The sequence below is a fragment of the Haemorhous mexicanus genome, chromosome 10 (genome assembly GCF_027477595.1).
Source record: "Haemorhous mexicanus isolate bHaeMex1 chromosome 10, bHaeMex1.pri, whole genome shotgun sequence".
Taxonomy (NCBI): domain Eukaryota; kingdom Metazoa; phylum Chordata; class Aves; order Passeriformes; family Fringillidae; genus Haemorhous; species Haemorhous mexicanus.
The window spans coordinates 4,245,880-4,317,968 of NC_082350.1; positions in this window are offsets into that span (position 1 = coordinate 4,245,880).

The following is a 72,089-nucleotide window of genomic DNA, read 5'->3' on the forward strand; positions in this document are numbered from 1 at the left end:
TGAGAACTTGGAGTCAATTTTCATACCTCACCTCCTCCTGGGGACCCTCAACAACTGGTGACCACACTGGGCTGAAGGAAATAAGAGTGAGCACACACAGGGAAGGGGTCTCTGCCCCAGGGAGCTTCTAAAACCTCAATCAAATCCCAAATCCTCTCTAAATCAAATGAGATGGAAGCTGGGATCAATTGCATAAGTAATCTACACATTTGTGCTTAGATTTCTAATAACAACTTTATTTTTATTAGATTAGGTGTGATTTTATTTCTTAAAATAAGGTGTTAATTAGGCAGGTTATTTAAAGTTAAACCAAACTCTTAGAAGAGCTAATAAGTGTGGCCAGTGATTTCAGCAGCCACTGATCCCTGACACCCAGGACAAAAGCATGAAGCACATCTTTGCAGCCATGAGGGACAGCAGGGCACACAAAACTGGTGAATATAAGTTTTCAACATCCTTTTGAGGACAGATCAGAAAGGCAACTTGGCAAAAATTGCACATACCACACAGCACAAGTATTTAGGATATTTAAAATACCATCTGCCTTCAAATAGAGCAGGTTCAAGTGAAGCTGAGCAGCACAGGATGTCTGCTCCAGCAAAAACATAATTTAAAGCAGCAGTTACCACACCAGATGAGGTCAAAGCTCAGCTGTGCTTCTGAATGATCTAGAACCATGCAGGATTTTTAAGATTCTTTAATAAAAAAGCCCTAACCTCTGCTATGAAATTAGAAGGAAGTTTTCTATTTTCTGATAGAAAATTCTCTACTTTCTCTAGGTTTCAAAAGGCAGGGACTGGGGATGGGTCAATCTAGAAATACAGCAGGATATCCAGACAAATTTCTGGGATATTTTCTTTCTGGGACATCATTTTCCTTCTGGGATAGCATTCTCTTCCTCCCAAGCCATGCAAGTAACAGTCCATGGATTAAATTCAATGATACCCAAGATTCTCTGAGTGTTCAGTTTATCTGAGAGTGAAGTTGTGACTGAACTTTATCAATTCACATCAGGAAAAAGATGCTTCTTTCTCTAATAAGCCCAGGAAAACATAGCTACAACCTTTTTAACTGCCAGAACAAACTCTTTGGGACTCTGCTGGTAAGGTGCTAGTAAGAAATTGTTGGGAAGGATGAAAGTTTGACAAGAGTCTCACAGATATGTGTGCTTGGCAGAAAGATTTTTGAATGTAGAGTCTGAAGAAGGAATAGAGATGGAAGCAAGTTTTGATACAGAAGAAAAGAATTGCTGAGCCAGCCTGACTGGATAACCAAGGAGGCAAAGGGTGTGTTAGTTAGAAGGGGTTTTTATGGCTTAGAGCAAAGGATAAACCCACCCCAAACAAGAAGATGTTTTTACCAAGCAGAAAGAGAGCACAGGCAAACAAGGCAGCCAATGTGGCAAGTAGAAAAAAGGGCTCAGAATTTTCCACTCTAAGAAAACTGAAAAACAACTTCTGGCTTAAACTGCAATGTACAGACTGTGAGTGATTGGAGAGCAGCAACATGAATATGGTAATGACAGGGGTTATGGTAGGCTAGAGATAATAGTTAAGGTACAGATTGGTTCTGCTGTATGAAGATGCTCAGCAAAGAAAAGTCTATAATGCCATGTAACCAAAATTAAAGGGTCTCCTGGCCTGCCTGCAGCTGGAGCTGACAGCTGTGGGCACAGCAATGTCACCCATGACCCTGGGCTGCTGTGACATCTTGGGTACAATAAACTGCATTTTGGAGAGCTGCCTGGAGTCCCACATCCCTCATTCAGGCTCTTACAAGAAATGATCACTTTTAATACATAACCAACCCCTTTTCATCCCAATCCCACCTTTTGCAGCACTGCACTCCAGCACCCTGTGCTCAGGAGGAGGCCTGGGGGGTGCCTGACCAGGCAGTGGAGACTGGAAAGGTAAGCTGCAAAGTCACAAAGACATAAACAGCTCAAGTGGGTGACTCCAAACTGTTCTGCTCTGCTTCCCCCTGTGAGAAGCCCTCTGTAAGCTCACAGTTTGCTAAACTTCTTAAATCATTCCCCTCGTGCTTTTTTAATCAGTTCTTCACATTTGTAAATGTTGCCCAGAAATCCTTACAAGTGAAGAATACACACTTGCATGTAATTAAGATTTAATCACTCAAAGAACTAAACCAGGGCTTAGTTTCACTGGCATAGGCATTTCAACAGCAGCAGGCAGCTCCAAGCAGCCTTTGGGATCCCCTGCACTGATCTGTGTGCAAACATGGTCCCAAAGGCTTGGCATCCAGAGCAGCAGAACAGATGGGAGACACACCCAGGTTAAGTGATTTCAGGGAATACTGGGTCTGAGCTAAGAACTAAGAACAGATCTTGCAAGTCCCAGGTGTACCTCTTTTCCACAAGATCATTTATTCTCTGTCAACAGAAACTTCTGTGTGAACCAAACCCAAAAACTGGAAGACAGATATCAGGCTGTAACTCAGGTCCTGGATGATAAATACAAGGTGTGATTTTATTTCTTACAGTAAGATATTAATTACACAGGTTATTAAAAGATAAACCTAACCCTGAAAAGAGCTAATAAAGCAATTACTGGGTTATAGAAATAGACCATTAAGTAACTGCAAAAACTGTGGTTGAACAACACCCACATAATTTTTCTCTGGAGCATTCTTCTACCCTGAGCTGATGTTTCACCAAAAATTCCTGAAGTTTTGGAAAGTTGAAATTCAAGCTTCCACAGTATCTTTCTCATAAAATGGACATCTCTCTGTGTTTCCATCCAGACTGCAGGTAACCTTACTCAGTAAACTCAGGCCACCAGGATCTGCCATCTGATTCTGTGGTAAAGAACACCAAGGTGCTGCAGGTCAGCCCATTGCTGGTCCTCCCTCCCACTCATCTCCTGCATAAAGGGATGAGCAGATTAACATGTTGATTAAAGGGATCTGATCTTGAGACTACTGAACAGGTATTTTTAATTTCTAACATCTCATTCATCTGCTGCTGGTTCTGCCACTCTCACTCCTACTGGGTTGTTTTATTCTGTAGAACAGTCACATCTATTCCAATGAGATTGTTTGCAGAATAAAGGATTACTCAGTGAGAGAAAGCCCAAAACCTACCTGAACACACAAAGGTTCTCATCTCTGTCAGAACATTTTTCAACAATTCCTTCCTGTGGGTTTGGGAGCAATGTTCACCCAAGGCAGGTGAAGCACCAGGTACCAAATCATTCCCTGCTGTTCATGACCAGACACATCTACTCCCAGAAACAGAAGCACAGTGCCATTACAGAATAAGGCCAGCTCTTTAAACATTTTAAATTTGACTAATTCTTCCACTGAGGTCTTTCTTAAAGCCTCCTTTTCTATTAATGCCTTTCAACCATTAAAAAAAAGAATCTAATACAAGGAAAAAATCTGTGGATTAATGTTAAGCCCTTTTTTTCTACTATTATGATTAAATCTTCCTTTTCCTCACGTATTTTGCAGGCAGTCTTACAATTTTTTTTGCCTGTGCAGTCCTGTTTGAGAGCTTTTTAAATTCTTCTTGTGGCACAGAGCCAGGGCAGTAAGAGCACACTGGAGGGAAACAACTGTCTCCTTCCTGCCCTCCCTGATGTGTGTTTGTACACATTTTATTGGTGTCATCAATGCTCTGTGCACTCCAACACTGCCTGTGCAGAGGTGGAGTGGGGAAAGCAGCAGGACACGAGCAGTTTAAGAGATAAATTACATGTATGCAGCAGTTTAAGTACTCCCCTCCCTTAAGACCCTCTCTCTCAGCTTGGAGTGATAAGAATATGTTGAACAATTGGTGTGGTTTCACAGCAGAGCTCAAATGATTTTACACAGTGCACCTACAGCCCCATAAAGTCCTCCTGAAGTTTTTACAGTGTTTATATGAATATTTAACATTCAGCAATGGAACACTGTTTTACAACTTTCCTCCCTGACTTAGTGCTTGCTGTTTTCTCTTGGCTACTATATTGCTGGTAGCTCTTATTTGCATGAAGTTGCTTCACTAAAGAAATAAAGATGTATTTCAACTGAAACAGCCTGGAGTAGGAATACTTTTTCTCTTTCTTTTGCCTTGTTTCCTTAAAAAAAAAATATATTGAATTGCTTGAAAAGAGAAGTAAATAAAAAGACAAATTCCTGGTAAGAAAAAAGCCTTGTAAGAAGCTCTTGAGGTAAATATCCTTCAGGGCTACCTTGCATAGTGAAAGTTAATTATCATGTAATGAACACATGCAATATAATAAATTAATGGTATCTAAAGTGTTTCCTAAAGTTTAGTGAAAATCTTCTACAACCAGGTTGCTAATAAAGATCTGTGCAACACCACCCTTATCTGCTGCACCCAGATATCTCCTTAGCAAGAAAAAGGCAGCTACCAGACTTGCATCTTCCTGAAGGGGCAGGAGGTGGTCACAGCTGATTTATCAAGTTCCAATGGCTTGGACTGAAGTAAGACCTCTATTAATGATAGAGAATAAATCCTTCCTAAGTTTAAGACTAATTGTTTGTAGTTTGGTTTTATCTGAAATTTCTGCACATTTATCTATTTTATTGCACTCACCTTGACCTACTATTTCCAATAGCATGGAAACCAAGCTTCAGCTCACAGTGGCATAACCCCAACACAGAAGATTTGACATCTCCAGATAAAAAGAAATCCCCAAATCTACAGGCTGTCATCCACAAACTGTCTGGTAACCACCACATGCAATGGCAAACATGCTCTGCCAAGAGAGGCCTAAACTATTATCTCTAGCATTGTTGCAAGCAGGAATAACATTAAGTGATCCTAAGCTGTTGGTTCTTGTGGTTCTTGGCTTCTTTTCTGCCTCTGCCAAGGTCGGGATTGAAGGGCTGGAGATGGCATTTTGTGTTCAGACTCATGTTTGTTATCTTTTATCTGTGTCACAGTCTTACAAGTCATGAGTTCTGCAGCATTCTACTAACAAGCTACAAAATGGTTGACTGTCACTGTCTCTCTCTCCAAGGCCTTTTAAGGCTAAACTGTCCAATTAAGAAATGGCACCTAAATTACTTTCAGTTTTAACCCAATAACCAATCTCTCATGTCCCACATTGTGGACTTTTCTGTCCAGTTACACAGAACCACCCAAACCCGTGGAGAAGAAGTGGAGAAGGACCAGCCTCCACCCTAAAACCTCCATCTTGCTTTATATACATTATTACTATATTCTAAACCCTTAAACTCTGAGTTTCCCACCCTGTGGTATCACACACTTCTATTCAAACTGCACACCCACAATCCCAGTGTTATCATTCCATTCTGGAAGCTTCTCCACAGTCTCAGGTCAATGCAGTGTTCTCTTGGGGGTCAGTGCCTGGCAGCACAGAAAGTTTAAAATTCCCAGCATCCAGGACTGCCACACTAAGTCCCCTCTACACCCATGGCTTGGGCACAGCAGCAGGAGCAGGTTAAGGAGAAGGAAGACACCTCCACCTTCCTCTCCTCCTCCTGCCCTGCTTTCAGGACATCTGTGTCTGAGGATGGGTAGTTTCACTGGAGCCAACAACTGACCTAAACATGCAAACAATTGACTTTCATGCTCTTCTTGCAGAGGGTTTTCCCAAGGCTAAAAATGTTCATTGAAACACGAGCTGGAAAGAGGCACCTCCCCCCTGATTCATTTATGAATTCATTACAACCTTTGCACCCCAATCCTGCCCCTTTCTCTCAGGTGAATGAGCTTTCCCCTCTTCCACCTGTGTCATGGTGCCCCTTCCAGAGGCTGCTCTCATCTTTGGAGAGAATTTCTCCTCCATGAGCACTGCTGAGTTTTTGGAGGGGCTGGCAGATAACAAATCCCATCCTCTCTTTGTTTACCAATAATTTGAAACATCTGATCCTTCCCAACATCAAATATGCACCACAGAAAGAAGCATAAGGCAGAAACATGGGAAATATAAAACCACTATGCAATAATGCTATGAGGAATGTATTTAACCCACACACAGCTGTGTCCTGCTGGTATGACTGAAAATCACTTTTTCTCCTGTTATTTCTTCATTTACCTCAGATTAGACAGGACCTTTCTGAGGGAAGCAATGAGGTGTTCCCAGACTGCAGCTCTCCAGTCTCCTTCCCCTGTTTCAATGCCACCAGGTACAAAACCCCCAAGAAATGTGAATATGTACAGGAGGTGGCAAGGGAGAGCTCAGCTTAGCTGCATTACTCTTTTGTACTTTGGAAATTATTTGCTGGAACTGTTTACAGAAATGCTTAACTGTAAGCAAGTATTAAAGTATCTTAAGAAAGTTCCAAATTCTAGCTGATCAGAAATCCAAATATTATCTGTAAGGACAGAAACAATGCTGTGGAATTCAGTGGGTTTAATTTGAACCCAGTGGTTTTGAAAGCATGAAAGACACTGCTAGACAAGAGGATCTGGCACATCACTGTCCTAAACCAGGGATGTTTTTAATTTGCTGCAGCCAGGGATGGGGGAGAGGAAATCCACTTGACCAATGTACCAGGTGATGGAGAACCCACCCTCCAGGAGTGTTCAGAATAACACATGAACAGTCCCAAACAGCAGCTAAAGACCATCCAGAGCTTTTTGAAGGCAAAATGCAAGCAAAATACAGGTCATTCTAGTAATTGCTGCATGCATTAGGCCATTGGGTAGGTAATACTGCTGAGAAACCTTCCTCCTCCTGCTCATAAATGACAAGATAGCCTGAAACAAAAGAGGTTTGTCACTCCTCTAATATCAATTACACATGAAAAATAGATCCTTGCAACTGCTTCTCCTTATGTAATGCATTATTAACACTGCTGGCTCGATCACTCTATCACAGTGGAGAAATAATTTAATAAGACTGATTGAGGCAAGGAAAAAAAATAAGTCTATCCTACAAGCAGAAGTTAAAGGTTGTTACTCTGATTTGCTGCTCAAAATGTTTGAGAGGGTGTCAAACGAGTTCTAGTTTTGGCACATGAATGCTGCTGCTCTGCAGAACCCAGATACTGATATAAATTCAGCTCCAGGCACAGGTACTTAAAGATACAGCAGGAGAGTGTGATCATCATATAATACAAAATAAAGCTAAATTAAAAGCTGGCCCAATGCATTTTAATGTTGATATGCAATGATAAAGCACCCATGGGATTTACCAAAGAGCTCTGTAGGGAAAGTCCTGGAATCTGTGCAGTATTTATGAACCAGGACACTCAAAGCTGATCACTACAGGTTTACTGAAGCCAACAAGAGCCTCTTGTCCTCCTGCTCTGCAGGACTCATTCATGCACTAGAGCTCACACTGGCAGTGACAAAAAGCAGTGACATCACCAGCTGACAAAAAAAAGAAAAGGTGGCAGAGTCAAATCAGAAAGGTTTCCAGCAGTGAAACACAGCACCAGCCTGCTGTGGGGGCACTCCCAGCTGCTGGGGAAACACCCAGAGACCTCCAGTGCTGGGGAGAGGAGGAGGATGGCATGCACAAGGTCAGCAGGAGGCACTGAGGCCTCAGGTTTTGGTTTTTCTATTTTTCAGATTCTGTGCTGCTTTAGTGTGTGGGTCTGGGCTTCACATCAGGGGATGGTGAGCTCTGTGCACAGAGCAGGGAGACAAAACAATTCCTGCTCCAGCTGGGCACCAAGGACAAATGAGCCAAATCTCAGCCCAGGAGCACAAACCCCGTGGGCTGGAGAGAGAAAAACAAGCAGGGTGGGAGTGCCTGGGCTAAAGCTGGGCTGGGACAATGAACTGCAAGGTGCAAATGGAGCAGAGCTGATCCCAGGGAGAGACCCCAGGAGCAGTTGGGGATTTTGGGACCATTTTGGTTCATCTTGGGTGCAGCCCTGGCTGGGCTCTTGTGCTGCCCAAGGTGCATCCATGGAGAAGATCCTTTGAATAAATCCCTGCTTTATTCTTTATCCATGTCCAGCCTCTGTTCTAGGTCAGCCTTCACAGGGCACCAGCACCAAGCCAGCCCTGCCTGGTCTGGGATGGTTCAGCATTCCCACACAGGAGCATCACTCTGCCATTTCCCCACCTTTCAGCCTCTGGAGGACTGAAACATCAATGGATACTCTTGGTTCTCCTACAGCACCCACTGTCCTCATCCCCCTCCTCTCAACAGCCCAGCATGCCATAGGTGTCTGCCCTGCTCTCCTCACTCAGCCTGTCCATGAAGCAGAGGGAGCCTGGCATTCCCCTCTCCCCCAGCCAGGCTGGTTAACAGTGCTGAGCTCCCCTGGCTGCCCTGCCCTGCTCCAACACTCCAGGGCAGGAGCTCTGGGCCCTCTCCTGTGCCCTTCAAGCTGTGCATTCCAGGCACATTGCCTTCTCTACTCTTCTCACCACTAACTCTTTACCTTCTGTGATTCTCTCACAGGCTGCCCAACCACTGAGCTGACTTTTTAAAGAATTACCCCAAATTATTCAAAAATCTCTTACACAAGCAACAATGGCTGATTTAAAACCCATCCACACATGCAGCTAGGCAGGACATAAGATGAAAAGATGAAACTCCACTTTTGAGTTTCATCTGGCATTGTATTGCTCCTTCATGGTGTTTTCTGCAACTCTTGACACTCACATCATCAGGGTCATTTCAGCCCTCTGGAATAACCCAGACTGTTCCCAACTTCAGTAAATTTTCCAGGTTGGTTAATGAGCATGGTGAATGCTGTAACTCTTAGTTCCAGCAGGAATGAAATCTGGTCAGTAATAACTGTAACTCTCTGGAGGAGTTAACCTGTTTATTTACAATAGAGATCTAGATGGCATTAGTCTATAAATTCTTATTTTCTAACAGCCTGGATGCTTTAGAAGACTTCAGTGAAAAGCCTTTTGTAAGCTTTTGGAAATACAAGCACCACATCAAGCAGATCTTTTTTCTCAATGTGCTCTTTCACAGAGCTTTAACAGAACAACAATACTTCATCTTCCTTTGCAAAGAGGTCACGATTTTTTTCTACTGATATTATGTTCATTCATAACCAGGAAATGTTATCATTTTCACTATTCATAAAAACATCTATTTGCTTAATAGAAATTGCTAAAGGTGGCACCTCTGAGAAAGGAAATCTCTTCTATCACTGGAATATTGTGATGAAAGCTCTATGGGAAGCACAGAATGACTCTCCTATTTGCATAATCTAATAAACAGAGATTGTTCCTGAAAATAAAGGGAAATTTCTTAGAAAAGAAAAAGTGTAACAAAGCAGGTTCTTGGTACAGCCCATGCAGATTTTGCAGTGCAATGAATTGAGTGCTTAGTTCTGCAGTGGAGCCTGGGGCTTGCTGAAGGGATGAAGCCCTGTCCAAGGTGCAGGTCATAGTCCCAGCTTTTACAATGTTGTGTTGGGAAGGATGAAAGTTTGGCAAGAAAGTCTCACAGCTATGTGTGCATGGCAGAAAGATTCATGAATGTGGAGTCTGATGAAGGAATAGAGATGGAAGCAAGTTTTGATACAGAAGAAAAGAATTGCTGAGCCAGCCTGACTGGATAACCAAGGAGGCAAAGGCTGTGTTGGTTAGAAGGGGTTTTTATGGCTTAGAGCAAAGGATAAACCCACCCCAAACAAGAAGATGTTTTTACCAAGCAGAAAGAGAGCACAGGCAAACAAGGCAGCCAATGTGGCAAGTAGAAAAAAGGGCTCAGAATTTTCCACTGCAAGAAAACTGAAAAACAACTTCTGGCTTAAACTGCAATGTACTGACTGTGAGTGATTGGAGAACAGCAACATGAATATGGTAATGACAGGAGTTATGGTAGGCTATAGGTAAAACTTAAGGTATAGTTGGTTCTACTGTATGAAGATGCTCAGCAAAGAAAAGTAAATAATGCCCTGTAACCAAACCCAAAGGGTCTCCAGGCCTGCCTGCAGCTGGAGCTGACAGCTGTGAGCACAGCTCTGTCACCCACGCTCCTGGGCTGCTGTAACTCTTGGATGGAATAAACTGCATTTTGTATACAATAAAGTGCATTTTGTATACAATAAACTGCATTTTGGAGAGCTCCTGGAGTCCCACATCCCTCATCCCTTACAGTCCTGTTGAGTCTGCTTGGGCTGGTCAGCAATACTCCCACTCCAAGCCTTCATCTGCTGGATTTACACAGCTCCAGCTCTGTCAGATCAAAAATACACCTAATCACAGCCTCAAATAAAATGCACCTAAATCTCAGTCTCATTATGCAGGAAAATTGCACTCAACTCCCAGTCACTCATCACATAACATGTCACACCCCAGACCCAGGCACCAGATAAACCTGGACAGCCAGTGCCCCATGAGCACCTCCCAGGTACCCCTCAGTGTTCCCAGCACTTTGCCACAGGTGAAATTCACCACTGTTGGTGTTACCATTTATCACAGAACCATGGGGGTTTGCCCTCCTACAGAGAACTACTGCACTGCTCCTCTGGTTGCCATTTATGCAGGAAATTCCCAATTTAGTGCCTGCACTAGTGTTTCAGCCTAGCCCCCTTTAATCAATGGCTCAAGGAGCAGAAGTGTTCCTACTGATTATTACAGACATGCTTTTAAAGGGCTCACAACACTTCTCTTGACAAATAAATAAAAATGTTCCAGCCATTTGTTCTGACTCATTTCCAAGAGCAGTCCCAAAATAGGATCTGAGTACACTTAATTGTGTTCAGGACACTGGCAGGAGGAATGACAATAGTGTGATAAAATTAACACATAGCTTAGATCAATCATTACTCAATTTTCTGAGCTGGTGCTCTCCATGTGCTGAGTAACAATTGACTTCATTCAGCCAAAATGGACCTTTAGTAAAGCAAATATTTTACAGAGCTATTTTTTTATTGGTCTTCCTGACATGTGCAGAGGGGGTGATTTTCAGATAACCCTTCCATTCCTCAGCTTCTGTTCCCTCCCAGATTTGAAAGGACAAAGTGCTACAGAGGATTCTGCAGGGTCTCCCTATTTCTACCATGAAAAATACACTTAAATCCTTTTTTCATGAACTCTTCATGATAGTTAGTTCCATCCTAGAGAAAGGATATGCAATACCCTCCCTCCTCCAGTAATTAGAGTCCCTATTTCCAGTATTAATATTTCTTACCCTGTTTGTAGCTGGTTTTTTGGGTTTTTTTTTAACCAGGGGCTGAAATACATAACGTCAGCACAAGGGTGATGTCACTAATGTTTTTCTTTCTGCTAAATCAAAGTTCAATCTGATGTTCCTTGAAAAGCCTTAAAACCACAGCAGCTCTGTGCTTCTGTTTGTGATCTCCCTGCAAGAGAGTGACCACTGCCAGCTTCATTAAACACAGCTTGATGACTGCCCCCTGCTCAGGCTTTTTCAGCACTCTGCATCCACAGTGAGCTCAGGTTAATCCTGCCACTGCTCCCACTGTGCAAACAGCTCTGTCTGCTGGCAATGGGCTAATCAGGCTCCACAGGGCCCATCACACACCACAAACACAACAGCAGGCTGGGCTTACCAATTTGCTTTCCATTCCTGCTGTTCTCTTCCTCTTCTGACTTCCAGCTCCTGTTCTCATTTGAAACAAAACAGTTTTTCTGGCAAGAATGGGTATATCTTAGAGAAAAAAAACCCCCAAATACTCAAAAAAAAATTCATTGCTAAGCATTCCCACATTTTAGAAACATCTGGTTCTACAACTAGTCCCAGCCCAAAAGCACCCATGTCATGTTCCTCCTGTCTATTGGAACACCAACATTTATATTCACACTGGATGCAGCAGATTCTCTTGTGGCATTCACAATCTCTGATAAAATCCCTCCACCCAGGGTTTTTCTCCTGGGAAGCTGAGAAGCCTCAGAGAAAAGGAAAACAATTCTTATCTCATTTGCTTCTCCTGTGTTGTGCTCATGTGGAATGTGTTTGGAGATTGTTTACCCACAGGTGATTGTTCCATTGCATTCTGCTGGGAGTTGTTTTCACTCTTTGGCCAACCAGGGCCAAGCTGTGCCAGGGCTCTGGAGAGAGTCAGGAGTTTTCATTATTATCTTTTAGCATTCTGTCTGTATCCTTTCTGGATTCTTTAGCATAGTATAATATTCTATAATATAATATAGTAAATAAAGTAATAAATGAGCCTTCTGAGAACATGGAGTCAGATCCATCATTCCTGCCTTGGTTGGGACACTCCCAGCAAACCCAACATTCTCTTTGATAATCACTGGGAAAAAACAAAGTTAAAGGTTTACCTCAAAGCCAAACAAAATCTTTAAAGGACAAGATCCTGTTCTCTCATAAGAGATGGAAAAAGGCTCCAAGTTTTACTTCCCCAAGCACAGGAAAGCCTGGTCCTGCAAGCTCACTACAGCCTACAGGTTGTGGAGGAAATGCAAGCCCACCTGTGTGGAATGGCACTCAGCCAGGCATGCCCAAGGTTCACCACCACAAGGAATTCTCTTTTCAAACTGAAATGAATGAATGGATGCAGGGACAGTTGGGTTTAATTTGAATAACTGCCACATATGACTCCACTGGTGATTCAAAGAGCAATATTTATTTATTGTTAACAAGCATGGCTTAATGAGAATTCCTCTACCCCAGCCCACAGATCACAGTTTTCCCTCCCAAAACAGGAGCTGTTAATGCAAAAATGACAGTATTTCCCTGTATTTTCCATCCTTTTTACAACATCAACAACCATTTGGGCACCTTCTGCTTTCTGCATTGCACTTACCTGAATGCCTTCCTCAGACACACAAGTGGATTTTTTTTTTCTCCTCACTAAATGTTGAGGTTTTAATTTCTTTTTGCTAGGGTTGGGATTAAATGTGGGAGATGGTATTTCTTGTTTGGATATAGATGCTTATGAGCATTTATTTATATTATAGTCTCACAAACTGTGAGTTCTACAGCACTTCACTAACAAACCACAAATGGAGATGCATTTCTCTTTCCATAAGGCTTTTTAAGGATAAGTTGTCTGATAAAGAAATGGCACTTAAATTGTTTTTATTTTTAACTTAATAACTAACTATTTGTGGCTTGTAATGTGGAATTTTTAATCTAATTATACAATACTACCTATGAAGAAAAAGGTGAAGAAGGACTAGCTTCTGCCTTAAAACTTATTTTGTTACTATATTCTATATATTACTATAGTCCAATATCCTATTTATTACTATATTCCAAAACTTTAAACTCTGAGTTTTCTACTATGTGATATTACACACTTCTATTTAAACTACACACTTATGATCTTACTTCTATCATTCAATTTTGGAACTTTTCTCTACCATTTCAGGCCAAAGTCAGTGTTCTCCTGGGGGTCAGTGCCTGTCAGCACAAAAAGTCTGAAATTCTCAGTAACCAGGGTTCCAACAGAAAACAGCCCCAGCAAGGGTGTTCCATAAGATCCATAACTGGGTTTGCAGAGCTTTGAATATTCCATACTCCCACCAAAGAACACAGGCCATCCATGTTTAGAGGAACTCACTAAGCACAGAGCATGAGCAAATTCCCACAGTTTACAAGCATATGCTGATAGCTCTCCTTCAGCTTGCCAAAAAAAAAAAAAAGTGTTGAGACTGGTAGGGGAGGATTGACAGCAACATCTACAACAGCTACATCCACTGCCAGCATTTCAGAGCCAGTTTAGTAAGCACTTCAAAAGACACAACTCTGTTGCACAAATAAATGAGTGGCACATCCTCCCTGTAAAAGCTGAGGAGAGAAATGTCAAGGCAGAAACACAAATATCTGACTTCTCCAAGGCTGTGAGTTTTTTTTACCAAACTAAACCAAGGGTGAATTACTCATTTTGCAGAGAAATATAATGACAGAGATGTTAGCAAGACAATTTCAATTATTACAAAGAAGTGAAAGGGTGTTTAAGTTTCTTCTAGCCAGAAGTCTGAAACCCCAATGAGCATTTTGTTAAGAGCTTGGTTGATTTTCACTGCTTAAGTGAAAAAAGAGTTTTCTAGCAACTGTGCTCATAAAACTACACACAGCCTTCCTTTATCAACTTCAAATGTACAAAGGTAGGTGTTACATGCACAAAATGGAACAGACACAGATTTGTTTCAACAAATAGCATTACTTAGGGATTCAGGGTAAGATTTCAGAGTTCTTCAAAAGCATCAAGCTGGAAACTTTCCCCCTCTTTGAAAAACCCCCTACCTTGATAAATGGTGCTGCCTTCTAGCCTTGCTGATACCTCTCTGCTTAGGCTGAGGACTGCACAGCTAGGCAGCATGGAAACTAAACCCTTTCCCATGTTTTTTTTCTTCTCCAGCTGAATATCATAGTATGAAGTCCAAATACAATCCATCTCTGCTAGAATAATGTAACTGGACTGCCAGCTGACTCCACAGATTAAAAGAGCCTTCTGAAAGGAATTTATTCAGGTCATTCCATCCCTGAGCAATTTGCCCTATTTAAGCAGAAAATTAATTTATTAAGAGTCAGAAATAAGCCTTGATGTGGCTTCATTTACTTCTCCTTATGTTACAAACCTGGAAGTGTCAAAAGCAAAGGCATTCACAGGTAATGTGATGCTCAAGATGAACAATGTCTTTCTCAGGGCCTATTGCAGCAGCCACCAGGCTCTGACCTCTCAGACAGAGCCTTGCTCCAACAGCAGAGCTCTCACTCTGTTCCCTTGAATTCAGAAAGCTGAGCAAGCATCACAATGTAGTGTATGAATAGCAAAACCCTGCCAGCACAGCTGTGCCACAGCTAAAAGTGCAGAAGCTTTAAACTCCAGCTTCCTTAAATACAACACTCAAGATGCTCTGCTATAATCAATGGCCTCATCTGCTTACAAATGTGTCACAACTATTTCTGCAACTCATCTCTCAAGAGTATGGAAAGTAGATGTTCTGCACACAGAGGTACTCTGGCTGGTTCTCTTTGGGTCCAAAGTCTCACTGAGCCTCCACCATCATCAGTGCAGCTCCAAGTGTTAGATCTGCCTGTGCAATTTCTCTGTTTTAAATTTCCTCACCAGATGCTGCACATTTACTGGGATGTAGACAAATTTAACAATAAGGCTGTTTAATAAAAACACCAACTAAGAATCCCCCTGAGGAAGCTGCTCTAGAGCTCAGGACTGGAGCAGGCAAAGATGGATCAAAAAATAAGCCAGAATCCCTTTAGAACAGACCCTGTGCCTGGGGTCTCTACACAGGAGATGAGGCCACAGCATCATGAGCAGCCTGCACAGAGAAAAAACAGGTTTGACCCAGGGACAGTTTTGTTTTACTTTATTCTGATCCCCACAGCAAAGACCCTAAGACATGATGAGAGTGACAAATAGTTAACTAGAACAGAGTCAGGATTGAGCTGTTGCTGGCTTCAGCTTCTCTCAGGGGGCCAGCAGTCAGAGACAAAGCACTCAGGGCAGGGGAAATCCCAGGGCAGCACACACCTGAGTGTGGCCTGAGCAGTCTCTTGTGCCCTGATGCTGACTCTTGCAGAGAGATTTTGTCAGCAAAGTAACCCCTGGTCTCCTTTGAGTCACACCTGATTCTGCTCTTGATAACCCCAGGGTTGTGTGGCTCTTTTCTGTCTTGCAAGGCACATTATCCTGTCTCCATGCTGCATTTCTCTCTGGGCTGTGCTCTCCTTGGAGGTGTTGTGGGTGTAAATGGACCTGAGCAAATGAAGCTTTGAAACACATGTGAAGAGAGCATTGGAGTTCAGAGCAACACTAATGCAAACCTGGAATATTCCTAATTCAATCTCTCCAATTGTTCTGTGGTCTGGCAAAATGTCCAAGCTTCAATCTACTTCAAGCTAGGCCAAGAAGCCTGAAATCCTTACAGGATGGATATTCCATCAGCAAGAGACAAAGGAGATGAATGGGAACCTTTCCTTGACAATTCCATGCATTTGTTCTACAAGATGAGCTTTGTTTCAGTGACTCCCCAGCTCAACTGCCCGGCAGGAATAATTAAATACTTATTTTTAGCCCACTGAATTAAGGCCATTTGTCTAGCATTCCATACTACTGAACAAAAGCAAGCTGGTGCTATTTGTGTGCACATAAGCAAGCATGCAGTCAGGCCTGAGTAAGCACATCATGGCTAAACATCCCAGAGAAAGCAGATGAGCTGTCCAGGGGGGAGACATACAATCCCTAGGAATGGAGAAACCATCCTCAAAAACATCTCCTGGTGATCTCACTCTTGGATTGCTCCCTGGGGAGAGCAAGTCAGGAGTTAAAGTTCCATGTGCTATTTTCAGGAGCTGTGCAGATAAATCAACAGTTCTATATCCAATTTCTTTGCATTCTTAAGTGTTTACAGAGACTTTGAGAAACTCATATCCACCTACAAAGAGAGCTCAAGGCCAGCACAGGGACTGGACTTCAGGCTGGTCATGGAATGAGATTGACCCAACCCTTCCCTCCTCACCCAGAACTCCTGTGTTACCTCCACCACTGTAAATTAATAAACACATTTTTTATTTGTGTGAAATACAATAGGTAATTGTATAGACACAAGTTTAGAACAATGGCTCCTGCATAAAACCCCCAAACCAAACCAAACCCACTCATGCCAAGCCCACAGCTACACTTCCTTCCCTTGGTGTGGACACAGCAGCCACAGAAATGTAACCAGCTGAGGCATGTTAATGATTACAAATCACATTACTTCAATATTTATGTAATTGCTCTGCCACAGCTGCAATTTTTACCTACAACCATTTCAGAATAGGTTTTGATTATCATTGCAGTGAAACAATCAAGAAGCTCGACTACAACAATGAAAAAAAAAACCCAACTTAAAGAATTGTGCCAAACCTGGCAACTGGAATCATAATCAGTGAAGTAATTAATGCTTTCATTTCATAGAACCATAAAACAGTTTTGGTTGGAAGGAACCTTAAGGCCATCCTGTTCCAACCCCCCTGCCATGGGCAGGGACACCTTCCACTGTCCCAGGGTGACCCAAGCCCTGACCATCCTGGCCTTGGACACTTCCAGGGATCCACAGCTGCTCTGGGCACCTGTGCCAGGGCCTCAGCACCCCCAGATTAATTTTTTTCCCTTTATCTGGGAGAGGCCCATACAGTCTAACAAACTAAACCAGCAATTACAGTAATACTATTTCTGCTGAAAATTAAAGTTGTTTCAAGCAGACTACAAGAACACAAGCAATAATTATAGAAACACACAGCTGAAGAAAAAAATAGATTAAACCAAAACAGCATCAGGCAAACATGAACCCTGTGATGCCTCAAGGAGCTGGAGCAGAGGCTGGATGGAGCTCAGAGCAATAAAGTGCAGATTTATTGAGGTGCCTTCAGAGCCACACCTGGCAGTACCAGAGCCACAGTCCTGGCTCTGCCCTGGGGGCTCCAAGGTGGTCATGAGATCTCACATTTTTATAGGTTTTATTCCCTTTGCATATAGGAGTTAACTGCCCAGTTAACAGCTTCAAATGATGAAGTTTCATCCTCCTTGCTGGCTTGCCCACCCTCCTCTTTTCATGTTGCTCACGCTTTGGGCCTGAAGTCTGAGGAGATTGTCCTTGAGTCTCCAGCTGGAACAGGATTGTTTTGTCTCCAGCACCCTGTGCAAAGATCCCAGTGACACTTCATATAGAGCTAAGAGCTGCACACCAACACAGAACAGAAACACTTAAACCCCAAGGTATCAGCTGTAGAAGCAAAAACTTCGGTCACACTTAGAGCAAGAGGCAAAGCAGAGCCAGGGAGAGATCATCATTCAACCCTCAAGTTCTGTTTGAATTGTGATGGAAACACTCTCCAGTTGGACTCAGGGAAGTCCCAAGCTCCCAGCAGAGATCTAAGCTGCTCCTGCCAGGGAGATTGAGGTGCTAAATCAGCAGCTCTGTGACACTCCAGCAGCATTCCTCACACCACCCCTGCAGAGCTGTGACACTGCAAACAACTCACCAGGGCTCAGCTTAAACACAAACAAACAAAAAATAGAGACCTGCAGCCAGGCAAAACCATAATTAGGGGTAAGAAAGTGAAGAAAGAAATAGCACCTAACACTTGCAAAGCACAGACACAAAAATTGGGGGCTAACCCAGTGCTGTGGGTTGGTGAAGGAAGAGAAAGGTTTAACAATATTTTGGCAAACAAACCCCTTACAGAATGTATCCTAGAGGAGGAAGGAAAGGAAAACCAAGCAACACAACGTGAGCTTTTACTCCTCCTGGCAAGGGATTCCAGCACTGCTGTGGCTATAGATGAGCCAGGGGAGCACAGCACCCAAAAATAGAGCCAGGGGCAGGCAGGTATGTGCATCACAGTTTGAACTGCAAGGTTGTTTTTTTCTGCACGAGTTAGATCTACACTAACAACTTGGCTCTCAAGATTTCACTTACAGTAACAAAATTCCTTGCTTTTATGTGGAAGGTGGGGATTTCTCTGCGCCCATAAACCAGATTTGGAGTATTTGAGATAGAAACAGTGGAAGTCTTTGACAGGAAAACAGTAAAAGAACAAACTAAATCACTGCCTCTTTGCAGCTGTTGTGCAACCTCCACTATGAAGCCAGACTTGCTCATAGCATTTTCTTCTTTTCAGAGGTGTCATTGAGAGCAGCTGTGATATCCTCTCTTGCCTCATGTTACCCTAAACCAATGTAGACAAAACCTTTCCTAAACTCCTTTCCATTTGCTGAGGCAAAATTAGAGAAATTTTCTTAGGAAGCAGGATGAATATATACAGCTTTGTCAAATGGAAAGATGGCAAATTATCAGTGAAGAATATAAATATTAAAGAAACTTGGGCTGGCCCAAAGGTACAGCTAGAAGGGAGAAAGGAGGATGGATAGCAAGCAAAGCTTTTCAATAAAAGGAAAGCATTTGGCCCTCTCAAGAAAACTGCTGTGACCTCTGTTCCTCAAGAGTTTTGAAATTAAACTCATTAAAAGAGAACCCTCTTGCACTGGCAGGGAGACAGATTACATGGTCTGTTCTCTCTAGCCCTGACTTCTCTGCTCCAAGCATTGCCTTGAGACATTGAGCTAATATAGAGTGTGTTCACTGAAGGCTGGGAATGTTCTGCTGTGCTGCTGCACTGCTTGCAGCTTCAACATAAATTCTACCTCTGCTGCAGTCACAGGCAGGAGAGCTGGGACCTGCTCCACATTAGCTTGAGGAAATCCTGCACCATCATTCTGGCCCCTCCACAAAGGGCTGGGCTGTCACCACTTGGCTGGCCAGAGTCCAGCCATCATGAGCTGTGAATTTACAGCTCAAGGTCAGACTTCAAACATTTTGCTTTAGTTTACCTGATGCCTCAGGTTTTGGCTTTTCTATTTTTCAGGTTCTGTGCTGCTTTAGTGTGTCAGCTTCATGTAAGGGGATGGAGAGCCTTCTGCACAGAGCAGGGAGACAATTCCTGCTCCAGCTGGGCACCAAGGACAAATGATCCAAATCTCAGCCCAAGGGCACAAACCCCATGGGCTGGAGAGAGAAAAACAAGCAGGGTGGGAGTGCCTGGGCTAAAGCTGGGCTGGGACAATGAACTGCAAGGTGCAAATGGAGCAGAGCTGATCCAGGGAGAGACCCCGTGCCCGGCCGTGCATTTTGGGGCCATTTTGGGTCATCTTGGGTGCAGCCCTGGCTGGGCTCTGGTGCTGCCCAAGGTGGATCCATGGAGAAGATCCTTTGAATAAATCCCTGCTTTATTCCTTAACCCTGCCCAGCCTCTGCTCTGGGTCAGCTTTCTCAAGGCATCCTATTGTCACTGTCATATTTTATGAAAAATCCCTTCACCAGAATGTTTCTCCTGAGAAGCCTCAGAAACTAAATGTAAACAATAATTATCTGATTGCTGGGAATGTGCTCTGGAGGTTGCTCACCAACAGGTGCCTTTTTGATTGGTTCCATGTGAATTAGTTTAACTTAATGACCAATCCCAATCCAGCTGTGTCAGGACTCTGGTCAGTCACAGGTTTTTATGATCATTCTTGTCCAGCCTTCTGATGTCTCCTTTCTCTTTCTTTAGTGTAGTTTTACTATATCACTTTCTTTTAATATAATATCATATCATAAAGTAATAAATCAGCCTTCTGAGAACTTGGAGTCAATTCTCATCTCTCACCTCATCCTGGGACCCACAACAATTAATAACCACATCATACCTGTGTAAAATCTAAGCCATTTGCTACAGATTGAAGGTGTCAGAGGACTCATGCTCAGCAGAGACAGCAGCAACTGTTCCACTGACCAAAGGCCCCAGGAAAAACTTTACTGCTCAGTTTCAACCAGAGGTCTGTTCAAATAAACTCACGTTTTGAAGCAGCAAAGTGCCTCACTGTGATGATCAAGTGGTTTATAGCACAGAAGTGAGTGCAGGACCTTTGCAGGAGTGGCACAGAAGTCAGTCCCTTTTGCCAGGGGTGAGGATTGAAGCAGTGGTTTGAATTGCCAGCTTTATTCCCATCTGCCCAGGCCAGCTGCCCCAGGGGCAGAGTGCAGCAGGATGCTCACAGCAGCCCCCAGCCAGGTGAGAGTTACCTGTCCAACCCCAGAGCTGCCCCTGAAGGCTCCTGTGCCAGCCTGAGAGCATTCAGGAGCACAATCACAGAATGATTATATGCAGGTGCTTTCATTAAGAGCTCTGGGTGTCAGGGGACACAGACCCAAACCTGACCCCGACACAGAATATAAAACATGTTCAGCCTGAAACTATCATTATATAACTTACATATTAATTATTAAACTTACATTATTTTGTTGTATACAGAGATTTCATCCAAGCATGGATTTCTCATGATCCCCCTCAAACCCCTAACATAGTTTCTCATGATTCTTTAAACAATAATTATATCTAATCACATCTAACAATTACATCATTTATCACACACTGACTGCACAGGTGCAGTTTCACATGATCCAGCAAACACAAGTCCTAACATTTCCCAGGGCCTCCTAAGCCTAAATTTCTTTCCAGCTCCCCAAATTTTCTGTGATTTTAAAACCTTCTACTATCAAGCCCTGCTCACATTTAGCACCAGCCCATGCCATTGCTGCTCTGTATTGTGCCAGCAGATTCAGCACTCCTAGAAAACCAGCTGGAATTACAGAGCTGGCTTCACTTTGATGCACTGGCATATTTTAGCATCCTCTCTTGTGTGCTCCTCAACCTCTCTGCCTGAGCCTGTGTGATAACAGGTTTTCAGCAAAGTGCAATAGTCAATGCCAGCTGAAATTAACCCTATTGTTGCATTACACAGCAGCTATAGCCACTCATCAGACAAGAAACTGTAATTTAAGTTCTCTACAGAAATCTTATCTCACAGACCACACACTGGCATTGGAGAGCCACCATTAGAGTAAGCAAAAAAAAAAGGTCCAAATTAAAATAAAATAATGAGCTACATTCTCTGCTTACGTGGTCATTAACTAAGTTATCATCTACTAATTCATGTAGCTAATCCAGACCTCTCTGCTAAAGATGTAAAATGGCTCTTTGGTGGAGAAGGGTAAAGGAGCACTGGCATGGCAAAGAACTTCAGAACTGAAAATGATTCAAAACTCCTGAGAGCATCTCTTAACTCTAGATTCTTTAATAGCTACAGGATCTGGTTTTGTTTAAGAATAAAAACAAGCATATCTTGAGAAAATTTGAGGTAGCAGCTGAGATACATTAGGTCATATTTAACAAACCATAAAAATTAAAGACTTTTATTCATCTAATAAAATTCCATTTTAATAAAAATCACATTTCTTTGGAATAAGCATAATTTAAGTCTTCATATTCGATATGCTTGGGAAAAAAAATTGTAACCATTGTGGCAGATGTGTCAACCCAAAGGTTAACACTAATGAATCTATTGAAAAAGCAGTTTAGCCCCATTTACTGCCACCATGACAAATATGACAGATCTGCAAATGAGCACATTGGATACCTGCTGTTAACATCCATGTTCTGTCAGGTCCTCCTGTGGCTGATCAAAATGTACCTTTGATTGCTGTGACTAATAAATAATCCAGGCTAATAGAACTGCTGTATCCTGTAATGGTGACAGTGTGAACACCATCTTAATTAAAACTGCTCCAGAGCCTCATCCATCAAGTCAGTGACAAGCAACCCTTCAAAAGGTTCACAGGAGGAACAGACCCAGTGCCCAGCCAAAAACTTGCAGAGATGTTCAGCAACCCTCCCCTTTGCTTCATAGCATGTAGAACCATGGTCACAAATCAATAGCAAATTTTTGAGTGCAAAATGTGCTCAGATTTGACCTCCAGCTGTCCACAGTGTGAGCTACAGTGCCACATTGTTGGGATGAACACAGCAACCTTCCATGGCATTTTTTGGAAAGGCAGAAAACAGTTACTGGGATACACACCTGGTATTCCAGTTTGAGACTTTCAGCACTGGAAATGCAGCTGCAAGGCTGTGTATTATCCTGCTTGCAGAGACATTGCTCCCTGGGATGTCACTGACACCTCAAAACCCAAAAAAGCTTAATCAGGCTGCCACATGGTGAATGGGTCAGCCCCAAACCTGCTCTGTTAGCCATGTAAATTCAGTGAAAACTACAGTATTGAGGTTTTGGAAGGTTTCTCTGAAAACAGAATGAATGGAGCCAACAATCACCTCCTCCAGTTTCCACCCCAAATAAATGGATTCATGGCATCACAGAATGATGAGGGTGGAAGAGACCTCTAAGAGTCCAACCTATGCCCTAACACCTTAACTAGACCACAGCACCAAGTGCCATGTCCAGTCTTTTTTTAAACACATCCAGAGATGGTGATTCCACCACCTCCCTGGGAAGAGATTCCAGTACTTTATTATTCTTTCAGTGAAAATTTTTTTTCCTACTATCCAACCTATCCCTTCCCTACCATAGCTTGAGACTGTGTCCTCATCGTGCTGGAGTTTCTCAGTTTGAGCAGGAAAAATCTCCCAACATGGTAAGGAGTTAACTGTGAGGTCAAGGGAGAGTTTTACATGCAAATGTTCTGAGACCCCAAGCTTACCTGCTTGGTCTTTCCCACCAATCCTGATGCTCTTGGAATGCCACAGAGACACACAGAGTGTCACTGTGCAGTTCCAGAAGGATTTAGGTATTCTCCCACACAGAAAAACATCCTATGACTCCAGAGGGCTGCCTCTTGTTCTTTAGCCCCACCTTTTATCCCCCCATGTGGATGCAGTGCCCCTGTGTGCCCTCTGCTCCCTTTGGTGGCTGCTCAGTGCCCCTGGGCTCTCCAGGGCTCCTTACCTTTAACAGTGCTCACCTGCTTCTCACAGCTGTAGCCTGTTAGGGATGAGGCTCAGCCCCATCCCTATCACCACAAATGGTGGAATTTATTGAAACTTTTGTGTTGTTGGAGTGGTAGTTACAGGGAAATGAGCTGTCCCTTCTCAGTGTGGGATGTGACATCCAAACAGCAGCTTTTGTCCTTTAGCTCTGTGCCAAGCACATTCCTTTAAGTCACAATTCTTAACAGGGCAAATGCAGCAGCAGAGTTCAGGCAGTGTTTACTGCAGGAAGAGCTGGAGGAGAGGAAAGGTGTCTTGTCTTGTCTGTCCCCCTTTCCTGACCCTGCACAGATGACTGGGTGTTGATCAGACCAGTGGCACCACTGCACTTAACTGTTAATTTTGAAAGTATTGCTACTCCAGTGCTAATATTGTGTATTCCTCCAGAGGAATGAACAACAATTTTTGTTTCTAACCACAGAATGATGAAAAGGGAGTCTCTGCTTCTGCAATGAAGCACAGACTGCAGGAACTGTCAGCACCTGAAGTTCTAAAACCCAGGTGTTGTGGTTTGATGCTGGCACAATGCCAGTGTCCCCACAAAAATATTTTCTCCCCATGGCTGCTGTGAGATGTGACCAGAAATAGAGCAAAGCAGGCTCCAGCTTAGGAATAAAGGAAAGAACTTTATTAACTTACAATATGAAAAAAGGAACACACAGAACTCAGAATGAAAACCTTCCAAAAACATTCCTCCTCCTCCTCCTCCTCCTCCTCCTCCTCCTCCCCAGTTTCCAACACAACACGGGGAGACAAAACCTTGGATTCTCAGTTACCACCCCTCAGAAAACGATTGGTTTGACCACAAACTCCCAAAAAACTCATTTCCTTTTCAAACCAGGACACCAGGGTAGCATTACCATGCACACCCAATGCACAGCACAAACTCCTGGGCGTGAGGGCAATACAAAAAAACAAAATTACTTCATTACCTGCTTGTCAGGGCCAGAAGCCAGGACAAAAAAATGGAGATTTGAAGACACAGGCACAGGGACACTGACCTCAGCAGGAGACTGAATGGCAGGAAGGCACCCAGACTGTGCAGAACTAAGGCTGGACAGGCAAACTGCTTCACTTTCATTATCATCCAAGGAGGAAAAGCAGAAAAAAACAGATAAAAAATGGTAGTGCACTGCAGCAGGGTAGTGAAGGTCAAACTCAGCAAGAGACAATGCATTCTAATGAATGTTTTTCTCAGCTCTTGGAAGATTAGATTCAGCACATCTTTAAATCCCACCAATATATTAAACTTCTCCAAAAGAAGAATTTCTCAGACCTACAAACTATGGAAATAAGTTATTTTGTCCTGGCAGAGCTTCTCAAGTGCAAACATTAAAAGAAGTCTTAGGACAGGTAGTTATAACCAGAAAAAAACAAAGTTATCTCCTGGAACAGGAGCTATCACTGCAAGGTAACAGAGTTAACAGCCAATACTATTCCCATAAGAAAACAAATATCTCTAATTTGTGTTGACACATGAGTGCAAATTCTCTGCTAATGCCCAGACCTGCTGATTGAGAAGCAAAGACAGCTGGGAGGATGGAACAGACCCCTGTGCCAGGGGATCAGAGCCCTCTGGAGCTCAGGGGAGTCAGGGGTTCCAGACATTTGTCCTCCCCACGTGCTTGGGGTTAGAGCAGCACAGCTGCTCCCACTGTCCCAGGGCAGTGCAAGGCCAGCCCCAGGGCACACCCAGAGAGGCAGACACACAAACAGTGAACTGTAAAGGGCTAAACACAGTGCTGAGTAATGATGTAATACAGAAAAAGCCAAAAAGAAAAAAAAAAAAAACCTAAAAAAAAAATCAAACCAGAAAACAAACAAACAAAAACCCAACATCAACAGAAAACAAACAAAACCCCAAACAAACAAACCCCTCTTTTATTAAAAATATATTAATATTAAATATAATAATATTATAATATAAAAATATATTAAAAACATATTTTTATTAACAAAAAGAAAAGGAAAAAAAAAAACTCATAGCCCCAGAGACACAAAAATGAATTCCCATATTTTTACTCTTATTGCTTTGCTCCATCAGACATGGGGCAGAGGCAGGAATCCTGTGCAGGCTAGAGCTGTGAGAAAGTCTCTGTCCTGGCCCTGGGACAGGTGTCCCCTGCACAGCTGGGGGACACAGCTCCAGCTGCAAAGGACACCAGACACCTGAGAATGGGAGGGCAAAGAGCTGAGGGCACTGGGACTGCCCCTTTTCCAAGTGTTCCTGAGGGAAATGTGCAGGCTGGACCTTTTCCAGGCCTTAGGACACTGCAGAAGGCAAGGACTGAGTCTCAGACTGTGAAGTCCCATTAATAAGTCAATTAACATTCAAATAACTCCTTTTTATTACACCAGAACAGACAGGAAGGTGGTGCAGGAAAATTCTCCTGGTTTTTTCAGCTGCCAGTTTTTCCTCCTTGAATGCACTGAGGCATGTTTTACCTTCAGATATCACAGTTAACAAAATAATGCAACTAAAGAAGAGAATTTCAAGAACTTGTGAGACCAACACTTCTTAAAGAAAACCTGAAAGTTTTCCAGATTATGCTCCAGTAAAATGGATGCCTTCCAAGGATAAATCTGCAGAAGAGGGCATAAAAATGATTAGTGGGTGGGAACACACTGTGAGCATTAGAGCTGATAATGCCACTCCCTAACAAAAAAACCCCAAAACTTTAAGTTACATGCAGCACACACTGTTATTCTGCCTATAAAACAGGCTGTAGGTCTTCCAAGCCACAGGTGGTGAAGATGGACAGAAAGAAATAGAAGGAAAGGATCAGGTAACAGTGCAAATGACCACAGCAAGTAATTGATTTTATTTCTGTGTGACTATGCCCAAAGAACTTGTGCAGAGGGAGCAGCACTCTGAAATTCCCAGGCATTCAGCTCTCTCCTTACCCCCACCCTAAGCATATTCTGCCATTTCAGCATTTGGTTATTTTAATCTTTTTGTACTCTCTCAGCCTTTCCCACAATCTGCCTTCAGGGTGGGACCACGTTCAGAGCAGCTGTGAAATAAACTCTTATTTTCATGCTGAACTCTTTCAATCTCTTTCCATTTTTCCTCCTTCACTGCAGCACAGCTCTTCAGCTGTTAGTTCTCCATTTAAAAGCAGGCAGCCACGTCAGATAATTAGAAAAAGGTTTACCTGAGGGCTTTCCTGGGTAATTTACAGCTTGACTAATCTATAAAAAATTATAGGGAAATGTGGCTGTGGTGCCTAAAAGTGATGGTTGTTTGTTCAGTTCAGCACTACTTAATCACTCTTCCTTTAGTTCAAAGCAAAAAGGAAAGAATTTATTCTTCAAAACATTTCATGAGCTGATTTAAAATAATTGACTTTGAAAGAAACTGTGAGGACAAAAAAAGTGAAATTCTTAGTATATTAAAAATATAAATATTTAAAAAATATAAAAATATATTAATATATTTCTTATATTAAAAATACTAAGGAAAAAACCCAACCCCTGTTCTGTTTTATAGACATAGGATAGTTTCCCCTCTAAGAAGGGTACAGGAGTCTACTAAGTACATGAGGTGAAAGAAAAATAAATGGAATTTTGGGTTAAGAAGACTGACAGGTTTGTACTTAACATGAGGTTTTTTGGGACAGCCCTCCTCGTTGTAACCCATTCTGGAATTACTGACAGCCATGGAGGGAGCCTCAGACTGATCCACATACTTCTACAAACATGTTTTTGAATGAGTTTCAAACCTCAAAGAGTTCAAAAACCTGAAACTATTATAAATCTAAAAAGCACCCTTTCCCATTTCTACCACAATTAGCAAATAAAGTAATATATAATAAAGGAAACATATACTGGCAATTGGCCTGTGTGCATTAAAAATCCATCTTTCTGTACTGCAGCCCCTGAAATTTAAGAATCCACATGGAGGGGAGGGTTTATAGTGAGATATTGAGCACTGCCCAGTTTCTGGTGGTCTTTTCCTCTTTCATTGTTGGCCAAGAGACAGTTTGGTACAGAATAAAAATGCAGCTGCACTGGAAACAGGTGCATGTATGTGTATATATGTATATAATTATATAAATCAATAAATAAAATTGTATATATATTACAAATAAATATAAATTAATATATAATCATACACATAATAATATTTAATATAATAATAAGTTTATTAATAAATAAAACACATCGTAATTATAAAATAATAAAATACCCATTATAATTATTTATATTAATAAAATCTTATATTACTATAGGTGTAAGATATTAATATAATATATAATAACCTATAGTATTATATTATATCAATATTATATTATTACATTTATATTAATATTATATCATTTAATTCTTTATATCACCATGTTAAATTATTATATTATTTTAATATAATCTAACAATATTATATTAATATACCATTGCATTAATATAATAATATAATTATTATTGATGCAGCAATAGTAATGGTATATATTAATAAATATTAATATTTATTATTTAATATATAAATATTATATTAAATATATATTCATTGAAATATATATAGAATATTTATACATATATATAGTTATATATATACATCAGCCCAATGAGATGAGCTCAAAATGCAAATATCAAATATAAATTCGACAATAAGAAATTGGAATTCAGGATTCTTTAGCCTGTGTTGTGATCATTTTATGGCAAAGAAATGCATTCCATGAGGGCACTTGATATAACCCCAGAGTGTTGTAAATGCTGCATCTGACCCCACAATGGCCACTCCACACAGCAGCTCTGAGCTCAGACTGAGCAGAAAAGGGGCAGTCATACAAAATACAGCAAATGCAAGAGAAGTAGATGCCCACCAGGAGCAAGAGCTGGTCTTGCAAGCTGTGCTAACTCCACAGTCACTCTAGTTTTGGAACATCCTTTATGTCCCCAAAAGCAAAGCACTCATGGTGGATACTAAGGAAACAAAAATACTCTGTTATTCAAGCTGAATTTTTGAGCTCAGACACCATCTGGACAGAGATGCTCTGTCCAGACCTAATTTCCTAACGAATTCATTTTGCCCATTTGGCCAACATGCTTCTCCCTTTTCTTGCCATTTGAATAACTTAGTTCACTCCAGAAACATTTTTAAAAGTGAATTTCCAAGTGAAAATATTCTGCCCAGAGAACATTTGTGTGCTTTTCCAAAAGAGGCAGAAAAAAAATATTCATAGCACAACTTTAGGATTCAGAATGCAGAGTTTTCCAGCAGCCTACAGAAAGGTTTTTACTGAATACATTGAAGAGAAGACAAACAAAACTCTTTGTTATTCCTCAGAGAGAAAGAGAATTAATTTATTTAATAGATTGCTGAGTTACCAATTCACACCTGATGCTTAAGTGCTTTCTCTTTCCTTTTCTGTGCAAACCCAGGGCACAGGGAATATTCCTCTGTCTGCTCTGGGGTGCCCTGACCCCCAGGGCAGCACTGACTCTGACCCTCATCCATGGAGAAAGTTCCCCAGACTCCAAGATAGACTGGAACCCACCAAAGTGTGCAATAGATTATAGAGAGCAGTGTGGGTGTGTCACTGGGTGAGAAATTGAGGGTGTGGGATTTTTAGGATGTTGTGGATGGAAGCAAGATGGAGGCACAGGGTGCTGTCCTGGGTTTCTTCTTCATGCTGCTTCTTCCTCCTTCTCCATGGGTTTGGGTGGCATTTTGGAATTGGGCAGAGAAGTCTGCACTGGGGGCTCTGTGGGATCAGTTATTGGGGTAAAAGGGAAAATAATCCAGGTGTCAGCTCTTCATGGGATAGTTTAGTCTTAAAAGCCCTTGTGCCAAGAGATTGTTGGGCATTTTGTGCCTTATAATGAAAAGGTGCAGAACTCCCAGCAGTGAGACTGTTTTACTGATAGGAAATAATAAACACCTGAGTCCCAACATGAACCCACTGTCTGGAGTGCCTTCAGTCCAGAGCCAGAGAAAGCACAACTGGGACCCCAACACTTCTCCAGCTCCTGTTCAGCTGAAACACTCTGCTTCTGCCTCTCACTCTAGCTGCAATCTGGGTTTTGTTTGTGCTGAGGGGGTCTTTTACAGGTCTTCTGTAGAGGTAGTTTTTGTCTTCTCACTGCAAATTCTGCAATTATGAAGAAGGAACAGGCTGTGGAGGGGACAGCAGCCAGCTTCAAACCGTGGATCAGATCTGTACAGATGTTTTTTGGCTTTCTGTTTAAAGAAACTTATGCAAAGACTGTGCCCCCTCTGCCTCTTGAGTCTACCCTCTGGTTTTTCCATACTTTTTTGAATAGCACCAGAGGAATCAAAGATAACTTGGTTCCTGTGAGTTTTATCAAGACTGAAAGGCAGAGGAAAAAAAGCCTGTAAGTGTTTCAGCCTGGAAAAAACTTCCCAATGCACCTTCCATGAGACACCCAGAAAAAACACTTGAGCTGTGGAGGAAGCACCATAAAAGGCATCAGAACCAGTAGCTGTCAACCCCATGACACATCTTTAAGAAAAATGGTTTTCAGGTACTTCTGCAAGCACAAGAACATAATTTTTCCTCTCTTATTATAGCTCTTCCCAACTGCACACCACTTCAAAAGGATCTGTAACACTTACTTGCACATCTGAGCTATTTCCATTGAAGAATGACATCTAAAAGATGCTGAAGTGATGATTTCACACAAACCCTGAACACAGGAACAGTGTGCAAGCACAGCAGAGTTACAAGCACCCTGCAGATTTTCCTTAACCTTCTGCTCGAAAAACAACTGTAATTAGCAGAGGTTTGTGAAAACAAGGGTACAGAACTGAAAAGGTTGAAGAAAAGGTTGAAGAAAAGGTTGAAGAAAAGGCTGAAGAAAAGGTTGAAGCCAGTCCTTCCCTCTACACTGGTGAAGACTGAAGCTGTCAGCATACGTGGAAAATAAAACTGTTCAAATCCAGCAATCAGGAGCAATATTAAAAATGAATAAAGGGGTCAAATAAATAAATAGAAATAAAATCATGAATAAAATGGGTCAAATTAAAATTGAATCAATGGGTCAACGGGTCAAACTGACATGCTGATTTCAGGTTGCACCTCAAGACAAGCCTGAGGAACACAGCAGGTTGTGATGGTGGATCATATTTACTTTGGAACAGGTTTGGCCATCCTCCTACTCCTGCCTCTTGCACCAAGGGAAAGAAGGCAGCCAGTCAAATGCCAGGAAGCTCAGTCTGACCCTGACCCAGATCTCCTGCCACTCCACAGCCTATCCAAGGCCATGCTAACCACTGGGAATTAAACTGCTTTCTCGACAGACTGAAAACCTGACAAGGAGGGAGCTCATGGAAGTAAATTTGTCTTCCCCTCCTACTCAGCAAACACGCTCCTGGTGATCAGAGGGGGAGTGCATTGGTGCTCACAATCAGCTCCTGGAATGCTCTCAGGCATTCCTAGGGATTATCAAGTCCCTGGATGTAAAACTACGGGTACATTCAGTCTGGTGGTTTGAGCAATCAAGAATTCCATTCATTACTGCTCTGATTCAATGACCTTACACACATAATCAATGGCTAAACTGATAAATAGGAAGACTTCTTAAAAATCTATTCCTTGAGTGCTGGAACTAAATGTTTTGCTCTTGACAGCTGCAATTTATAATTTAGTGACAAGAACATTTGTTCCAGCTGTTCAGAACGATTTCACTCAGGAAAGAAGGGAGCATACTGTATTTCCAAAGCCAGACACACCGTTTGGATTGGGAACTGCTTGATTTATTTATCATATCAAGTTATTATTACCTAACTCAAAACAATCAGAAAGCATTTTTAATGTTCATTATTAGAACACTCATCACGGGAGTTACAAGGCTGGGGTTTGTCACAGTCACATTTTCTGGAAAAATCCCCTTGCCCAGGATTCTTCTCCTGGGAAGCTGAGAAGCTTCAGAGAAAAGGGAAAACAATAATTATCTCATTTGCTTCTCCTGTGTTTTGCTGCTTTGGAATGTGTTTGGACATTGTTTACCAACAGGTGATTGTTTCATTGGATTAATGTGAATTGTTTTGACTTAATGACCAATCAGGGCCAAGCTGTGTCAGGACTATGGAGGGAGACTCACGAGTTTTCATTATTATCTATTTAGAATTCTGTAAGTATCTTTTCTGTATTCTTTAGTATAGTTTAGTATAGTATTCTTTAATATAATATACTATCATAAAGTAATAAATGAGCCTTCTGAGAACATGGAGTCAGATCCATCATTCCTGCCTTCATCAGGGGGGAACACAAATACAAGAGGAGTTCTTTAAACCTTCAGAAATAATAAAATGCCAGAAAAAAGTAAAACAAAATAGTCGCTTTTAATATCAGGGCATAATTTTTTCATGTGGCTAAGTAAATTCTTGCATTTAATTAGGATGATTCACGCCATCTATGCTCTATAGAAGTGTCTTGGCATTCAGTTCACATGTTCCTGTGTCTGATCTTTCTGGGTCTGTTAGCATTTCTAGAGTTTCTTTCTTTTCCACTTCCAGCTAGCGGGGAGTACCTGCCTAGGTGTCCCAGCAGTTCTAGAGACCAGGCACACAGCAGCACACTCATCTTCTGAATTCAGTAATCCCACCCCAGGTAAAGAGTAAGAACCTTCTCTGGCCATGTGAAATCAGTGTGAGGGGTTGGACACAGACATTTGGCCTTAAACCTTCAGTTTGTGTTGAAAGGTTACCAATCAACAGCAAGGTTGTTCCTGTTTGAGGGAGCCCACTGTCCTGCTCTGAAGAATCTGCAGGACATTGTAATGGCTAGTGGGCTATTTACATCCTCTCATCCCTCCACCTGTGCATGTGGGGGACAGGGTGAGCTCACTGCTTCACTGAGCACCTTTGCTCCCTGGGGCTGAGAAATGTTTTACATTCTGCTCTGGGAAATTTGCACATGGATGCCTGAAGGCCAGGAGAACCAACTCCAAGTATTTCAGATTGATTTAGGTACTTGATAAAGCTGGAGGGGTTTATGCCTGGTGGATGGTGCAGCATGTGTGGCCAGGGTTTGACCTGAAGGGTCAAGTGTCCATCTCCTGGTGGTGAACAATTCAATTGGTTTCCTGCTGATGTGGGAACACACACAACTGCTTGGTACTGCACTTGTGGAAATCTTAAATTCCACATGACATGACATTTCTCAGTGTAACTTTGCAAGAGGATCAGTCCTGTTCCTAGCCAGAGACCACATCATCCACCTTAGCTGAGAACCTTTAAGTGAAGGGAACACCAGTAAGGTACTGAAGGGTATCAAGATGGAAGTCCAATACTGCAGCCATGTATCCTAAAAATGAAATTACTGCACTATTAGCTGTGAGAGCAAGACATTCAGAAATTAAAAAATTTGTGAAGTTTTTCAGTATAAATAAAATTACTGATTCCACAAAATGTTCTCCCCTAAACCACTCTTTATGAGAGTGAGATTCCCAACACCCCAGCCTTCAGATAACACACCATTCCTAGCAATTTCCATGTGTGGGCATGAACTCCCCACTACCCCCTCAACCTCTTCAGTCTCTATGCATACCACGCTCTTACCTTTCATCTCTGAAAGTAACATGAAAAGACTCTTCAAAGAAAAAATTCGATGCTTTCTGAGCTTTCTCTTCCCCTCCACAGTTGCATATAAAGGGTCAGCATGTTCTTTGTAATTTAGTCTTTTGTTGCTTGGAATGCAAAAGCACAGACTTTATCAAGAGGCTGGCCACGACCCAGCCTTAGCTGAGTTGTTTTAATATTGTAAAACATATGGGACACTCTCACTTTTATCTTTTGCTTTCTGTAGTCTCTTAGAATTACTCACAACGTTTTGATTTTCACAATACTGCTGAAACTGAAACACAATCACTGCAAACCCAAACACGCTGTTCCCATTTCATTGCCTGGGGCTACAATTTCCTGCCTCTGTACCTCTGTGCCCCAGTGAGAGGCAGCCTGGATCCCTGTCTTGGGCTCCAGCTATTCACCCTGGCTGTGGAGGTGCTGTGCAGACCTTCCCCACTGTCCCACACACATGGAGTGGCTCTTGTTGGAACCCAGGACATCCCCCTGGCTGCCCTGGAGGGCTCAAGCCCCTGGCTGGGGGCTCAGAGACCTTGGCACAGAGCCAAAGACACCTGCAGCTTTGATTTTAACCCATGGAGAAAATCACCAACTTTATGTGAAGATTTACAAGCCACGAGAGTTTAAGTAGAATGATAGTTAGTTTGTCATAAGACAGAAAAATAGAATTTTAGGGTTTTTAGAATGGGGGGGTCAGAAGCCAAGATGGAGAGATTTGGACGTGCCTTGTCCTTCTTTTTTTCTTCTTAGCCTCCATCTTCTGGGTGATGGTGACACTTTTGGATTGGCTTAGAGTGGAAAGAGACTGTCTAACATAGGTGATAAGTATTGGGAAATTATTGCAAATAAAGTATACACAGTTTTTAGTATGAAAAGATAACACTGGCTTGAGGGCGGTCAGTGTGCCATGAACCAACGTGCTGGACAGACTCAGCAGGTCAGAAAAAGAATGTTATAGATAACAGAAAATAAACAACCTTGAAAACCACAGCCAAAGAATCCTGACTCCTTTTTCCACCTCAGGGCTGGGAAAAAGAGACTTTCTAACACCTCAGGGTCATCTCGAGCGCAGAGACCCCGAGAGCTCGGAGCTAATGACAAAACAAATTCACTGCAGGACTCAAAAAAAACCAAGTTGCTTCATCAGGATAAGCAGCAGTGCAGCCAACTGCTGATTTTTGCCTTGGAATTAGCTCTAGAGAGGAGAGAGAGAGATCCTGATGGGAGGCCAGTTCTGCTGTGAACACTTGCAGCAGTGGTTTCCCAGATTACCTCAAGCCAAACATGAGACAAGCACAGAAGAGGCAGAAGGGCCCACACAGCCCACAGTGCTGCCTCTAGCAGTGGGCAAACCAGGAGCTGGGAAAGCAGAGAACAGGTCACACAAATAGCAGCACTTACCCTGAACCTCACAGCTTAATTTTATGTCCCCCAGGTCTTGTTCTGAATTAGAGACATCAAACTCTACCTACCCACTCCATGCCGCATGCTTTATTACCACTTTCCTCAAGAGTCTCTTGTGCATGCTGAAGGGCCTCAGCCTCACTGCTCTTTTCAGAGCCCATTCCAAGATTTCAAAGAGCCTTGCTGTCTTCTCACTGCTTCATCCAATTTTGGTGTGCTTGGGACTGGACTGGCAGCAAAGGAACCACAACTGCATATTCAGGGGGCAGAAGTTCTGTGCATTGATATCAGCACATAAAGCAATTAAAGCCTCCTCAAGTTGCTCTCTCTTGTTGTCCTAACCACTCAAACATTTGAGATACCTGTTGGGTCATTCCTGAGCACTGAGATGGCACTTCTCTCTTGTTGGAACCACAGGAATATTTGCCTGCCTGCCCTGAGGGCTCCTGACCCCCAGGGAAGCACTGCCTTTAACCTCTGCCCATGCAGAGGGCCTCCAAGGCTTTGGGATAGATTGGGATCCACAAGTGTGTGAAACAGACAATAGAGAATAGTGTAGTTTGTCACAGGGTGAGAAACTTAGAGTTTTGGGATTTTAGTATAGAGGTAGGTAGGAGACAAGATGGGGGACCTTGGGTGTTGTCTGAGCTTCTTCATCTTCTTCTTCTTCATCTTCTTCTTCTTGTTCATCTTCTTCTTCTTGTTCATCTTCTTCTTCTTGTTCATCTTCTTCTTCTTGTTCATCTTCTTCTTCTTGTTCATCTTCTTCTTTTTCATCTTCTTCTTCTTTTTCATCTTCTTCTTCTTTTTCATCTTCTTCCTCTTCTTCTTCATCATCTTCTTCTTCTTCATCATCTTCTTCTTCATCATCATCTTCTTCTTCATCATCTTCTTCTTCTTCATCATCTTCTTCTTCTTCATCATCTTCTTCTTCATCATCTTCTTCTTCATCATCTTCTTCTTCATCATCTTCTTCTTCATCATCTTCTTCATCTCCTCCATTTCCTGCAGTGTTGGTGGCACAGGCTGAGTGGGTGAGGGAAGCACAGTGAAGAGGTTATGTGGAGAGACAAGGGATGAGTTATTGGCAGAAAGGAAGAAATAAAGGATGTTTTAAGAGTTAATTGGATAAAACAGCTTTAAAGGACTTTGAAACTGCACATCTTGGGACCATTTTTGCTGTACTTTCTTGTGCACTAAGTCTGCTGCAGACAGCGTGCCAGACTTCTGAGAAGATAAAAACAAAAAGCAATCTGAAGACCAAAAAAGTCCTGTTTATCTCTCAGTCCTGGCACAGAACTGTTAAAAAGAGGTTTTCCCCCATCAGGGGAGCCTTGGGGGCCCCAAGGGGACACACACTCTCACAACTCAAGTTCTTACCCAAGAAACAGCACAGTGCACACCCAGTTCTTCCCCACTCTGATTCCCTACTCCCCATATCCAAAGGGATGTATCACTCTGCTCATCTACACAGTCTGTATTTCACTGCCCACTCACTCAGGGTTCAGTGGGTTCTCACAACATTTTCCATCATCAATAATTCAAAGCCATTGAGGACAGCAGTGAACAACAAGTACTCAATTCTTCCCAAATCATTTATGCATCTGCTGCCTACCATGGGTCCTGGAACGGATGCATTTGCCATTTCATTAGAAAAGCTCTGACATTTTGCACAGACTGACTACTCATTACAAAAACCAGGCTGACTCTTGTCTCTGTAGCCTGTAATTCCACTTTCAGTCCACCCTTGTATAGCAATTTCTTCTTGTGTATATGCCAAGCCCATCAGCCTGTGCTTTCCCTCAGCACATTTCTAGAAAGCCATATCCCATTTGCCATCTTTCAGCCCTCAGGTACCAGAGTACTTCAATGGAACACCACAGTTAGTCTTGCTAGCTTGTTCTTGAATTCTTGGGTTAGTGAATTACTTGGCAACTTCTGTTTGATTCATAAATTCCTCTACCAATTCGTCAATTTGAAAGAAACTTCCTGACAAATTCTTCTTTAAGAAGTGCACCAGCACAGGAAACAGCCATTTCTTCACAATGAGCAACAGATGCAAAGAATTTGTCATTTCTGAGCATCTACCAGCCCTAGAGATTTTTCTGGCAGGCTCCCTGATCCTGATGTTTCTGAAGATTTATTTTTTGCTAGTTTTGATGTCATTTCCAAATGCTCCCCTAATTCCTTTTTTCCAGACTGCCTTGTTGCATTTTTACATTTAAACTGTCTTTTTTTTTTTTTTAATCCTGTGTATTTTGCTCATTTAGATAAATCTTTTGGCTTTTAGAGGACTGTCTCTTGCTTTCAACCATCATGCTGCTATTAAGCAATGACTCTTCCTTTCTGAAGTGCTTCTCACTAGGTGGGAAACATTTGTTCTCTGCCTCCAGTTTCACATCCCTGCAATCTGTAACTTCCAGCCTCCTGTCTAACGAGCTGGCATGAGCTATTTCCCCATCTCCACCTACTTTTTCAAGTGGAGCTTGGCTACAAAAGATTATTTGGCTTCTGTTTCTCCTCCACGGACCCTGGAACCAATTAAACTATTTCTGCTTTTGGACTGATGCTCTGAACCAGGTTTGGGTATTATTCACCACTAAGAGGTAGCATTTTTGGTTAGAAAAGTAGAACTTAGGGCGTTATGATGGGGCCAAGATTAAGAGTTTTCACATTGCAAGAGGGCAGCTCCAAATGTTGATAGCACAGACAGTGGCTCTCTTAAACTCCACAGGGCAGGCTGTACATCCTGACTGCTGTGAGCATGGCAGGCTCAGCCCTGCGCAAGCAGGGTGATCCATTAATTAATTATGGTGGCCCATAATCACCCATCAGGGAGGGTGGTTATATTGGAGGTAATCATCCAACACTTTCCTCACCAACACACAAAAAACCAGATAACCTTCCAACCACTGTTTCTGTAGATTTTTGTAGATTTTTTAATTTGACTGAAGTTAATGTAGCTAAGGCAATTTTGAAGATGCAAAAGTAAGTTTTTAAACCCAGCATGCAGAGCTAAGCTCACTTCCTTCACAGCCTGAGGCAATGCCACATCATGCAGCAGAGCAGTGTTTGTAAGAGGAAGCCCAGGAAAACAAGACTGTCCTGACTCTCAAGATGCAATTTCTATTTCTGCCTCTGCCACAAACTTGCTCTGTGACCTTGAGCAAGTCATCAGATCTCCCTGACTCATAGGAATATCTCTGAAAAAGGGTACTGCAAAGCTTTAATATCTGCAGGTGATTATTACACACATAAATCCTCATCGCCGCTTTCATCACTGTTTTCATCGCTTGCTATTTCACTTTCATTCCAGAGATGAAGCAGAAAGCTCAGTGGAAATACACAAAACACTGTTTCAGAGGAAAAAAACAGGGACTACATTTGCTGTGCCCCCAGGTTCTGGCAGACAAGGGTGCCTCCTCCCAGGTCACTGTGAATGTTTGACACTACAACCATCAGAGGACCTGAACCCACTGAGGACACCAGTGCTCACCACAATTCTGGGCCACACAAAATAAGGAAGAGACTGGAAAAGAAGGATACTGCAAGGCTTTGATATCCACAGAAGGATTTCAAACACCTGCTATTGTGAGGAGAGCACAGCTCAGGTAAGAGGCTTGGAGGGGATAATTGTGGTGTGGCCAATCATGCCTGTTAGCCCCAATTAGCTACAGAGCACACAGCTTTTTGAGACAGCACCTTCCCACCTACTGTGCCAAACTCCTTCCTGCCATCATTTAACTTGGTCTTTCTCAATTTAAATTCCAAATAGACTTTTTTTTCTTTCTTTTAATAATCTACATTCCTCAGAAATAATAACTAGCAGTTGTAACACTTGAGTTATATTTTCCAGGTCACCTTTATTTCATGCTAGCAAGGAGAAGACAAAGCAAAGGGAAGGCATAGGAAGCCCTGCTCTGGAAAGGATTCTGGGAGCTGCAAGTGAGCTGCCTTACAAATAATAATGTGATAATATAAGAAACAGCTCTAGCCATGGCTAATGTCAATATTACCTGCCTCACAAACAGCCAAGCACAAATTCTGCTTCTGGTTATTGAAGCCAGTGCTAAGCTGCTGATGCCAAGGCTTGTTGTACACAGCCACAATTGCCCACAACATCCCCAGCCAGAGGGATCACCTAACACTGAGGGAATTGGATATTTGAGTTAGCACAGAGACAAAAATACAAGCAGGAGCTCCACACAGCATCATCAGCTGTTACAGTGAGAACAAGGACAAAGATCAAAATCCGTGTGACCTTAGGCTTACTGCACTCATAAATCACTAATGAGAGGCAGCACACTGAACACTGATGAGCTCAGTTCCAGCTGGGTGAGGGGGGAAGAAGGACCAGAAGGAGACTTTGCCCACTCTGAAATTCCTGTGCAGAAAATCTAACGGCACCTCTGTGGCCATCAGCTCCAGAAACCATTCTTCAGTCCTGTGCAGTACACAAAGGCTCACAGCAGAAAGAGTTTCTGCCTTTGGTTGTCTTTCAAGGCTTCCCTGGCTGAACATGGATCCCCTTTTTACCTCCTCATTCACTGCTGTGATCTCCCCCCTCTCTGTTTGCTGAGACTGAATAAATCAAAATGAAAGTTCACATTCCTAAGCCCCCAATATATTATAAATTCCCCATGCTGCTCAGCAGCCTGCTCTTCCAATCAGTGACTTTGCTGATCTCTCCTGACTCCACATATATGTAAGAAGATTAGAGGCAAATATAAAATAATCTTTAATAATAGATTTTGTATGGTAAGTAGGCATCTTTAAACATATTACAGGAACAAGAAAATATCGCTCTTCTAGTACTCAAATATTTATGCACACAGAGCCCTGGAGTTCTGCCCTACTTTACCCCACACATTCCAGCAACATGCTTATGTCAATTCTACTTTTTTTGGCCATATTTACCCATACAGAACCCCCACACCCCCTCTGGCATTCATAACAAACCAAGTATTTCACACTGTGATGATGTAAGGAACAGCTCTAGCCATGGCTAATTTCAGCATCACCTGAGAGCCAGCAGATGGTGCTGTTAAAAATGGTACATAAAGGCATTTCAAACGGATCATTTAATGAAAATTTTAAAAAACAAAATTTTTTTTTTAATGGTCTTAAAATTCCATGTTTATTAAACATGGAATTTTAAGACCATGGAATATTAAACGGGGAGCCCATGGCCCAGCTGTCTCTGGTGCTTTCCTTGCTCCTTTACAAGCAGGAGCAGGGAGGTTCCACCCCTCGAGTGCTCCTCCTGGATGGGAGCTCGAGGAACTCTGGGTCTCTGGGAGATGATGACGACAAGAATTTTAACAAAATCATTTCAGAGAAATGGAGAATTTCTCAATTTCTCTGGAGAGAAATGGATGGAGAATATATAGGCCAATTCTTCTGCTTGGTTTTTTTTTGTTGTTGTTTTTTGTTTTTGTTTTTTTTTTTTTTTTTTTTTTGCTAGGGCTGGGATTAAATGTGTGAGATGGTATTTCTTGTGGGGACTCAGATGTTTGTTAGTTCTTATCCACGTCACAGTCTCACAAACCCTGAGTTCTGCAGCACTTCACTCTAACAAACTAAAAATGGAGCCCCATCTCTCTCTCTACAAGGCCTTTTAAGCATAAACTGTCTAATTAGGAAATTACACCTAAATTATTTTTACTTTTAACCCAATAACCAATCCCTTGTGTCCTGCAGTGTGGACTTCTCTATCCAATTACACAAAACCACCCAAACCCATGGAGAAAAAGGGGGAAAAGGAAAGGGGGGAAAAGGAAGGGGGGGAAAAGGGAAGGGGGGGAAAAGGGAAGGGGGGGAAAAGGGAAGGGGGGGAAAAGGGAAGGGGGGGAAAAGGGAAGGGGGGGAAAAGGGAAGGGGGGGAAAAGGGAAGGGGGGGAAAAGGGAAGGGGGGGAAAAGGGAAGGGGGGGAAAAGGGAAGGGGGGGAAAAGGGAAGGGGGGGAAAAGGGAAGGGGGGGAAAAGGGAAGGGGGGGAAAAGGGAAGGGGGGGAAAAGGGAAGGGGGGGAAAAGGGAAGGGGGGGAAAAGGGAAGGGGGGAAAGGGAAGGGGGGAAAAGGAAAGGGGGGAAAAGGAAAGGGGGGAAAAGGAAAGGGGGGAAAAGGAAAGGGGGGAAAAGGAAAGGGGGGAAAAGGAAAGGGGGGAAAAGGAAAGGGGGGAAAAGGAAAGGGGGGAAAAGGAAAGGGGGGAAAAGGAAAGGGGGGAAAAGGAAAGGGGGGAAAAGGAAAGGGGGGAAAAGGAAAGGGGGGAAAAGGAAAGGGGGGAAAAGGAAAGGGGGGGAAAAGGAAAGGGGGGGAAAAGGAAAGGGGGGGAAAAGGAAAGGGGGGGAAAAGGAAAGGGGGGGAAAAGGAAAGGGGGGGAAAAGGAAAGGGGGGGAAAAGGAAAGGGGGGGAAAAGGAAAGGGGGGGAAAAGGAAGGGGGGGAAAAGGAAGGGGGGGAAAAGGAAGGGGGGGAAAAGGAAGGGGGGGAAAAGGAAGGGGGGGAAAAGGAAGGGGGGGAAAAGGAAGGGGGGGAAAAGGAAGGGGGGGAAAAGGAAGGGGGGGAAAAGGAAGGGGGGGAAAAGGAAGGGGGGGAAAAGGAAGGGGGGGAAAAGGAAGGGGGGGAAAAGGAAGGGGGGGAAAAGGAAGGGGGGGAAAAGGAAGGGGGGGAAAAGGAAGGGGGGGAAAGGAAGGGGGGGAAAGGAAAGGGGGGGAAAGGAAAGGGGGGGAAAGGAAAGGGGGGGAAAGGAAAGGGGGGGAAAGGAAAGGGGGGGAAAGGAAAGGGGGGGAAAGGAAAGGGGGGGAAAGGAAAGGGGGGGAAAGGAAAGGGGGGGAAAGGAAAGGGGGGGAAAGGAAAGGGGGGGAAAGGAAAGGGGGGGAAAGGAAAGGGGGGGAAAGGAAAGGGGGGAAAAGGAAAGGGGGGAAAAGGAAAGGGGGGAAAAGGAAAGGGGGGAAAAGGAAAGGGGGGAAAAGGAAAGGGGGGAAAAGGAAAGGGGGGAAAAGGAAAGGGGGGAAAAGGAAAGGGGGGAAAAGGAAAGGGGGGAAAAGGAAAGGGGGGAAAAGGAAAGGGACCTGCCTTCACCCTAAAACCTCCATCCTGCTTTATATATATTACTGTATTCTAAACCCTCATACTCTAAGTTTCCCACCCTGTGATACCACACACTTCTATCCCAACTCCACACCCACCATCCCAGTGTCACCATTCCATTTTGGAAGCTTCTCCACAGCCTCAGGTCAATGCACTGTTCTCTTGGAGGTCAGTGCCTGGCAGCACAGAAAGACTGAAACTCTCAGCAACCACATTTCCAACACACATACATTACCCAGAACTGATTCCTGGAGCACAGATTCCTAACCTTCCAGGCATTTTCTCCCCTTCTTCTCACACATTTAGACTGCTGTTCCCAAACCCTTCACTGAGGAGCACAGCAGGGATGTGAATCCACACTCTCAGGCAGGTGAATTCAGCAAATTGTAGAAGCAGGAGCCACAGGAAGGTTGGGAGTGGCCTCCCTCCAGCAGCCCAGCTCTTCCCCCCTGAGCTCCATGGGGCAGGGATGGGGACAGGCACCCAGAGTCTCCAGGCCTGCCACATTTCCAGATGGCCAAGATTCTTATATTTAAATCCCTTCAACAGCAGCTACGTAGACTTCTTCAGAACAGCAATTTAAGCACCTAAATTCCAGCCAGATCTCATGTCAGCACTTATTTCAGGTTGTGTTTTTGTCACTTCAGATTATAAAGCTCTATATTAAAATATATCATTTTCCAAAGCCTGGAATTTATTGTCCCTCACCCAGTTATTTCAAACTGACTAAATTTCTACGTTTTTGTCCCTTTGACTAACAAAATAACAGATGTGAATACTTCATGAAAAACAGCTAGGTCACCCCCTCTTGCACCAGCATTATCAAATAACTACAGGCTGAATCAGAACTGCAAGCTGTGGATATGAACAGAACTGTTAGCAACCCATGTGCCAAGGAAATCTGAAGTGCATGGATACAAAACAAACACAAGATTGGGAAACTGCCTTTGCTAGGTTTTAAAATTATGTAGGAGATGTAATGTAATTGTCTGGGTTTCCAAAATATGACATGAGGTACAAAGTTATGCAGGAATTTAGCCACAGAACCAGCACTCATGGTGGTCAGGAGGACTGGCCAGGCCAGGTCAGCCAAAACACCAAGAACCCTGTGAGAGTTTGCTCTGATCTCCTCTAATTTGTGATGGGAAGGCTGCCAGCAGCCCATGGCAGCCTGCTCAGAGTGTGTGTGCACTGTAACTCGTGCTCTCCCCCAGCTGCAAGGCTCTGCTGGCTGTGTGAGGTGTGGTGCACTTGAATGGGATCCATCCCTGGCTGCTAACAGCTTAATAATGGTTCTGTGAATTAGCTCTAAATTACAGGGGATGTTACAGAAGGGTTCTAATATTTACATTAATGCCTAATGAGTTCCCCACAATTAACATAATTGCAGTGAGCCACAGAAATTAATATTCAACCACTTATTTTAAAGAGCTGGGCAATCTTCACTGAGATTTTTTTGAAGACACCTTCCCAGTACCAAGCTTTTGAAAAGCACAGGTCCTAATGCTGCCACGAGCTCTTCAGGGGTGAATTACATTGCAGGATCAAGGCCTGGATCCTCCCTGGAACTTTAAAATAAATTAATCTACCCAATTTTAAAAGCATTCTCATTATGTTTACTCCTAAAATACTGTAACATAAAGCAGAGGAGCTATGAAGTTCTGTGCTCACCTTTAAGCATGGCTGAGATAAACTCCCCAGGGACAGGTGACTCAGGTTCATCCCACCAGAAGCAGCAAACAAAACTGCTTGAAGCTCCAGACAGTTTGTTTCAGAAGGCAAAAGGATTTAAAAAAACAGACAAAAAAAAAAAACAAAAACAACACCCTAAACCAAACCCAACCCACCAAAAAACCCAATTAACCAAATCTCAGGAAAAAAACAACACCTAAATATAACCCAGAAAATATAACTCTATATATAACCCAGAAAAGCAAACAAAAAAGCTCACAAAAAGCTGTTTTTGCCAGAAGGAACCTTTAACATTTCTTGTTAATTTCTATCAGCAGATCTTGGGGAGGTGCATAGACCTGGGGCCCCTTTGTAAGTCAGGTGGACACTGTACCTTGAACAGCCATAATCCAACAGCAGCTTCAGGCCTTGCTCCCCAAATATATCTATATCTATATCTATATATCTATATCTATATCTATATCTATTCTTTCCAAATATTTTGTGTTTGGAGGCAGCTGACTGGGTTTTTTTCTTGTTTCTTTAGAAGCTCCATCCTTCTTCAATGACAAGACAGAAAACCTGCTTTGCTCCCCTGCTGCTTTGTGCCCCTGCCTGCACTGCTGCTCCATTTTCCCAAAGCAAGGCCATCACTAGAACCTCTGAGAAACAAAATTTTCAGGGGAACTGAGAGCACAAAGATCAAAAGGTTACCAAAGCCAGTCTTATGAGTTAAAGGATAATTAATCTCACATCCTGAGCCATCTCTGCTGTGTCTTCTGACACTGGACCCAGCTCTGCTCACACCACAGAGCAATTTAACATTGTGGATGGTGCTGGAGAAGACCAGCAGAGAACCATCTCTCTTCCTCCCCACAAAACCCATTGAGAGCTGTTTTCAGAGCAGGTAAGATTTGCCAGCAGCCCACCCAGGAGCATGCTGCAGTTTGAGACAGCCTGCCCTGTGGAAGAGCAGCCATGAAGGCAGCAAGAGAAGCTCTGACCTTCTCAGACACTTCCACCCCACTGGCCAAATGCTGCCCCTGTGGCACAAAGCTGAATGTGATCTTTGTGAGAGGTGCCCAGCTCCTAAAGCTGGGCTGGGCTGCTCTCCCCTCCCACAGGCTCAGCACAGCTCTGCAGCACTGCTCACAGACAGGGGAAAAAAACCCTTCAAAAACCTTCCCTTTTTTAATCAGGGAAAAAAAAAAAGCCATTTTGGCTTCAAAGCCAAAGAGTCCTTTGCTGCCCACCTCCCTTAAATCTGCAATCAAATACTTCCCTGCTCCAGGCAGAGAGTGCAGCAGGAGGTTGGGAAGTGTTTGTCAGAGAAAGGAGTGCCAAAAGCATCACCTGTTTGTTGATTGTACTCTCTTTACATCATCACTTCCCCTCACCCCATAAAAGTGTCTTATTCCTTCCAGTTCTTCTCCATCAAACTGCTGGGATAGCAGTCTGGCTGGAAATGAGATATAGAGGAGAAAAAGTAGCTGGAACATGTAGGGAACACGATCCTTCTCATCTTATCATGTCAAACAAGTACTTTTTACCTTTTATTTCTTGCCAGTTTCCATTTACAAGCACAAAACCTAAATTAACCACCCCAAACTACTCAATGACCAGCTCTGTGTCAGCATCCTCTGCACATTGGGTTTGCCTGCTGCAGCCAGAAATGTTAGATTATCCTGCTGCTATTGCTCTCTAAGACATTGAGCCCTGCCACACTCTGCCTTAACGATTTCCCAGGACTGAACATGCTCCACACCACTTACCTGTCATGAAAACTGCCTCCCAAACTCTTTTCGAGCATGTTCCTTCTCACCAGTGAGCATTTCTTTATTCTTGTGCTGTCAGACAAGTTGAATATGAAAACTGGATTTTTTTACGTGCCTCTGTTAGGATTTATTCTGCTCAGGTGTGTACAAAAGGCAGGCAAAGCATTCACAGAAAATGAAAATCCAGGAGATGCTGGTAAAAGTAGCCAATTTAGGACTTTGTTGCAGCCCTGATGTTTTAAAAAATGGGTTGAACAGCATTCAAAACAGCAGTTAAGCTAACAAATCATTAGAAGCTCATAAAATAATGATAAAAATTGTTAGCAGTAGAAGATCAGAAAGTCATCCCACAGTTTACACTTGGATGTAGCCACAGTCTGGAGGAGAAATTGGGCAGGAAATCCACTCTCTTGGGGCAGTGGCTGAGGTGAGAACTGTGGGTGGGTGGGTGAACAGGGACCTTGATTGCAAAAAGCCCCAAAAGCAGTTTGTTCTACCTCAGACTGGCTCCAAAACAAAGCAGTGGGCATGAGGTACATTAGAGAATAAAAAACTGGTGTGAGCACAGGTGTACAGCACGTGATCCAACAACACTGCAGTGGTGCACCAGCTTACACCCCTAAATACAGCAACAAAATACACAAAATTGGCCTCTCTGCCCCAAAACCCCCAGGCACACTGACCTGTCACCACATTAAAGTAAGGCATAACTTCCCAAGAAATTCCTGAGATTCACATTCTCTGAGCCTCAGAGAAAGAAAAAACCATTCTTATCTCATTTACTGCTCCTCTTGCTGTTCACAAGTGGGATGCACTGTGGGAGATTGTTTACCTGAAGGGAATTGGTGATTGGATTCTGGTGTGAGTGTTCTGATTCACTGACCAGCTGGATCCAGGTGTGTGTGTGGGGACTGTGGGCTGACAGCCACGAGCCTCTGGGCAGTTGAGTTGAGTTGGGTTGGGTGCTTGGGCAGATTCAGTTTAGATGTAATGTAATATAGTAGAGAATAATATAGTGTAATAAAGTAATTAATTAGCCTTCTGATAAGATGGAATCTTCCTCATCATTTCTCCTGGACATCAGGCAAAAATATCACTGATACTGACCAGCAGAACTCCTGGCCACACTGAGATCACAAGCACAAGTTTAGGTACAGCAAAAGTACCTAAAGTACCTTCAGTCAAAAGCAATCCCTCAAACCCAAAGCTCAGCCAATGTCCTTTAGCACTGACCAAGAACAAAGTCTCTGTGCTTTTTCTGCCAGGTCCAAGTGCCTTCAGCACAAGCACACAGTCCAGCAAGTGTTGGGAATTACAGAAACAGCTTTAATCTCTCCAGCTCCAGTATCACCCATATTTAGGGTATGCAAGGTAAATTCCTTTCTTTGTAAATTCATTAAATGCCCCAGCAAAGGTTCAACAGACTCTGCAGACTAAGTATATAAAGTGGAATTTCATCTCTATCCAGACAGTAACTTGCACAAAAACTGCAGGAAGCTAATTATCTTTTAAGACCTCTATGTCTGTCACATTTGATTTATGTCATCCAACAGTTGAAAATTACTGGGGAGATGGACAGACAGCAGAGAAGCATGGAACTGTTTCCATAGTGAAGTGCATTAAAAATAGAAAGAACGTGACACTGATGTTTCTTTCCAGATATTGCCAGAGGGATTCTTCAGGACACTGTATCCTGAAGCTCTAACCCCTAGTGAAATCTATTTAAAAATCAGTGGTAGGATCCTTCATAATTCTTATGCTGGAAAAATTAATTGGACCAAACTCCTCTGCATATTGAGGAGAGAGGAGATGGGAAAAAGCTCCCACTGGATGCTTGAAGATTTAATGTAGTTTAATTTACAGCTACAATACCATCAGTGAATGGCCCACATGCATGTATTGTTACAGTACAGCTTCACTGTCAAACTGAAGTATTGGGCTGGCTGCAGCTTGCTCCTCACATATTTGATATCCTGGTGAAGGTGATACCTTCATATTCTGCTTTACTGCTACTTCACAAGACTTTATTAAAAGCTGGACAATAAAATATTGCCTAGAGAAAGACTATTCAGGAAAAGAAGTGTTGGAAGGGCTCGTTTTTGGGTTGCCAAGGGACTTCTGTATGCATTCACACCAATCTCATCCATCACTGTCTGTGAGAACAGCGGGCTGGATTTCCAGCTCCCACTTCTGCAAACAAGCAGAAAATGCCATTCACTGCAGCAGCTGCTTGTCCCCAGGGGCAACAGCCCAAAATCAGCCTCCCCAGGGACCCCTCCCATCTCCAATAAACACTGGGTCTGCAATGAGAGCAGCAAACACCCTCGGTGGTGGCTGGGACAGCCAAGCTCCACAGAGCAGCCCCTGGCCATTGGGAAAGGGACTGTGTCCAGCTGAATGGAGCAGGGAGAGCCCCCAAAAATGGGCACAGACCACTCTTGAGGGCCTGCACAGCTTTCTTCCAAACACTTTGGACCAGCCATGCAACAACAAAGGTGAGGCTGCTCTTTGCACTGCACTTTACAGAACCAGTTGCAAACTCTTCTCAACGTTGCACTCTCTAAACCAGCCTGTAAAAAACAATCTTAAATATTTAAAATCTTTTCCTTTCCCCACAAAGGCAGCAATTTTGTCTGTAAAAGTAAGACTGTTTGGCCCACGCCTGTTACTTAAAAGTACGAATTCCACTGCTTCTTTATTTGTGTGTAGGAGTTGAGAAAAAGATGAAACACCTTCATTAAAGGGTCCAGGCAGAAGAGCAGAGCCTCAGAAGACCCCTTTCACAGCAATCAACAGAAAAGCTCTGGGAATGATGAGCTCAGTGGGAGTAATAAGCAGAAACATGTCTATAAAAGGTCACCCTCTGCTTAAGTTTTAATCTCCTAATGTGAAGAATTTTGGTAAACGTGGGAGACATGATGGCCAATGCTAAGGTAGAGGCAATCTTTTTAAAAAAGCCCATTTTATCTGAAGTGGGCTTTTGCTACTTTCAATAAAGCAGCACTTTGGCTGGTTCATGAAGCATTGAATATACCAAATATTAGAATTGAAAGCAACAACAGGTATTTTTAGCTTTAGTGAATATAGATAATGGGAGGAAGATGGCAGTCTGCCTGCAACACCTCTGTTCTTTCAGTCTCAACTTCTTACAGCAAAGAGCCTGCACTCATCCACTGACAAACAGGCACAGAGAAGCTGTTGACTTCATTCAAATCCTGAAGCACCATCTGAGTCATCAGGTATCATTAGCTGAAATTGTTTTATAAATAAAGGGCTTATTGTAAGGAAATGCAGTGCAAAGAGCACACATTCCACTTCTTTTTTTAACTTTAATGCAGAATTTGTACCAAGTACCAGCCTAGTTACCTAGGCAGTTGTCACTGAAGAGCTTGTGTGTTTTTCAGATGTTTTTCAGGGGGAGCCATAGCAGCACTTGCATCTTGGCCAGACTTTCTGCCTCTTGCAACTTCCTGTCCCCAGGACTAGTGCCCACACTGCTGTTGGCTCGGAAACAATCCTGGCCAAAAAGATGCACTGTCACCACGATAAGTTCTGAAAAATCCCTTCACCAGGATTTCCTCTCCTGGCAAGATGAGGAGCCTCAGCTTCTCCCTGTTTTGCTGCTCTGGAGATCGTTCATCCAAACATGTGAATTGTTTTTGGTTAATGGCCAATCACAGCCAGCTGTGTCAGACTCGGAGGAGTCAGTCACCAGCTTTCATTAGCATTCTTGTCTAGCCTTCTGATGTCTCCTTTCTCTTTCTCTAGTATAGTTTTAGTATAGCATTTCATATAATAAATATAATAAATACAATAAAATAAATATAATAAATATAATAAATATAATAAATACAATAAAATAAATGTAATAAATATAAATAATAATAATAATAATAATAATAATAATAATAATAACCCAGCCTTCTGACAACATGTTGTCAATTCCTCATCTCCCACCTCATCCTGGGGACCTCACAACACCACAAGATGTACCAGCCAAGATGGACTTGGGTTTTGGGAAACTTGGCACTTAAATTTCTGTTGCCCAGACACAGACATGGACACGAGTTCTTGCTGAAAGGATGAACTGATTGGCACAGTTTGTGCTGGGTAATGCTTCTTTAGAGACTGGAGCCTCTTGAACAGGATGGTCAGCTGCTGTCCAGGTACTGATGGGTGCCTCCACTTGCAAAGATGCCTTCAGGCAGATGAGATGAGGCTCCCTGAAGCATTCTGGAGAACTCTTCCATCCCAGTAGCACACCCACATGGCTACTGCAGCACAGGCACAATCCATATCCACTCATTACCCCAAATTATGTACAAGCCACCTCATAGCTATCTTGACCATGGACAAAGACTGTTCTGCAAGACCACTCCTTCTGAGTAGTTTTGTCTGAATATTTAAAGTTACCTCTGTACAGTTTTGTCAGCATCTCTGTCCACAGCAGATGCCAAAAGGGAAAAGAGCCTTGGAGAGCTCCTGGATTTTCTTCCCAGGAATTTATCCCAGCATACAAGCAGCAGCTTCCAGCTTGTTCCCAGCAGGAACCCACTGGGAGAGTCCCCAGGGCTGTCCAAAACTCCTTTCTGCAGAGCTCCTGTGTGCTGCTTTGCTGGAGGCTGCCTGGGAGGTCAGTCAATGACCCTGCCTGTGGGCAGTCCAGCAAGTCCTCTCTGCACAGATTAGCACAGATTAGGTCCAGAATTCCCAGGGCACTCACCATTGTGATGATGTTCACAGGGGTCCCAGGATGAGGGTAGAGATGAGAAAGTTGACTCCATGTTCAGAAGGCTGATTTATTATTTTATGATATATATTATATTAAAACTATACTAAAAGAATAGAAGAAAGGATTTCAGCAGAAGGCTGGCTAAGAATAGAAAAGGAATGAACAACAAAGGTTTGTCTCTGACTGAGACAGTCTGGACAGCTGGGCTGGGATTGGCCATTAATTAGAAACAACCAGATGAGACCAATCCCAGATCCCCCTGGTGCATTCCACAGCAGCGGAGAATCATTGTTCACACTTTGTTCCTGAGGCCTCTCAGCTTCTCAGGAGGAAAAAATCCTAAGGAAAGGATTTTTCATAGAACATGTTGGTGACACACCATCATTAAGCATGCTAGGTATCCAAACAGGCACAACCCTGACATTCAACTACACCAAAACTGCAGCAGGATAAACCCCAGTTTCACCCTTATCCCCCAGTTATAATGCACACATACCTCTCCAAAGGTTGTCACCACAGCTCCTTTAACAGCAGTTCCTTGGTAATCATTTTGATGGAGGCTTAGAGCCATTCCTAAGGCAGTCCCACTGACCCCGTGAGGCATCCTCCTGACCCCTGCCACTTGTGCATATGGAAATGGGAACACAGGGGACAGGAGCAGATATCAATGGGTTTGAATTTCCTAGCACTCAGGCTGAGTGGCTTAGAGCAAGGTCAGGCACTCAGCTCCTCCTCCTCACTCTGCCTCAAGATGCCCAAAAATCTTTACAAATCCCTTTGTCACTTCTCAAACCATCAAAGTGCTATACCAGAGAGCTAATGGGTTTTCTGCAAAAAAAAAAAAGTGGGGTTTCTGAACCTCCTGTGGGAGTAATGAGCCTCTCCTTTTATGAAGGGCCAAGTCAGCTGAAAGAAGCAATAAGAGAACTAATGCCATTTGCTAAGATGGATTGCTATTATTTGAGCTGTCCATCCACACGGATTTGTCCTGAGTGTATTTTCAGTACTAGAAGCAATGTAGTTACAGATCACAGAACAGCCTATCTGTCAGAAAACATGGACTGACTTATCTTCATCAAAATAAATCACAACAGGTTTTGGGACTCCCATAAGTCAGAAGCCAAGGGTGACCTTGAGGGAGAAGTTGATTAAAAGTGTCACACCAAGCCCAGCGTTGTACTTTGTGGTTAATGATGCCAAGTTGCCATCTGAGACATGCTGCTGTGTCTGCAGTGGAGTTTCAGAGCTCAGGTGTTCCTCCTAAATAACAGCTGAGATTGGGAAATTCAGCAGTCTGACCTGCTCCCAGAGTTACAGCCCTTCAGGTGAGGCTGTTAAACCAGTGCTGTTTACCTGCCTCTGACAGGAATGGGAAGAAACCCAATGGGCAAAATTAAAAAGGGGAAACAAAACCCCACAAAAGTCACCACACCCCAATCCAGCTTGCTTTCTCCTCCATCAGTTTACTTGATCATGCACACCAGAAAACATACTGAGCTCTTAGGTACTAAAGACCAAATCCTCACCTGGGGCAGACACCCACGTAACTTTACCTACAGCAGAGCACCTCTGCATTGCCCCAGGTTCAGCTCACAGGGGTTTTGTTTCCCCAGGGCCACTGCTGTTTGTGAGGCTTTTGCTATGGAGAATACTGGTAACTCATCCATACAAAAAAAAAGAAAAAAATAAAATAAAAAAAGGACATAGCAGAGTTTCTGCTGGCATGTTCTAAAAATTTTGCAGCAAGAGCTGCAAGTGTGTGACCCAGGAACAGGAGATGGAAAAATATATTCAACCTTTTGTACAGTTTTGTTCCTAATGCTTTAGTGGCCATTAGAACAGTCCTTTCTCATGTCCAATGAGAGTGCACAAAATCCAGGATCTTTGGAGGCAAATGGTGAATGAGCCCTTGTCTCAGAAATGCAAGGATGACTAGATTCATCCCACCCAGGGAAGACATCCAGTTTCAACCACAATTGCCTGCACTTCCAAAGCAGCCATTCAAATTTTTGGTGATTGTCCTTCGAAGGCAAATACACTTTTTTTAGGCATTTCAGCTTACCATGGAGGAGAATGAATTAGGACTACTACCTCTAGCTACCCTGCTGTGACATTATCCTGCTTCTGAAATGTCTAAAACGTTCAGGAAGAAAGAAAAAAGTTGAGAAAAGAGGAAACAAAGAGACACTGGTTAGAGGGCAGAGTGACAGACACAACCTCCAGACCACTCTCTCTCTCAATTCAAACAGCAACAAGATGATAACACTGCCATTAGCAATTCCTTGTATTTTGTCTACAAGCATTGAAGAAATATTATGTCACTACCTCAAAAAAGCACATAGGCCAGCTTTTGATGACAGAGCACAGAAATTTCTGGATTAGGACTGGTTTTAAAATAAAATAAATTCTAAATTATAAATCAAAGCTAAATCCAATATTTTAAATCAAAGGAGCAAAAGAGCCAGAGCTCCAGCACAGGCCTGATATCCACCTGGGAGGCTCTGAGGGTCCCTGGGACAGGAGAGCAGCTTCTCCTCCCAGAGAGGTGTCCCTGAACCCCACACTGAGCCTGGAGCTGTGGCCAGTGAGGCAAAGCCTGACAGCTCAGTTACAGCCCTGGCAGCTCACCTCTGTGCACATTCCATGAGGAAAATGGGAAAACCAGAAGCCAGGAAGGCAGCCAATGCAGGGAGAAGGTGCTGGTCCCCAAGATGCCCCTGCCTACCACCCTGGATGGAAAGGTGGGGCCAGAGGAGGAGCTGCCTTTGGGTGTCCCTGTGAGAAATGCTGCTCACTTCCAAAAAATGGAAAAGGTTTATTAAAACCTTATCAAAAATACAACAGCAGACTGAACAGAAAATATTTCAGCGCTGGGAGCAGAGGATTTTTTCCCTCCATGTGCTCACCCACACAATGGAGGTTTCACCTTTTAACCCTTTAGTTCTCCCAAAGTTCTGTCCATTGACTCCTCTCCAGTGGTGGAGATCACTTCCTGACATCCTGATTGGGGGTGCCACAGTAACAATCCCACCCTCCCAAACGTCCCAAACCCAGGGCACCCCCTGAGAACAACACAAGGTGGGGGGAGTAAAACATAACTATAAATCTGTAAAACTTCTCTTAACATATCCATATTATTTGCCTTTTAATTGTGAGAGTCAACCATCACATTGCTCATCTGTCACATCCCCAGTCTGAGTTGTGCTCCAGGGATAAACAGGTAAAAAACTTAATCCCAGCAGCTGAGCATCCATCAGTGTGAAATCCTGATCCAGTCACATTCACTTAGGGAGAGAACTGGAAAATGCAGAACGTGGATCACGTAAGGCAGCAAACTTGCAGAGACAGACAGTTCAGAGAGTTTAAGCATCCTCCCTGTCTCTGCTTGAGAAAGCAAGGAATTCTGCAGCAGGAATTCACACAGCATGGCACAGCAGCTGGTGTAAACAGCAGGCAGCAGCCTGGGGCACCATCCCCATCACCAACAGCACAAGAGTGCAAAAGCTGCAGCATCCTTCCCAAACCTGAGCAAGAATGAAGGTAAGCTCACACTTCTGTGTTTGGAAAGTCCCTCTTGGCTATTTGAAAGATGTCTTCAGACCTAACTAGTTGGCTATCCGTGACTCCAGCACCTGAAACTTCCCTGATTAGACTGAAAATGAAATTTGGGTTTCAAACTGCTCTGCTAAACACATGAGAGTCATTTGTCATTAGCTACAGATAATTTAACACTCAGAGCCAGAACATCTCGTGCTGAAGGAACAACAATTAATAGGAATCTTCATCTTACAGGGAAGTGAACAATGTTCAGAGTCTGCCAGCCCATGGAAGGGAAAGTTCCCTGTCTGTGCAAGAGAGGGAAAAAGTGCAAGTCCAGCAGGGAAAATGCCATGGATTACCTGCAGGGCTCAGTCTCATGCAGCACACTCTGAGGCAGGATTGCTACCCAGGCAAGAGAGGCACTGCCTTGGAGGATAACTGCTCTTCTCTAAGGTACTCTGGTCATAAAAGGAAAAAAAAATAGAATCCTGTAAATGTGCTAAACAGAGACAAAAGAAATTCAGAGATAACTTTAGTAGAGATGAATTTAACTCAACTCAGCTCCAGCAATTTTCAGCAGTTAAATATGCAGTTGATCCTGTTTACAGACTGCCATCTATCTGGCATTATTAATGAACCATTTTCTGTTCCTTCCACTTAATTGCCCTAACTGTGTTAACAAAATTAGGAGAAGAGCCTAAGCAAAGATAAATGAGTTATTTTGAAAGCAAAGCTAGCAGCCCCAGGTCCTGTGGCATATTTTTGAGAGGAAGCAGGTGGCCACAGGTGGCTGTGAGCTCCAGAGGCAATGCCTGGCCATATGCTGTGCTGTAGGGCTTGCCTGCACTCTGATGGAATACTCTGTCTACAAGCTGGCACCACCACATTTGTTTTCAGAGCAATTAAAATCTACAGTAGATCAGAAAACTCCATTTTTATGGCAACCCCCAGCAAGATAAGACTTTGCAAGCCTATTGTAAGAGAAGAAGGATTTTTCCTTTGGGCTAAATGCTTGTTGTTTTTCATCTCATCTTTTGGACTTGTTTTATCCCCCTTGCAAAGAGAGGTGTAAAAATTTAAGTAGCACTACTCAGTGGCACCTAAGGATCTGCACATGGCAGGGACAGGAGCTCTGAAGGTGTTATCTTCTATTAGTGAAGGAGTTAACATCTGATTTTCAAGGCACAGATTGTGAGCTGTGCTTGTGCAGCTAACCAGTTTCTAGTGAGCCACTGACACAGAGTGAACAATTCATTAATTGAAGATGAAGCTATTCAGAACTGAATATTGAGGATGAATTCATTAATTAAGATGGAGTAAAGCCTCATCTCGGGCACAAAGATACACTGAGACAAATTAAAATATCATGTCTGTAAAGTTTACTGATCAACAATAAAATTCTTCATCTGGGAAAGAAATCAACTTCCAAATTAATCTGCATGACTTGTCAAATACTCTATGGCTCATTTTCTAGGCATTTTAGACATTCTTCTAGAATCCAGGGAAATGGTGTTTCAGTCTCCCCACAGATCTTGTTGTCATTTTCCTGCAGCAGAACAATTTTTTGTAGTACTGCAGTATCTCATCCATACTTACCACTACAATGTTTTAAAGAACCCAATGCCTCCCTGCTTGCAGGTTTATAGTTTACATCATTTCAACAGCCCATTCCCTCTGGGATTCCCCTGCTGCAGGAAAAACTTTCCTTTTACCCTTTGAAAACTCCAAAAGAAGCGAGGGAGGCAAACCCAGGCTGCTCTATTTTATCAGATTCCCCAAAAGACACTTCTTTACAAACCTCCTGGGTGCTGTACCCTTGGTGCTCAACATCTCATCTTGTTCCTTTCCAAAGATACACCCTGCAAAAGTTAAAGTTGGGCCACAGCTCTCAAGAGCCTTGGCAGCATCCTGCTCTCCTCCCTGCCCCTCTTTTTTCCTCTTTTTCTACACCTGCCACCCCTGGATTTTTGTTAAGCTCACCAACACTCCTAGGGAAAATTATAATTCTAGCTACCCACTCTAAATTGCTGTCCTGAGAGGCAGAGGTGTAACAAGAGCATTTTCCACTGTAACAGAAGGCATGGTCAAGCTCTAGAAACAGCTACAAGGGGAAAAATCCAATTAATTTCTTTGAGGTCAGTCTCCACCTCCCCTAAACCAGAAATATTTAAACATAACTATTTACATAAAGAGCACAAAAGCGTTTTGCAAAACCAAAAAGGAAATTTGTTGACAATTGGGAAAAGTGATTTGGCTGTATTTGGAGGAGCCCAACAAGGAGCAACTGAGGCAGGTTCTGTATCTTTACCCAGTCCCTCTGGCAAACAGGAAAAGGAACATCTCTAACTCTATTCCACCAGAATATTAAGCATTTCCATATGGTGCACCTCTAAAAGAAAAGCTCTGTTAATTTTTGTCAGAAGTCCCCTTGCTTTTGACATTACAACACACCATTCTCTCACACAGCTCAGCCTTTTCCCTTTTCCTCACAGCATCTGAAGCAGAGCTGAGTTCTGTTCCCCAGCAGGGTCTCCCTCCCCACCACTGCTCCCCTCACAGCCCTGAATTCCACTTTGCTCTGCCTACAAACTCCTGCCCTTATCTTGCTTCAGCCCTGGCCTGTCTCCCACTGTGCAAAAACTTTAATCTTAATGCCTCAGCCAGCAGTCCTTGCAGCTACAGCTCACACCCCAGAGCATGTTCTGGGCAGGAAAAACTCCCTCTCCCTCTGGCCAGCATTTCCAGGGTACCTCTGGCCCTCCTGGCACACATTGCCCCTTGGATCCCAAATTCTGAGCCCCTAATTATTACTGCAGCCACCCAATGACTGACATCAGAGAGTCACTGAGCATTCCCTGCACAGCTTTGGAGAACTGATAAGACTGAAATATTCCTCTGGCTCACTGAAATGCTGGTATTAATGCCATGGTCCCTGCAGAGCACGTCATGGCCTCACACAGCAGGAGGCAGGGAGGCATTGCCTCTCCTAAGCCTGGCAGTGCACAGCACAGAGTGCTAAGCATTTCAGTTTAAAAGATGCCCATCCCCTCCCACTGCCTCTGAAATCAGTTTGGGCTGTAGCAGAAAGCAAGGGCTAAGGGTATTTTAATTTTTTCTATCACTAGGAGTCTTGGAGAAGTACTAGGAACACTCACAAAAGAGGCAGAGAAAATCAGAGTCTTGGGGTCCTGTATTTGATAGAATCACAGAATGAATTAGGCTGGAAAAGACCTTTGAGATCATTGAGTCCAACCTGTGACCTGTGTCTTGGTTTGCAAAGCCAGGTGTCTGCTAAGGAAGGCAGGAGCCTTCCCTAAAATGGAAAATATAAACCCCCTCCCTCTGAATTGTTATAAATTTGAAACTAAGGGGGACTTTTAGGCAAAAATAGGAGTAACAGTTCTTTATTTGGGAAGAAAATAAAAAGATAGAATAAACAATGCAGTAAACACTAAACCAACACTGACAGAGCCAGAACACAGCCTGACACCCTGTGGGTCAGGGTGTTGGGAGCAGTCCCATTGGAATTGTGGCTGCAGCCCTCCTGCAGTGCCAGGGGTGGTTCTGCTGGAGCAGGGATCCTGTAGAAAGGTGCAGTCTTCCTCTGAAGGTCCAGGGGAAGAGGCAGCTGCTGTTCCTCTGGGAAATCCAGTGGAGAAGCCATGCTGGTGTTCCACAATCTCAGATTATATCCAGGTAGGAATGCTTGGCTCCTCCCTCTGGGCTCACATTTCCCAATGGGATGCTGTAGCTCTTATCAGCCATGCAGGGACATTCCATAGCCTGTTATCAGCAGGTGTCTCCCTGGAGGGAGGAGTGGGTGTGGAAGAGATGAGGAAAACTGCCCCCTTAACTGAAGACAACTGCCACAGAGATGGCAAATAGAATACAATTTGCTTGGCAATCCAGGACAGCCTGACACCACCTTGTCAGCCAGGCCAGTGCCACATCCAGCTTTTCCTAAACACCTCCAGGCACAGTGACTCCACCACCTCCCTGTGGTCTTCCTGTACCACACGAAGGCACAAAGAGGACAAAGATTCCCCCCCCATATTTCTGACCTTTCAGAAGGACATGAAAATTATGAAGAGAACGTTTGGCCCCATTCTGAACCCTCTTCTGTATTCTGTATCATATGTGGAGTGTGTTCTTTGCTACTGGAGCTTCAGCAGCATCACAGATGGAGACAGTGCTCCTCAGTTCTGTGCACGCAGGAACAGCAAGAGTGGACTTCCCCACTTGGGTAAAAAGAGGTGAAATCAAAGCACTTGAAAAGAATAAGCTCAAAGAATGCAGTTGGCAAAGTCAAAGATCAGCAGTATTACCAGCACTTTCTCTTAATTGTGTATTAAAGAGCATTTACTGGTATTTTCTCTTATATGCTTTCATTCTAATTCTATGGATTCAAGATCAAATAGCCTAGTACTATCATTTTACCTGCTCTGAAGATGGAATTGCAACTGCCTTTAGAAATGGCTTTGACAAGCAACTTAATCCTACTAAAGCACCCTTTAAACCTCCACTTAAATTTAACTGTAGTGTTTTACAGAAGTTTCTTCCAAAAAGTTTCACTCTACCCCAACTGTACACTATTTTTTTTAACACTGGTAACCAAATTTGCCTCTTACCTCAATGCTGGCAAAGGGACACCTGAATAGGTGGCCAGATTTCAAGAAGCACTGGGAACATAAAACACCCAACACATGCTGCTCCATGCCATCAGCCTCTTGGTAAAGGAGTCTGCACCAATTAAGAAGCAGATGTCCTTAGCCTACAGAACTGACAAAAACTCACTTGTTTCCATCAAGAAAATTCAGTATGACCTAAAGCAGGTCCATCTTCTCCATTGCTCCAGTTCCCTTAGCACCTTACTTTTGTAAAACTGAGACTGGAGGCCCTAATTCAGCAAAGCATTCTGGCATGCACTGAAGTTCTGCTAGAACTCCATTATATTAAAATACTTCATTAAATCAGGGCCTCTGATGTCAATGATTTCTGCACCACTGAAAGATGGACAAAATGGTTATTTTTCAGAGTCAGGCAGATATTTGAATGTAGATCAACAGAAAAGCAGCTGTGCAGAGCAAGATCTCGCATTAAAAAGCATTATCACTAGCCTGAAATCAATCTGACAACCTTTAAATCAGACTTCCACTGATCTGCAGACCATAAAGAAATACTCTTTCCTCCATTCAATTCGTGTACAGCAATAAAAGACCAGCAGCCCAGAGATTTTACTTGGCCTGGTAGTCCACAACACAGCTGAGGTCAAGCAGTGACACCAGTGTGTCTTCATTGCCTTTGACTGAAGTTCAGTAAACTCGTGCAAACACAACTGCCAAAGGCAGGGATGCTGCTCCCACTGTGGTGAAGGCAGGGCACTCAGGGAGGTGAAAGGCAGCACCAATGCAAACAAGGAGCAGAGACAGAGCACACATCAGTGCTGCCATCCTGCTGGGCTGCCCGAGCCAGGCACAGCCCAGCAACTGCACCCAACAGAGTGCAGCAAGAGGAAACCCTCTCCTCCATCCAGCTCCATCCAGCTCACAGTTAAATTTAACTGAAGGCTCAGAGGAAGTTTATTGTATTTGCTGGGAATGTCCCCACAAAGGCTGGAATGATGCATCTGACTCCATGTTCTCAGAAGGCCAATTTATTACTTTATGATACTATATTATATTAAAGAATACTATACTCTACTAAAGAATACAGCAAGGATACTGACAGAATGCTAAAAGATAACAATGAAAACTCCTGACTCTCTCCAGAGCCCTGACACAGCTTGGCCCTGGTTGGCCAAAGAGTGAAAACAACTCCCAGCAGAATGCAATGGAACAATCACCTGTGGGTGAGCAATCTCCAAACAATTCCACATGAGCACAGCACAGGAGAAGCAAATGAGATAAGAATTGTTTTCCTTTTCTCTGAGGCTTCTCAGCTTCCCAGGAGAAAAACCCTGGGCAAAGGGATTTTATCAGAAAATGTGAATGCCACAGAGGCTTAGGAATCTCAGAAGCAGTTTTCTATAATTTAACTATATGAAATGTGTGCCATTTGATCCATGCTGTTCATTGTGAGAGTCTGCTGGCATAAAATAACTTGCTTGGGGGATGAAACCTGGCCTTGTCCTTCAGCAGTGCTGTCCCTGTCCATACCCATGGACACTTTCTTAGTCATGTGCAGAGCTGCTTTAAACAGAATATCATCTACCAGGAAATCATTAAAGCCCTAGTACAGCAAAAATGGATTTGCCTATGGCAGACCCTCTGCAATATCTCATTGCCAGACACTAACTAGTTTCCATGCAAAGGCAGGTAAAACTGGAATTCAGAACAAGTTCTTGCTGGTTAAAATATTCAAAAGCTGTTCTTGACTTGTCCAGAAGCAGCCCTTCCCCCTGCAGCAAGGCCAGCCATCAGCAATTCCAGCATCAGCCAGCTTCATGTCTCCTGCATAAAAGTCACAGTGCTGTGAGCAATTAACCACCAGTGCAAGTGGATTTATCCAGGAAGGAGGCAGGACAGATCAATAGCATAGTACAGACATGTCTGGATAATTAATAATAACCAGTTAGTGGGGGGAAATAACTGTAAGCTATGGAGAATGTTGTATTTGGGATTCGTTTTTACTTTGCTAAAAGTAATGCTGGGGCAATAGATTTTATTTTATATCCAGTAGGAAACACCACTATGATTATTTACTGTAATTTCAAACACAAGCAAACAACTGCCACAGTGATATGTACCATCATCTGAGCAAAATCTCATCATGTTTAATCAGCTGTTTGCTATAAAAGGACATTTGCCTGTTGGATTGTTTTTAATGGGCACTAAGAGAATTAAAAAGAAACGTATTCTGAAATGGAGAGAGCATTAGATGTGCCATTAAAGTGGTTTCTCTCTCATGCCTGAGATTTTGTGAATGCATTCACATCTGATGTGCTTAAGGGCCCATCCCAGTTCTCTTCCCTGTCAGTGGGACACTTTGCTTCAAAGATATTGGATCAGATTGGAACTGGAGGGGCCTTTGATAATTTTTTTTTTCCTTTGAAAGTTCAGCACATGGTCACAGTTGGCCCTGCTGTAGGTGGCACCACACACTACTCCATCATTAATTCTCTGCATTTCTTTTATCCTTCACTTTTGTAATTTAGGAGCAATGCCAAAAATGGAAAGGGATACTTGCTCTCCCCAGCATAAAATTTATGTACTTTTCATTAAAAAAAAAAATCAGATTTAAATTAGACAAAAGTAAAATACCTTAACGTATCTTCAAGGGTTGACTTTGAATATTTTCAGATTTGTTAAAAACATTGTGAGAAAGTTGACAGATTTCTCCATGTCCAAAAAAGTGTGCAAGGGATGAAAGAACACTTCTCCTAACATTTAAGAGAGGAACCAAACAAGGAAATGTTCAGATATAAGTAGATGATCCCCCTTTATTTTTTCTGATAGCTCATGCTCTGTCTCTCCTGACAACCCAAATTTATGCATTGACAAACAAGTGGTTTAATGCCATTAAAAAAAAAAAAAAACTTAGAAAGTCTTCCATTCTTTTCTGTCCCCACAAAAAATAAATCTCAGTGATAAAAGTTGAACCAAAGTGAGTGATGAATAGGCACACAAGTCTGATGGTGTGGGGTTTTATTCAGTCATAACCTACTACATTATTCACAAAATCTGTCTTGCTGGGTTTATTATTAAAAAAAAAAAGCCCAAAACAACTAAATTTAAACATAACCAGAATTGGTGTGAACTAGACAGTACAAGGGCTCTGCAGCCCCTGGCCAAGACCCTGCCCTGCAGCTGCTCTCCCACCCTGGTTCAGGTGATTTCCTTTTCCTCCCTGCCTCAGCATTGTGGAAAAATGAGCTTTGAAAAGTGCTATCCAGAAATGTGCCTTGAACAAAACAAAGACAGATCACCTATTAGTGACACAATTTTCATTGTGTCCCAAAACCACAATGAAAATTGGACCTCCTATAGGATTCGCCCTCTTCTGTGTCACATTCCCAAAACTGCATGTTTTACCCATTAAAAATATCACATGGGCTTCCCAGAGAATTCTTGCAAAAGGATTTTTAAAGCATTACGTATTCAGGTCCTACATGTACAGTCCCTACATATGTCTATTGGTATTTAATCCAACTGAAATGCTTCCTGTGCTTGTAAGAGTCTCTGCCCTGCATCTTTGTTTCACAAGCCACATGCTCTTAAAATTCAAGAATTCCTGAGAAAAGTTCACCTGGGAGTATCCTCACATATATCTAACTATGAGAGGGAACAGCATTTCTTCCATTTACTGCCATGAGAAACTTCTTGCACTGTAGATTTTGCAGTGTGCAGGTTTCTGTATTTCACATATGCAACCCCACATTCCCATTGCACTCACCCTTACATTACTCCAAGTCATATAAAGAAGAATCTAAGTAATACCAGAGCCCAAAGTAGAAAATAATTTTCTTATCTACAGCAATATGTAGCTGAACTGACTTTATACAGCCTTCTGGCAGCAGCACATCTACTGAATTTGTATTTCAGTTCACATGCCACGTTCAGGGCTCCAATATTTCAGCACAATTACAAATTAATGAGATAGGTAGTCCCCACTGCAGAGATAGCAGCAATCTAAAAGGGTATTAAGAGAAGGAGTAATTGACTGGCTCATGAAGGTTCCAAGCCTGCAGTCACATTAGCATGACAGTGGGAGGTCAAGAGACTCCTTAGCCAGCAGTTACAAGATATGCAACTCAGTGTTTCATAGGGCAGGACCCACATGCAGCACAAGCTTCAGGAAGCACTTTTGGGGTGCTCACTTTGGCATTATCTTTGCCTCTGTCCCCCAACACATCCAGGGGCTGTGGGCACCCAGTGTGGGGGGTCACTGCCGTGTGCCCACAACAGATTTGTTTCCTATGTGACCAAAAAATCCTGTCCAGTAATGCTGGAGCAGCAGAGAGCAGGAAACCTGCAATGCTCCACACTCCTGGGTGAGGGATCCACATCCCTGCTCCAGCACATCATCCCTACCCTGCTGCTGGGATGCCTGGAGAAGGCTGGCCTAGAACAGAGGCTGGACAGAGCTAAAGAATAAAGCAGGGATTTATTCAAAGGATCTCCTCCATGGATCCACCTTGGGCAGCACAAGAGCCCAGCCAGGGCTGCACCCAAGATGAACCAAAATGACCCCAAAATGCACGGCCGGGCACGGGGTCTCTCCCTGGGATCAGCTCTGCTCCATTTGCACCTTGCAGTTCATTGTCCCATTCCAGCTTTAGCCCAGGCACTCCCACCCTGCTTGTTCTTCTCTCTCCAGCCCACGGGGTTTGTGCTCCTGGGCTGAGATTTGGATCATTTGTCCTTGGTGCCCAGCTGGAGCAGGAATTGTTTTGTCTCCCTGCTCTGTGCACAGAGCTCACCATCCCCTAATGTGAGCCCAGACCCACACACTAAAGCAGCACAGAACCTGAAAAATAGAAAAGACAAAACTTAAGGCATCATTTCCTCCCGGCACAGACGGGTCTTGTTACTACCCAAGCTCACCTTTGCAGCTTGAACAACAAAGGAAGAAAAGCCTGGGTTTGAAATTTGGGAGTGGAAATACAGGCAAGTGGAGACAGATGGTGGATGGAAAGAGGAAGCAATGTGTGTGGGGCTTGAGATGAGATAGAGCAGCAAGGCAGCACTACCAAATGCTTGCTTTCAAACTGAGGTGAAAGAATGTGGAAAGCCTTCACCTTGGATAAAACACCAAATGTGTGACAAGGTGTAAAACTGAATAAATTACCCAAAATGAAGGTGTTACATCCTGATAAAATGATGTGCACGTCTCCATTGACCACAGTGGTGCTCTGATGTTTGATACCCACTGAGATGGTTTTAGCTCAGTTTGAAGCCCCTTACTTTAAAGCAATAAAATCTGCAAACAATCTGAAGCTTCTCACTGCATTTCATTCATACAGGGGAAAAAAGACTAAAATAACCTCACAGAAGACAGCTGTTGTATGAAAGGCCAATGCCAATGATGCCTTGTGGGCTACCTAAAAACAGAGGCCAGACAAAATTAATGGAATAAAAATCAGTTCTATTTATTGAAGGGCCTTCAGGTTAATTTCAGGCAGATGGAGTCCCCCAGAGGCTGCACCCAAAAATGGACCATGGCTCACAGGTTTTCACACTTTTATAAGTTTGGGCCACTTGCATATTGGGGGTTAATCTGCCAATTACAGCTTCAGGTAATGAAGCCATGTAGCCCCAGTTTGCTCCCCCCCCAACTCACTTTTGCTTACATTTCTCAGAACCTGAGGCAGTGAAGTGTCCTGGATTGCCAGGCCTGGAGAGGAATTGTTGTGTCTGCCCAAAATGGGAAAGCAGCAGCTCACAGTGTGTGTGGAGTGTAGAGTTATGCACTAAAGAACTGCAGGATTACAAATAGATGGAAAATACAAAAGCTGAACTCCTAAGGCATCACCAGCAGGGCAACCAGGGGCTGTGTTTAAATTAGCATAAGGTTGGGCAGGTATTTCTTGTCTCCCAGCCCTCCCTCTCTGGTCAGACACCCCACAGCCTTTGTCTATGGTACAAGGGATTAAAGCAATGACAGTAGTTTTTGTCTAAATCAAATATGTAGAATGCAATAATTGCCTCTGAATGTGCTGCATGACTGATATTAGCAAACACCTTAATTATTAATTGAATTTCTTTAAACTAACAGTATCAAAGCCCATTACATCAATTCTTATCACAACTGCAGCATTCCAAGATTTCAATGTTATTCCTAATTAAACACATGGGTACCTCTATGAGAGGGAAATAACACAAGCTTGACTGTTTTCATAGATTTCAGATGTTCCTTAAATTTTACAAGAAGCCATCTTTCTTAAGCACTGGGTTATTTCTCATTAAGAGCAGATTTGGGTTTTTTTTCTAATTAGAAACATCAGATATTGCCTTCCCTTAGAAGCATTTTGGCCTAATTTTGATCTCACCTCAAAATGGCAATGCCAGACCAGCATAAAAATCAGAGTGAGAGCAGAATTGTGATCAAATCTGGAGTCAAATAAGCAGATCTTCAAAGGTTTCATACAGCTGATACCTGCATTATTCAGGCTTTTTATCAATTCCAGCTTCTGATGCTCCTTCCCCTTGGTCATGGTTTTTGCACATAACACATCATTATGCAGTGGAGTTAATTGCCACAGGATGTTTGGAGGCCAGGAGCAAACAGGGGTCAACAGAGAGATTACTAAACAGATTAACAGAAACCAGATTCTTTGGGGAATTCTGTCAGGAGTTCAATGCCATCTCTAAGTCAAGGTCCTTTAACTGCAGGTCTGTTGTATTTGTGTTCCCCCCAGAGGAAGGCAGGAATGATGGATATGGCTCCATCTCATCAGAAGGCTAATTTATGATACTATATTATATTAAAGAATGCTATGTTAAACTATACTAAAGAATACAGCAAGGATACAGACAGAAGGCTAAAAAGATAATAATGAAAACTCCTGACTCTCTCCAGAGCCCTGACACAGCTTGGCCCTGATTGGCCAAAGAGTGAAAACAACTCCCAGCAGAATGCAATGGAACAATCACCTGTGGGTGAACAATCTCCAAACACATTCCACATGAGCACAGCACAGGAGAAGCAAATGAGATAAGAATTGTTTTCCTTTTCTCTGAGGCTTCTCAGCTTCCCAGGAGAAAAATCCTGGGCAAAGGGATTTTTCCAGAGAATGTGAATGCCACACAGGTCACTAGAAAATCCTGCATTTCCTTGTAGTCTGGCTCCTTCCACAGACAAATCCCAGCTCCTTCCTCCTGTGCAAGGACACTGTTTGATCAAGGACTGTGCTGCACAGCCCTCTGGTGTCACCCCACCCAGCTGCACCACGTTCTTCACCTTTGTGAGGGATCCTGCTGCTTCTTCCTTCCATCACTGTATGGGGCTGCAGGGACAGATGTTCAACAGCTGCACTGTATAGACATGATTGTAAATGGTGGGGTGGGAAAACTAACCAGAGGAAGTTATATTTAAAAAAAGAAAGAAAGGAAAATAAAAAAGATACCTACCTAGTAACAGTAAAAACAAGTAGTTCAGTTCTTTACTGAAATCCGAGTGAAAAATAGCTAAATAAAATGGAATAAAAGTAAATTTAAAATAGTGATTCACATGTTGGTGGAAGGCAACATCCAGGCCTAGGGCAGGTATTTCCTCTGAGCAAAACCCCCAAGTGTACCCAGTTTGAATGGAGACCTTCCACAACGCGAGGTATTTCACCAGAGTGGAAATATTTTAAAAATATCTTTACACTGCTGCTTCCAATCCCTTGTTTGGAGAGGAGAGCAAATCTGTTGTCCATTTGGCTGAAAGGCAAAGACAGCTGAGATTTTGTTCTGCTCCAGATCTCAGCACCATGGCACAAAGCACTCTGCCCTGGGGAGAGGTGGTTTTGACAACCAACACAAATGCCACACACCTGGCTTCTACTCCATAGTGCCCACTGGGTCTGCAGTAGCTGCTTCATCTGCTCCTGAAAGCTGCAGTCACAACCTATGGTGTTTGAAAAGCCAAAAAAAAAAATCAAAAATATCTCTTATCAAGGCAGATGCTGCCCAAAAGGTTGGGAGCCTCAACCAGAACAGCTGGCTTAGCATCCTGAATTAGAAAACAACCTCTGCATAAAGAATCTCTAATGAACTGATCAGGCTCTAACAGCATGCATGGCACATTCCTCTCTCTTCTCATTCCATTATAAAAGAGAAACACTCATCAATTCACATTTATAAACATAGCCTGCAAATGTACCAAGCTTTAGTAAATTCAGCCATAAGGATAAGGAGCATTTCACACTCCTTTTGCAGTGTGCAGCCCTTCACCAGCACCCCCTCTTGCTCCTCTTGCAGGCCAGCACTGGAGCTCAGTGTTTGAAGAGCCCTCTTACTGGTGTTCTTCACCAGTCCAGGGAATCCCCAAATCAGCAATTACTTGAAGCCAGCAGAACTGTGTCTAATTATCCCAAAGTAGTTGTATGTATTAACCTACATATTAGGAGATTCATAAAACAAAAAGGAAACATGGACTCACCATCATTCCACAAATACCCAGGTGACCACTTGTGAATATCAACAGGAAACACTTCCACTCTTTTCTGTTTAACATTTTCTTAACTTCATTCTTCACTAGCAGTACATGTTATGTTTTTTAATGATTGCAGTGCTAACAATTAATAAATTCCTCCTTTTAAAAACTATCCTGGGTGACCTCAGTCCTCAGGTTTGTTTCCAGCCAGCTCAATTGCTGCTTCCAGGTGAGATCCTGCCCCCAGCCTGAAAACAGCCAACACTAGGAATGAGCAAATTAATCCACAAACACCAGAGGTTTATGTCCAAAAAGGAGACAGAGGAGTCCTTTTACTTTATTCCAATAAAGGGAGAGGCCATGGGGCATTCCCCTGGGATGTCTCCAATTTTTGGAGGACACAGCCTCCTTTTTATCCCAATTTCCTAGCCACATTTTACTTCTCTCTTTCCCCATTTCTTTGGTACTTGAGTGGTACAGACTGTCTGATACACCTGATACCAGAGATTCCCCTCTAATGTAGAACCCCCCCCCTTTTAATTTTTAATTCTTATGGAATTCAGGGGTTTTTCTTCCCCATTGCTTCTTTCATCTTTCAACGTCTAATTTCATTTATCAGCAAACCTAAAGTTTATTTGTAAAAGCAAATCTCTTTTCCCACTCATCAATCAGTGGAACCCTACCCATTGTTTCTTTTATCTCCCAGTGCTGGTTTTATCCACCAGCAGCCCCACAGCTGGTTTGGAAAGACAAATCTGCTATTCCTCTCACCTTGAACAGAGCCATGATGCAAACTTGGGGGAAAAAAAAAGAATAAGATGTAGACACTGCCATGTGGTGGATTTCTTGTTTGTTCCAGCATTGCACCATAAAAACTGCATTTCCATTTCCAGCTTTCCTATGCAACTGGACTAGGAAGGGCTCTCTGCTGTCATCCTCACAGGTACAGACCCCAGCCTATGCCAGAATTTACTGAAGCATCAGCAGGGAGTGTTCATACCTCTACACTGTCACTCTGGATCCCTCCAACCTTTTGTTTAAAACAAGAAGTGGCAAAACAGATCCACCAAAATGGTCTTAATTTGTGCACATGAGACATACAGCTACACAAACCTGTGCCCATCATAACCCAAACACATCCACCATGCCAAGCATGCCAACACACAGAATAAGCTAATTGTAAGGTTGTGTCCTAATAATGACACAAATTCAGACAGTGATATAATAATGCAGATAGAGTTTAACTGCAATCCCTTTAGTTATATGTCACCATGATGTTTTCTAAGAAATCCCTTCGCCAAGATTTCTTCTCCTGGCAAGAGGAGAAGCCTCAGCTTCTGCCTGTTTTGCTGCTCTGGAATGTGGTCTGGAGATTGTTTATCAAAACATGTGAACTGTTTTTAATTAATGACCAACCACCATCAGCTGTGCTGGACTCTGAGGAGTCAGTCACAAGCTTTCATTAGCATTCTCTTCTAGTCTGTATCCTTTCCCTGTAGTTTAGTATATAATTTCTTTTAATATAATATAATAACAAATCAGCCTTCTGAGAACTCGGAGTCAAATTCTCATCTCTCACCTCATCCTGGGGATCTCACAACACCACAGTTATAAGCTAGTGATGGATGGATTTCCAATGCTCAGAAACATAAAAATACAATTCCTGGCCAATGCAGGAGCCCTCATGTCCTCTCTTTTTTCTCCTCTTCCATACTTACATGCACTCCTCCCTCTGACTTCTGTCATCACATCACCTAAACCTTCTTTCATCTTCTTTGTACCACATTCCCCTTCTGCCACATCTTGAGAGGGACAGCTCTCACCTATCTGGAAGGGATGCATGAAAAAACCCCCTTTTCTTAAGGGGCTATGCCAAATTATCCCAAATTACACTACAAGGCTGTACCTTTTACAATGTTCAAAGAGCCAGACCTGGAGCCCAGCACAGGAACTGAATGTCCTTCTCCTGGAGAGAACAGTCCTCCTGGAAGGTCCCTCTGCACTTGTCCTAGAATCAGAGCAGACAGATTGATGCTGGCCCAGGCTCCCCACCAAAATAAAACCAAAGGTGACCTGCACAAGAGCTCAAGCTTTGCATCCACACGCTTGGCTCACATGGTGCTTTTGAAAGCCAGGGGAATATAAATGGGCACGAAACCTCAGAGTGCTTCTGGCAAGCCCCAGTCACTCAGGGTGTTAAGCACTGACCCTAAAGGCTGCCTGTAAAAAAATGTGTATTTTATAAGTGGCTTTTCACAAATATTAAAATGAATATTGCATGTGTTGTGTTAGAAAGTAATGCTGTATTAATTCCCTGAAGTAGTGTGTTAAATATAGTTATAGGTAATATAATATTTTAATGTAATGTTTAAATGGAAACTATGCTATGTAAGACACTTTTTTTTCTGAATAAAGGACTTTCATTGAGACAGCAGCCACAGGACACCTGAATCTTTCAGAGAAAAAGAATTTATTGCTCCATTATCAGAAGAAATGAACTTCTTCCTGCCTGGCTCAGCCCTGAAGATGCTGTCAGGATTCAGAGGAAGAAGCTGACACTGCCCAGACACAATCCCGTGTTTAAAGGAATTTATGTATCATGTATGAGGTGTATGAATATGCAGCAGGCTGTTGTTTTTAAGGGTTAATCCTCTGTTAACGTGGGGCCTTTTTTGGGCTTATTTTGCCCAGAAAAGGTACCCAGACTGTCCATAACTTTTTGTTTCTATTGTCTCATATTGCCCTAATTCAAATCGTCCAAATTATTATTACTCTAATTATATTACTATTTTATAACCATTTTATTACTATTAAACTTTTAAAATTTTAAAAACAAGTGATTGGCGTTTTTCACCCAGGCCAAATACCTCTGAGGCACAAATTGCTTTCTCACTCAGCTGCTGTCATCTGAACGTTGAAAAAGGGACTGAGGTCTGAAGGAACCCCTGTGATAAAACCCCTTCCTTCCTCATATTTATTCATCACTGCACCTGAAATGAGTAGGTCAAACCTCAAACTGAGGCTGCACTCACACGAACATTTCAGCACAAAAAGAGCCTTCTGCACACCTTGATATTCTGTGCTATTTAGAGATGCCAGGCAAACCAGAACTCCTGTCCTCCCAGCCACCCAAGCACACAGAGATGCTGCCCCAGCGCTGGCAGGTGGCTGTGTCCTGGCTGCTCTCCTGCTCCACACAAAGCCTGCCCATGCTGCAGCTCCCTCCACTCACAGACCTCGTACAGGCTCGGGGGTTTATCGCATTTTTATGGAAATTCCCTTCAGTGCTCAATTTACCCTTATTTAAATGCTAATTTCAGTGAAGTGGTTTAACAAAGCAATTATGAAAAAAGGATCTAATCTTCCACCGACTGAGCAGGGAGGAACTCAGAATGTGGTAGACAGATTAACCATGTAAATGCAACATAAGTGATCTGTTTCCTACTTAATGCACTCGGTGATAAGCTATTTGGTTACAAAGGTGACAGTTCAGCCTCCTTTCCTAAATATATAACACCAAAGAACCAACAAAACACTAACACCTCATGCAGGGTGCTGCATATAATAATTATCCTTAGCAATCTCTCTTGTTTTCTGTACTTAACACTCGCTCTTGTTTTGCTTCTTAATGTATGTTTATCCATTTTATTTGGAACTTCTGACTGTAAGATATAATCAGACACTTTAGAAGGTATTTTACTATAATTGTAGTTAGTCGAGTGAAGTGCCACAATTTAAAATGGTTTAATGCTAGTTCCACCTCCCCCCTCTGCCAGAGCTGCAACTGCATCTGACAATGCCAAGCAGCCCAAGAGGCCTCCACCTACTAAAATCAAAATCCACCAGCTCTCCAAAGCCTCTTTGGGTAGAAACCAAACATGAATATCCTGCCTGCACCAAGGCATTTCTCAGAGAGAAGTGCAACACGGGAGTTTCAGGCCCTATATCCACTTCTTGGATGATCTACAGTGCCATTGAGATGTGCAGCATTTGTCTGCTCTTGAGAGCAGGTAACATGTGGCTGACAGAAATCTCTGAGATAGTGTCAAATACTCCATCTTTTGCTTCTGAATCTCTGGAATTTTATTTCAGTTGAATACACAAAGGATTCAATGTCACTGTTGATTTATGAGCTTCAAATACCAAATTACATTTTCTAAAGTTTAGTACTTGCAGTTCTTTTCCTCCAGAAGCCTGTTACCTCTCTTTGAGAGCTTCCTCTCTGGCTTTCTGTCATTGTTTCAATTTTTCCCAGGGCTTTCCTGGTTTCTCCCATCCCTTCCTGAGTGTGTTGCCTTAAGGTTGTACAGTCTGTAGGGACAGGGCTGGGAGGGAGAAGGAAAAAAAAGCAAAGGCAGCTGCTCACCACAGACAGAATCCAAGGGCTGAAGAAGCTGGGAAGAGTCCCTGACAAGCAGTCAGGAAAGACTTTTTGCTATGAAGTTAAGGCATTCACCTTTTGGGCTTATTTTTTTCATCTGAAGAGGGTCCATTAGTCACAAAGAAAAAGGAAATAAGGCAGCATGTGTAATTTTCATGAAATAATCATCACAAGAGCAAAGTAACTGATGGCAATTCCTAAAGCTCAGCTGAGCCTTTCTTGTGCTGCCCAGGGCACCATGAGATATCTGCCCTGTGGTATAGATGTGCTGCACAGCTACAGAAAAGTGAAATCCTTGAGAAGCCAGGAAAATTATTCCTGGTTAAGCTGAGGCAAGCTCCATGTGTAACTGCAGGAACTGCAACACTGGAGGGGCAGTGGGGTACAAGGAAAACAGCAGCATGCAAGGAGATGCAAGCTTTGTTCTTTAAACAAAAGAATAATTCTACACTGACCAGTGTTACAGCTGTCAACTCTTGACAAGCTGTATGTCAAGGGGGAATAAATAGATTTCCATCACCCAGCCCATGCAAATAGCACAGCACTTAAGTAGAATGCATCTTTCCACCTTCTCTGAAATGGTGGGCAGCTTTGTGGGGCTGCCGTGTTACAAAATACACAAGTGAGTGCAGCTCAGTGGACCAGGAGGGTAACACATGGGTAGGAGAGGTGATGCACTGTAATTCCCAGAATACAGGGAAAACTGCAACTCCATGATCCAGAACAGATCTTGTGCTACCTAGGGGTTTATCTAAAGGAACAAGATCTACTATGTGAAGTTCAAAGTCTAAAATATAGTCAATAATTCTGGTTACTGGGAATTTCTGGACAAGACTTGTAACTCCCTTTTCCAGAATTCACCTGAGGTTTTAAACCTTCTCTCGTGTAACAACTGAATGATCCAGTGTGGGAAAGGAAGAGCATTTGAGAGAGAAAAAGCAATCCAGTGTGAGCACAGCCACACATCTTTGACCCATATAACCTCATCTTGCTTTTTGCTGTCAACTCTTCTGGACTGGACTGGCTTCCTAAGCACAATGGAGTGAAAAACCAGAGCATGCCTGCAAACTAGCAAGAGCTTGTATCTCTGAAGAGAGAAGGGAACTTTCTTTGGTGTGGGAGAAACTTTGATTGTTTCCATTCTCCTTGCAGCCTAGTGCAAGCTCCCAGAGATCTTGGAGCATCCTGTACTTGTGTATTCCTTTGTGAGTGTGGGTAAAGAAGGAAGGAGAAGGGCTGTAAAGACAGAGCAGGTGAAGGATGAGATAATGTCAGAAGACAGGTTTTCTGGATTTAAAATTCCATGTTTGAAACTGGAAATGGCCAGGGAAAGGGTCAGGGTTAGGAAAGTGCTCACTTTCATTATCCTAAGGGTGAGCACTGCAGCTCCACCTCATCCTCAGAGAAGTGCCCTGCTCAGTGCTCAGGCCACGGTGGGGTTGAGATATGAATATTCCCAGTATCATCCCTAGCTAAAAGGCTCATGGATACTTACTCACCTAGAAACATTGCTTTTGATGGTCACAGAATTCACAGAATCACTGGGTTGGAAGAGACCTTCAAGATTATTGAGTCCAACCCAGACCCAACACCTCAACTAAACCCTGGCACCTAGAGCCACATCCAGGCTTTGTTAAACACACCCAGGGATGGTGACTCCACCACCTCCCTGGGCAGCCATTCCAGAACTTTATCACTCTTTCC